This window comes from Ceratotherium simum, chromosome 16 (assembly GCF_057802395.1).
Source record: "Ceratotherium simum simum isolate JZ-2026a chromosome 16, ASM5780239v1, whole genome shotgun sequence".
NCBI classification, from domain to species: domain Eukaryota; kingdom Metazoa; phylum Chordata; class Mammalia; order Perissodactyla; family Rhinocerotidae; genus Ceratotherium; species Ceratotherium simum.
The window spans coordinates 4,237,319-4,309,407 of record NC_141915.1 but is presented as its reverse complement, the minus strand read 5'-3'; the positions used below and the strand labels follow the sequence as shown (position 1 = coordinate 4,309,407).

Sequence of the window (72,089 nt, the reverse complement as noted above, 5' to 3'; positions counted from 1 at the left end):
CAGAGAAACACTCTAGAATGGCAGAGAAAAGCAGAAGATGATGTATCTACTAGATGAGCACGACTCAAGGCCAGCCCTGCACCCTGTTTCCTTTGTGCTCTCTGCCTGATATTCCCATAGAAAAAGGGGGAAGAACTTGACGTACAGCACCGGAAACTTCTTTCATATAAAATGTTGGCTATCATTCACAGATTCAGGCTTTTAAAAAGGGATAAAACACTAAATCCAATCAATTACTGTACAGTGATCATTTTTGTTGCTCTCTAGTTTTATTCCGTAACATGTCAATGACCAAGAGGTGCTCTTGTTTGTCGAGCATAGTCCACACATAAAATCTTGGCCTTGTATCACTACTCAATCTGAAATAACATACAATATTACTTTAAAATAATGTCCTTGCATTTATCTCGTTTGAACCTCACTGTTCTGTTGAGCGATAAGGAGGGAAAATTTGATTATCTCCTTTCTCAGCTGACTTGCCCAGAGTAGACCCTCAATAACTATTTATCGAACAGGTAAAAATGAGGAAGCTGTGACTCAGAGATTGTGTGTGTGTGTGCGTGTGCGTGTGCGTGTGTGACTTGCCCTGGGCCACATTGAGCATCAAAAGCAGAATCCAAGTTCTCTGGTATCCAGCCAGAACATTTGGCCGGCAAATAATAGTCTTTCCTGAGCCTCCAGCTGCCAGTCCCCCCGGCAAAGGAAGAAAGTGAGCTCCAGATCCGACCAGGGTCGATTCCAAAGTGCAAGTTTCAGGAATCAAATGGAGGAGCAAGTAAGTTCTTTCAAAGCTCTGGGTCCTTGAGGCCAAGTGACATCTTGAGTAGAGTCTGTGCCATAGATGATGACTCTCAGTCAGATCTCCAGGCAGATAAGAGGGAGGGCAGGAGAAGTCTCCACTCTGGAGAGCTGGATCTCTTGATCTCCTGGGAGAAAATACTTTTAATTTTCATCAGCGTAAGATGATGTCCCAAACCAGAAGGGGTTTGCCTAATGCATCATGCTCCCTGGCCACACAATGGGACCCCTGACAAGCAGAACATTGGGAAGTGAGAGAAATGGACACCGTAGATGCTCATGAATTGCAAATGCTTCTTCATTAAAAGATGCTGTCTTACTTGGGACCATCTGCTTGATATAACAGGGCCCAGGTCCTCCGGCTAGAAACATCTGCTGCTTTAATAATTTTACCTCTTAATTAAAGCACAAGCAAAAGGAGGCCAAACATAGCGATGACCCTGGATACGTCAGACGTTAGCCATACGGACTGGAGAACGCATCTGCCTTGCTTTGGCATGAATGGGAACACATAGGTGTGCAGTTCACCCAATGTGTGTGTTCCCTACTGAGATCAAACAAATTTGGGCAAATGAATCCCCTTTCCTCATTGACTTTGTATATCATTTCAAAGACACTTTGTCTTCAAATTTAATTGATCTTGCGCTGGTAGGATCTCTTGACCAGTTGTCTTTAAGCTGCTCTGCCCTGCAGCATCTTGGTCAAGTAGTTAATGATCTATAAATAAACACTATAATACACTAGGGAAGATGCTATTTAAAGGAACCCTGTGCTAATCCTTTTGTACTACAAAGAATTCTTTTGTAATGCAAATAGTCACCCTTTAATTGATCTGTTTTGTAAGTTCAGATTTTCATATCAATTTCACATGCCTCATCAAAGAAACAATGTGTGGAAACACTCCAGTGTTACACAGGAAAGAGCTAAATAAATGGTAGGTGACACTATTATCTCTCACTGTGGGATGAACCTACATTATTTTGAGCTTAGGTCCAATTGTAAGCAGGCCACAGAGATTCTGGGTATGTCTGTCTACCCCACCCCATTAGTTTGCAATCTCTCTAAGAGCCTAGACACTTACATTTCTTTTATTTTGTTTCTCATATGGTTGTCTTGTACTGAGTTCTATATCTGAGTAGTGGATGCTGCCAATGTGATTAGGTGAGAAACAGGACCCTTCATTTGTTCATCATTCATTCACTCAATAAATACTTATTCAGCATCATTTTGTGCACTGGGAATGCAGCCATAAGCAAGACAAGGTAATGTCTTTATGGAGCTTTGTTCAAGTGGAGTAGAGAGACGTTAATATATAAATAAATACAGAGCACTCAATAAAATAGTAATAAACGATGTCTATGAAGAAGAATAAAGCAGATGGAGAAACTATTTTAAATAGGCTTGGTCACAGAATACCTCTCTTAGGAAATGACACTTAGGATGATGCTGAGAAGAATGCCAGAGCATGCCATGGAATATTCTGTAGAAGGAACAGCAAGTGGGGTGGCCCTGAGGTAGAGCAGTGTTCAGTAGGGGAAAGGAAGATGGCCATTAGGGACGGAACAGAAAGACTAGAAGGAGTGGCTGTGGGGAGTGAGGCTTAAGAGGCATGTAGGGGCCAGATCACGGAGAGTCTTGCCTATGTGGTAAAGACTTAGTCCCAAGAGGTGTTTGTACAAGGGAAAGGATGAACGTCATGTTCCAATGGACTGTAAAAGGGAGGACTCATTATATTCTGTTCAGTTCTTTCTTCTCTGAGGAAAAGAATGAAGTAGAATGATTATGAACCCACCAGAGCATTATGAGCCTCTAAAAATTCACTAAAGCTTCTAAAGTGTCAGTGAGGACCCTGAGGGTCCAACATCCACATTTGATAGTTGAACCTGAATAAATTCTGGTATTCTATTCTCAAGGAAATGTCTAGCAACCAAAAGTAATTAAAAAGTCATTCAAATATTTATTTGAAGATCTGTAAGAGGGACAAAATGTACGATTGACAAAAGACTGCTTAAAATCCCTCTCTTCTCCAATTTGCTCACACTCCACCACTGCCTTATTATAGTTTTTCCTCTCCTGGTTCTCTCAGCTTTCTCCCCACAATCTCACAGACACTCTGAATTTGCAGGCTCAACTCTCTCCTCCTTCACCCAACACTCCACACTGCCTCCCAACTAGGAGTCACTCCTGCCCCCTAGAAGGTACTTCCACCCCCACCTGCCAGCTGTGTCATGGCTGTGATGGCCAGAGAGACCCTGAAGCTCCACACCCCCCATCCTCCTTTTGCAGCACTCCCTGGAGAGTTCAGCTCTTCTCCCATGTCAACTGCCTTCTCATGAGACTACCTTATAGAGAGTTTCTGGAACAGAAAATTATTTGTTTTGTTACACAAGTGAGAAAAGAGCTGGCTCAGCATGGGGAAGTGGCCTGTCTGAGGAGTAAAACTAAGATGCCTGTGTGCTTTGAAAGCAGCACTTTTTCCTGGATGGAAGAAAAACACCATACATGCAAGATTCTATGCTAGGCACTTACATGTGCACCGTCTCATTCTGTCTCCACAGAGGACACAGATCAGGCTCAGAAAGGATGACTTTAACCACCCAGTGACACCTGGCTACCATGTTCAGAGCCTGGATTCGAAGCCATGTCTACTGAAGTCTAATCAAGTTCTCTCTCATCCATGCTTCTGATTTCAAACCCAGTTCTCCCTCAACTAAGACAAAAGAATGGGACTTACCTTCCTCAGTCTATAAACAGAAGACTAGTGAAAAACTAGTCTCTATTTTTTTCCCTTGAGGGCAGAATTTGAGAAGATAGAGTTGATTTCTATTATCTGCTTTGTGAATCATCTATGTCTCATCGTTTATCTGTTAGTTTGGGGTTTATTTGTTTCTTTGAATAGGCAATTCAGGCATTGTACAATATTCACAAGGTGTGAAAGGGCTAAAGTGAAAAGTAGGCATCCCTCTTCACTTCACAGTTATAGAGTATCAAAGAGATATTTGTGCACCATGTTCACAGCAGCATTATTCACAATAGCTAAAATGTGGAAGAAACCCGTGTCCATCAATGGATGAACGGATCAGCAAAATGTGGTATATACATATAATGGAATATTGTTCAGCCTTCAAAAGGAAAGAAATTCTGACACATGCTACAACACAGATGAACCCTGAGGACACAATGGTAAGTGAAATAAGCCAGTCACAAAAAGACAAATACTGTATGATTCCATTTATATAAGGTACTTAGAGTAATGAAATTTATAGAGACAGAAAGTAGAATGGTGGTTTCCAGGGGTTGGGGGAAGGGAAAAATTGGGAGTTATTGATTACTAAACATGGAGTTTCAGTTTTACAAGATCAAAAGAGTTATGGAGATGGATGGTAGTGATGGTTGCCCATTATGGACCTATTTAATACTGAACTGTACACTTAAAAATGGTTAAGATGGTAAATATTATGTTATGTGTATTTTACCACAATAAAAAATTGGGAAAAGAACACTATAAAAGATCATTGTTTAGACAAATGCAATAACAATGTAATGTAAGGTTGATAATATATGTAAAAATAAAATGTATAACAACAATAGCACAAAAGTCGGGAGGGAAGACATTGGGAGAAACTACAAGGACAGAAGGAAGAGTAGCAGTCATTTTGTGGCATTCTCATACTTTCTCCCAGTATTCAATCAAACACTAATCAGATGCAGCAGTGAAGGAGTTTTGCAGATGTAATTAATGTCCTTAATCAGTTGGCTTTAAGTAAAAGCGATTATCCTGGTGAGCCTGAATTAATCAGTGGAAGCCCTTTAAAAGAAGGCTTAGGTAGTCCCTGAACCAGACACCAAACAACTGTTGAATCTACAAATTGCTCTCCCTTTGATGGATTTTCCCTTCTTGATGGTCTATAGACAACAGCTTCGGCCCATGTCTGTGGGGTTCTAGGATGCTCATGATCTTCTCCTCTTGACTGTCTAACTCATGGATTTCAGACTTGCTTAGCCAGCCCCCACAATCATCTAAGCCAATTCCTTGTGATATGTCTATCTATCTATCATCTATCTGTCCAGCTATCTATCTAAATCTATCCATATGTATATGTATCTCCTACTGGTTCTGCTTCTCTGGTTGAACTCTGAATGATACAAATGGAACCCTAAAAATACTCAATTAATCCAAAAAAAAAAAGCAAACTTTTTCTTAAAAGACCAGATGGTAAATATTTTAGGCTTACGGACCATACAGTTTCTGTACCAATTACTCACCTCTGACATTGTAGTGAGAAAGGAGCCATATATAACACATAAACAAATAAATGAACTTGTGTTCCAATAAGAATTTATTTGCAAAACACATGACTGGCCCACAGGCTATAGTTTGTCAACCTCTGCTCTACATAGACTGATCTGGAAAAGAAGAGAGAAGACACAAATAACCAGTATCAGGAATGAGAAGGGTAAGACCTTGCATTATATTCTGCAGATAATAAAAGAAAAATGAGGGAATTTATAGACAAATTTATAAATTTGATAAATTATATAATTTAGATGAAATGTGCAAATTACTTGAAAGACACTCACTACCAAAACTCATTCAAGAAGAAATAGAAAATCTTGATAGCCCTATAAATATTTTAAGAAATTGAATTCGTAGTTAAAAACTTTCGCACAAAGACACCATAGCATTACTCTGATACCAAAACCAGCAAAGACATTACAAGAAATTAAAACTATACACCAGTATTACTCATGAACATAGATCTAAAAAATCTAAATAATACTTTAGCAAATTGAATCCAACAATATAAATCATGACCAAGTTGGGTTTATCCCAAGAATTCAGGGTTGATTTAATATTTGAAAATTACTCAAAATCTTTCATATTAACAGACTAAAAATGAAAAACCATATGATCATCTTGATAGTCGCCAAAAGAGCACTTGATAAAATCCAACATTGATTCTTGCTTTACAAACAAAACAAACAGATAAAACTGTTAGCAAAGTGGGAAGAGAAGGAAGTTTCATCGACATTGAAGCATACTATTATAAGGCTCTTATACTATACATGAAGGGTATAATATCCATTGAAGTTGCAATATTATAAGTTTAAGATGTATATTACGAACTCTAAAGCACTAAAATAAAAAACAAAGAGCTATGGCTTACGAGCCAACAAAGGAGATGAAATCTTATGATGGTTTTTGATGTGTCAACTTGGCTATTTTGGCAATCTCAAGTTCCCCTAGCTCAGTCTGAAGCCTGTCGCCTGTGCTTCATGAGGGGCACCTTGCAATCACAGCGTGGCCTTCCCGCCTCTCATTCCAGGCGAGTTGTCAGCAAAAATATCCCATAACTCAACAATTCTTCCTCTCGCAAACCCTGTTTTATTCTCTCCACTACAGACATCTGGAACTTTCTCCCACCCAAAGGGCAGAGTATGTAAGAGACTATGGGAGAAAAGAGCAATGTCAATAAAAAAAAATGAGGTTTTATAGCAGCAAACTTTTCTTTCATAGAGTCAGATGTGACAGTGACTCTCTGGAGAAGTCCAGCAAATAGAGGTCAATTTAAGGTAGTTAATTTAGCCCAGAACACATGGATTAAAATCAGAGACTTGATACCGAGATTTACACTAATTTATTTAGTTTGTATTAGACAAGTATTTATAAGATTATGTTGTTGCATGCACACTTATAGGGAATCTTTCCTTCTCCTTTTTCCCTAATTAAAAAAAAAGTTTCCAGTGCTTTTAAATGAGAAAAATCATCACTGGAGCTGCTCCATTTCCTTGGTCATGGGGCCGTCTTTGTGGGATTTGTGTTCTAAGACATTTTCTTCAACAACTAGAATGAGATTTTGAGTCCACCATCCATCATTCCTCTCCCAACCATGTCCCTTCCCACTCCACCACCCCACCCTCCAGAATTTTGGCAGGAGAATGGTATTGGTACTCCTCAATTCGCATTGATACCAGATGATAGAAATATGCACAGGATATGGAATGGACAAAACATTTTCTATAGTGAATTAAGTATAAAAGTTATGCCTAATTATGTGTCCTGCAGGTGTCAGCTAGCTGCAAGGGTGAGGCAGAGCTGGTAGGAATGAGGAAGAGAATTAGAGGACTTAAATGAAAGAATTTAGGACAAAGACAAATTGGGCCTAATAAAAACGATAATAACAATAAAACCAAACAGATATTAGGCACTTATTATTTGCCAGCATTATGTCACTTGGTACTCAACTCTGTGAGGTAAATACTGTTATCATCTTGGAAAGGTTGGACAACGTGTCTAAGTTACACAGTTAGTAAGTGAGAGAGCTGGGATTTGAACGCAGGATGCCTGATTCTGAACCCCAGTTTCTTACCTCCGCCTCATATAGGCCTGCCTTCTGAGTCTACATGGCTTTTAATGGCAAGTTAAATCAGTACCTAAAATTGGTCAATTCAAGAATGAAAAAAACAAGTCCACCCCATTGTTTGACATCATGGAGACAACCACAGGATGGAATTTATGAAGATTAGGTATTCTTTTTCCCCTAACTCAGAGAAATCACTAAGAAGCCACTTTCATTTCATTCCCCAGACAGATCTCAGAATGCTCCACTTCTGAGGGGACGAGATGAGCCCCAGGGCGAAGCTTTAGCGCCAAACCTCGCCAAGGATCGATGCTCTTTACTTTGCTCATCCAAGACCTCATCTGAAACAGCACGATGGTTAAGAAGGCTTGGGTGGGAGTGATTCCAAGGTGCACAGCAGACACCCATTCAAAGCCTCTTAGCCTGTTGATAAGCATGTCTCTTTTAACTGCAAAGTAAGTGCAGTGGGACCAACAAGCCCCAGGACAGATGGAAGAGGTTCCAAACACTCTCAGATGCTTCATGGTCAATTACGAGTCACCAAAGCCAGGGTCCTGAACTCTGGGAGACTCCTGCCCTGGGGTCGAGATATAGAAACTGTAATTTGGTTCATTGCAGCCAAAAAACAACTTTGTGGTTAGTGTACAAATATAGCTAGAGATAGAAAAAACATGAAAATGAATTCTACTCAAAATCTTTAGTTTGTAAGCTTTAACTAAGGTAAGACAAACAGGGAAGAAAAGGGCCCCTCCATTCTATTACCCAAGCAAGGCCTCCCTCTGCTGGAAATATATTTTGCAACCCATAAATTGTAATCGACTCCTTCTTGAATTACCTATCTGGTAGTGGAACAAGAAAAGTACCCATAATTTGAACTTTCAAGACTGACATCATTTGTCTACACAGGTAATGAAAGCGTTTCCAATACTTTTGGAGCTAAGACACTGATTCAGCAAAGTAAAAGACTCTTCATCTGCTTTAGTATGAATAGAATGAATGTAGAAAGATGTTATAAATCTTAGGAAAATGCTCCTAGAGAATGCTTTTATTGCTGTTGTTGTTATTCGTAATTTGGCAGAGCAATAAAATTATCCTGGGAAATACCCACTGGAACCCAAAGGAGAAAAAAGAGTGAAGGGAATGATTCTTTACTCAACAGCCTGATGGGCAATTAGGAAATGTTTCTTCGCTGCAATCCAACTGAGATGTGGACTCATCATATATTTCTCAGAGATTTAAGTCCTAACTAATGGTGTAGGTGCTTCAGTGTCATTGCCATACCTCCCCAGCTCCTAAACCTACATGCCTGGCCAATACGAATCAGCATGTCGATGATTTTATATTCTAAATCTGTGATGCAGTAATAAAGCTTTGGCATTTTAAAATCTTATATTGCCTTCTTTTTAGCTCCATTTGGAAATAAAAAAAAAAATGAACCAATATAAATTTCAAACAATATCAATTTGAAATTCTAAACATGCAGTGTTAAATTTTGGAATGCACAGATTTGATTGTGAATAATAGAATCTAAAAGGCATTATCAATCTGTCAAATCAATCGGTCAATCAATGGAGAATTGTCTTGCAATTCCCAGCAGTCACTTGTACAGAAGTGCATAGAACATGAAAACTGCCAGATGTATAGAAAATGGTCTTCCCATATAATAGCCAACAAAGGAAACTGACATAATTCTCTGTATCAATAGAGACTGAGTTCATACCACATTTCCCCCCACACGCACATACACACACATCCTAACAACACTTACACAATCTAACCAGCAGAGCGAGCGTGAACATAAAAGTGAGGAATCACGATTCAATCTAACAACATTCACGAGTACCTTCCGTGAACTCCGTGGGAAAGTTGTAAGCAGGAGCAATGTCTAAAAGGGAAGAGGGTAAGATGCTGAAGGCATGGTATAAAAATACTGGGTGACCTTTGAATGCTGAGAGAATGGTAATAGTAAAATAATTTATGATACAGTTACAAGATTACAAAAATGATTATTAGTGTTAAAACTTATTTCCAAAGTATACATATGGTCAAAAAAGTAACAATTTGAATTATAAAAACCCAGTTCATATTAATAAAAAATGAGAAATGGTCCATAGTGGAATTCTATGGTCTGAATATTTGTGTCCCCTCAAAAATTCATATGTTGAAATCTTAACCCCCAAGGTGATGATGTTAGGAGGTGAGGCCTTTGGGATGTGCTTAGGTCATGAGGGTGGAGCACTCATGAATGGGATTAGTGCCCTTATAAAAGAGACCCCACAGGGCTGGCCCCATGGCTTTGCGGTTAAGTGTGTGCGCTCCGCTACTGGCAGCCCAGGTTCGGATCCTGGGTGCACACAGACGCACCGCTTCTCTGGCCATGCTGAGGCCGTGTCCCACATACAGCAACTAGAAGGGTGTGCAACTACGACATACAACTATCTACTGGGGCTTTGGGGGAAAAAAAAGGAAAAAGATTGGCAATAGATGTTAGCTCAGAGCCAGTCTTCCTCAGCAAAAGGAGGAGAATTAGCATGGATGTTAGCTCAGGGCTGATCTTCCTCACACACACACACACACACACACACAAAATAAAGTGTACTATTCAATAGATTAAAAAAAAAAAAGAGAACCCACAGAGCTCCCTTGCCCCTTCTGCCATGTGGGGACACAGCTAGAAGGTGTGTTCATGAACCAGAAAGCAAGTTCTCACCAGACACCCCAACTGCTGGCACCTTGATCTTGAATTTGCTGGCCTCCAGGACTGTGAGAAATAAGTTTCTGTTGTTTATATGCCACTCAGTTTATGGCAACTTTTTATAGCAGCTGGAACAAAGGCAGGGGGAAAAAAGAGAAGTAAGGAAAGAATAAAAGTATATACGACACATTTTTATTTCACTGAAGTCTGATAATTAAATTAATATAGGTTCAAGAATTTTTAAAAAATCTCCAAATCCAATAAATGATAAAAATATAAGATATAAGTATTCCAAAACACTGCAGGAGTGGTCATAGTAAAGGATGCACAATCCTTGCCAAAAGAGGGCATTAAAAAGATGCTTAATGTTCAAAGTAAATGAAAGGCATATTGAAGATATGTAAAAAATAAAGAAAAATGAAGTGGTATGCTATATTCATACAAAATAAAATCCACTACAAAAAACATTGATTAGGCCAAATAGTGCCATACAGTGCCAATAGTTAGATTCTAAAGTGTATAATTCAGGCAGATATATAACCATAACAATTCTTTATGCAACAAATATCATAGTGTCAATATTAATAACAGAAGAAATTATTAGAGATCAAAGGCCAAACTGTCAAAAAAATAATAATAAACTGAATGAAAGCAGGAAAGGGAAAGCAAGAAAAATGATAGTCTTAGTGAACTAGAAAAAATATGTGAAGTTGATAAATGTAATATTTTTTAAGAAAATAAGAGAGAGAAATCATGACCAAGGCTAATTAAGAAAAAGAAAACACAAATACGCAAAATTAGGAACAAAAAAGTTGATATGGAGGGTTTAAAATAATTTTTAGAAAAGCCTGTATAACTTTATGAAAATAAATTTTAAAATCTGAAGAAAATGCACCATTTCCTAGAAAATATATAAATTATCAAAATAAAATAAAGAGTTCCAATGCTTAAATAGGAAACAAATCACAGAACAGAAGTTTGAGAAAGGTACCAGAGTGCTCTTCCGTAGTTGACAGATGACGATGCAGGAGCCGGAGCTTTCACTGCTGAGTTCTGTCACGTCTTCAAAAAAGCCGTAACACCCATACTACACGAGTCCCTTAAACACACACATAAAAGGCAGAGTAGTCTCCATTCACGTGACAGCGTAACCCGAAGATTAAAATCTATCAAAGGAGCACACAAAAAAACTTAAAACTTAATCTAATTTCTAGATATAAACAGCAAATAAGCCTTAATAAAATGCTAGCAAAAATAATCCAACAATATGTCAAAAGAATAGTGTCCCATAAAAAGGTGGCTTTTATTCCATTAACAAATGGATGATTCAATATTAAGAAAACTATTGATAGGATTCACCATAGTAAGCAGTTAAAAGTAGAAAAAATAAAGAGTCTTCTAGATAAAGACTGAAAAACATTTGGTAACATTTAATATAAATTCTTGTTAAAATTCCTGTTGAGAATGATGAAATATGTACTTATTGAGATAAATCATTTTTAAATAACTTAATTATAAGCACTAGCATTTCCATTAAATTCAGAAAAAAAAAATGAATATCACGACTATTATTTGGCATGCTCTGGAAGTTCTAGATAATCAATAAGGCAATAAAAAATTGACAAGGATAAATATGGGAAAGGAAGAAGAGGCACATTATCTCTTTTTTCTGGTTTCCCCTATGCAGTGATTATCTATGTGAAAAGCCAAGATAATCAATTGGAGAAATACTGAAAATAATAAGGCGATTCAGTAAGGGAACCAAGTATAAAACTGATTTAGAAAAATCAGTAGGTTTCCAACATGCCCACAATAACCAACAATAAAATGCAATGGAATAAAAGCAATTCACAAAAGCCATAAAGCACATAAGTGCCTAGAAACAAAGTTAATATAAAAGTGTAGGACCTATATAAAGAAAACAAAAAATGTTACTAAAGTATAAACAAATAACTGAATAATTAGAGTTTATTCATGCTATGTGACTGCCTGGGAAGATATCAATTCTCCAACTAAAATTTATAAATTTAACATAAATTATTTAAAAATAAATACTGCTTTTTTGTTTTCAAATGAAAGGGCCTAGAATAGCTATTAGCCGATAAATTCTTCTGGCTAGAAAATCTGGATAAAAATACAAAAACAATACAAAAAGAATCTGTTTGAAAGCATCAAGAGATGTCGAGGCCACCAGGACTTGAGGAGCCGGCAGATCAGAGACAAGGAAACCCACTGGGGTGAGCCCAACACTCGTCTCTGAATTTCCCGGTACAGAATTTGCCGATTAACAAGCAGCAGACTGAGAGGTCGAAAAGCCATCCTGAAAGCAGATGCTAAGGGCAGAAAGACTACGCAGAGCTTCCAGCACCTCAGAGAGCTGGGGAGACAAAACCGCAGTGGAGTCACTAAGACCTGAAGGCACAAGATGCTGGAGGGAAGAGAGATACTAGGCAGCCAGCCCCACACCCTGAGGGGCTAGTCCCCTCCCTGCATTTGCCGTTTTGTCAACAGCACGCTCCCGGAATCTGAACGCGGAGCACAAAGCAGCTGCTAAGAGGCTGGTTTCTAATCAAAATTCCGTTTCTATAAATTCCTAAGACCGAAATATTTCTCAGAAGAGCTCAAGGACGGAAAATAAATGTCATCAAAACAACCCGCTGGGAAAACCCCAGATGCTCTTAGTGAAGAAATATGTTAACTGTTCATCTCCAATATCCTATTTTGCTTTATATTGCTCAGAAGGAATAAGAATCTTGTCCCTTAAAAAAAAATAACCAAAACCTCAAAAGTAAGAGGTGTATTGCTTTTCAAACAGAAAGAACAGACTTGAGAGAATTAGGAACGGCTAGAGCAGACAGCTATCTCTCTTCTTTTTTAAAAGCTTTATTGAGATATAATTCTCATACTATACAATTGACCCTTGTAAAGTATACGATTTATTGGTGTTTAGTATATTCACACCTGTGAAAAGATGTGCAGCCATCCCTGCAGTCAATTTTAGAAAATTTTCATCAATTCAAAAGGAAACATCATACTCGTGAACTATTACAACCCTATATTGCCATCCATTCTTCCCTGTTTAAACAACCATTAACCTACTTTCTGTCTCTACAGATTTCCCGGGACTTTCTGGACTTTCATAGAAATCAAATCATATAATATGCAGTCTTTGTGACTGGCTTCTTTCATTTAGCATAAGGTTTTCAAGGTTCATCTGTGTTGTAACATGTAGCCGTTCATTCCTTTTCATGGACAAATAATATACTAGCACGTGAAGATACTACGTTTTGTTTATCCATTTGTCAGTTGATGGACATTTAGGTTGTTTCCGTCTTTTGACTATTATGAATAATGCTGCTGCAAATATCACATCCACGTCTCTGTGTGGACATATTTGTTCATGTCTCCTGGGTATATACCTAGGAGAGGAATTGCTGGATCATATGGTAACTGAGTTTAATCCTTTGAGGAACTGACAGAATGTTTTCCAAAGCAGTTGCACCATTCACATTCCCACCAGCAGTGTATGGAGGTTCCAATTTCCCCACATCCTCACCAACATGTGTTGTTATCAGACTTTCTGATTCTAGCTAACCTAGTGGGTGTGAACTAGTATCTCACTGTGGTTTTGACTTGCATTTCCCTGATGACTAATGATGTTGAGCATTTTTTTCAGGTGATTTTGCCCATTTGTATATATTCCTTGGACAAATGTCTATTCAAATCTTTTGCCCACATTTTAATTGGGTTATTTGTCTTTTTATTGTTGAGTATAAGATTTTTTTATATATATTCTGGATGCAAGTCCCTTATCAGATATACGATTTGCAAATATTTTCTTCTATTTAGTGGGTTGTCATTTCACTTTCTCGATGGTGTCCTTTGAAGCACAATAGTTTAATTAAAAACTATTTTTAGTGCGCTGTATTGGTAATTTTGATGAAGTCCAATTTATTGATTTCTTCTTTTGTTGCGAGTATTTTTGGTGTTAGATCTAATGATCCTTTGCCAAATTCAAGGTGATGTAGACTTACTCTGAAGTTTTCTTCCAAGAGTTTTATAGTTCTTGCTCTTACATTTAGCTCTGTGATCTATTTTGAGTTAATTTTTGTGTGTGCTGTTGGATGAGTCCAACTTAATTCTTTGGCATGTGGATATTGAGTTGTTCGGCACCATTTGTTGAAAAGACTATTCTTTCCCCCATTAGATGGTCTTAGCACCCTTGTCAAAAATCAGTTGGCCATAGATCTATGGGTTTATTTCTGTACTTTCAGTCCTATTCCATTGATCCACATGTCTATTGTTGTGCCAGCACCACATTGTCTTCATTACATTGCTTTGTGGTAAGTTTTGAAGTCAGGAAGTGTGAATCCTCTTTTGTTCTTTTTCAAGATTGTCTTCATTATTTTGGATCCCTTGCCATTTTAGAGTTGCTTGTCAATTTCTGTAAAGAAGTTGGCTGGTATTCTGATGGAGATTGTGTTGAATCTGGAGAGCAGTTTGGGAGCATTGCCCTCCTAACAATATTAAGTCTTCTGATCTATGAACATGAGATGATGCTTTTCCAATTATTTAGAACTACTTCAATGTTTTTCAACGTTTTATAATTTTCTCACTATAAGTTTTGCACTTCTTTTGTTAAATTTATTCCCAAATATTTTATCCTTTTTAATGCTATTCTAAGTGGAGTTGTTTTCTTAATTTCATTTTGAACTTGAATGTTCATTGCAAGTATAGAAATACAATTGATTTTTGTATATTGATACTGTATCCTGCTGCTCTGCTGAATTCGTTTACTAGTTCTAACAGTTTTTTAGTAGCTTCCTAAGGATTTTCTATATACAAGATCATGTTATCTGTGAATAGAGATAGTTTTACTCTTTCTTTTCAATCTTGATGCCTTCTATTTCTTTTACTTGCCTAATCGCCCTAGCTAGAATTTCCAGAATAATGTTAAATAGAATTGGTAAGAGCAGAGGGGAAGCATTCCGTTTTTCACCAATAAGTATGATGCTAGCTGTGGGCTTTCCATAGATGCCCTTTATTAGGTTGTGGGCATTCTCTTTTATTCCTGGTTTGTGAAGTGTTTTTATAATGAAACAGTGTTGGATTTTATCAAATGCTTTTTCTGAGTCTATTGAGATGTTCATGAGATTTTTGTTTTCTATTCTGTTGATATGATGTATGACATTAATTGATTTTCAGATGTTGAACCAACCTTGTGTTCCTACGGTAATTCCCCCCTGTTGATGGAGTATAACGTTTTTTATATGTAGCTGGAATTGGTTTGCTAGTATCTCGCTGAGGATTTTTTTAGTCCATCTTCATAAGACATATTGGTCTGTAGTTTTCATTTCTTGTGATGTCTTTGTTTGGTTTTAGTATGAGGGTAACATTGGCCTCATATAAAGAATTGGGTATTCCTTCTTTTTCTATTTTTTAGAAGAGTTTGTGAGGAATTGGTATTAATTCTTCTTTAAATATTTGGTAGAATTCAGTGGTGAAACCATCTGGGCCTGGGCTTTTCTTTGTGGGTAGTTTTTTGCTAACTACTTCAATCTCTTCATTTGTTATAGGTTTACTCAGATTATCGATTTCTTCTTGAGTCAGTTTCAGTAACTGTGCCTTTCCAGGAATTTGTCATTTCATCTAAGTTATCTAATTCATTGGCATACAATTGTTCATAGCATTCCTTTATAATCCTTTTTTTATTTCTATGGGGTCAGTATACTGTTCCTCTATCACTTTTGATTCGAGTCGCCTCTTTTTTTCTTGGTCAATAAGGGAAAACTGTTTCTCTACTCACAGCACTTCTGACACCAAAGGTGTGGGATTTTCCACACCAAGAAATTCTCCAGTTCTCTGCAGATACTAAGTGGGTGTCCTACAACTTAATTCAATTCTGATACTAACAACCCAGAGTTAATACAAACCTCACAGACTAAGGGATCAGTCCCACAAGACTGCCTCCCACTTCAGATGACAATCACAAGTAGTGGGTCCCCAGGTTACATACGTTCTGTCCAACTTGGCTCCAAATCAGGGGTTCCTGTGACTCCCTCCTCAAGTTCAATAATTTGCTTTAACAATTCATAGAACTCAGGAAAACACTTTACTTACATTTACTGGTTTATTATAAAGGATACATATGAACAGCCAGATGAAGAAGTACATAGGGCAAGGTCTGGAAGGATCCCAAGGACAGGAGCTTCTGTCTCCATAGAGTTTGGGGTGTACTACCCTCCCCACACATGGATGTATTCCCCAACCTGGAAGCTAGTAGTAATTTCCTTAGTCCGACACAGCTTTGCTCACACCCACCTCCTCTGTGCTGTATTGGTAATTATAGTATACCTATACTACCCTATATGTTATGCCCAACAATACGTTATATAAATATTATTTTATATATTTGATTTTTAAACAGTTAAGAAAAGGGAGGAAAATATGCATTTTGACTGTGTTTTATAATTACATAACTACCTCTACCAGTGTTCTTTGCTTTTCATGTAGATTTGAATAACCATCTGGGATCATTTGCTTTCAGCCTGAAGAACTTCTTTAGTATTTTTTATAAGGCAGGTCTGCCAGCAGAAATGCTCTCAGTTTTTGTTTATCTGGAAAAGTCTTTATTTTACTTTCATTTTTTAAGATAGCTTTGCTGGATAGAGGATTCTTGGCTGACAGGGTTTTTTTTCCTTTGAACACTTTGTATATGTTATCTCACTGCCTCTGTCCACTATTGTTTCTGCCAAGAAGTCACCTTATTGGGTTCCCTTGCGAGTAAGGAGTCATTTTTTTTCCTGTTGTCAACATTTCCCCCTTGTCTTTGACTTTTCAGCATGATGTCTCTGTAGATCTCTGTGTTTATCCTATTTGGAATTCATTGAGCTTTCTGGATGTGTAGATTATTGTTTTTAATAAATTCGAGAAGTTTTCAGCCATTATTTCTTTGCATATTTTTTGTTGTTCCTTTCTCTTTCTCATCTCCTTCTGGCACTCCCATTACATGCACCTAATGGTGCCCCATGTTTCTCTGAGGCTCTCTTGATTTTTGCTCACTCTTTTTTTTCTCTGTTCTTCAGCTTGTATAATCTCTATTCATCTATTTTCAAGTTCACTTATCTTTCTTCTGCCAACTTAAATCTACGGTTGAGCACCTGTAGTGGATTTTTAAATTTCCATTATTGTACCTCTCAACAACACAATTTCGATTTGGCTCTTTTACACAATTTTTGTCTGTTTATTGATATTCTTTATTTGACGCAACACTGTCATCATATCTTCATTTACTTTAATCATGGTTTTTTTAGATCTGTAAACATGTTTACAATGGCTGCTTTAAAGTCTTTTTTCTGATACATCCAACACCTTGTCTGTCACATAGACAGTTTTTGTTGCCTGCTTTTTTCCTGATGTATAGGTCATACTTTCCTGTTTCTTTTGCATGCTTCATAATTTGTTTGTTGGAAACTGGACATTTTGGATAATATATTGTAGCACATCTGGGTACGGGTTTGCCTACTGTTGGGCTTGTTATTGTTATTTGCTTGTTTATTTGTTTAGTGACTGACTGGATTATTTTAGTGAAGTCCCTTTCCTCCTTATAGTGCTCAGTCTCTGATGTTCCTCAGGGAGGTGCAGCTCTGGGTCTGCCCACAGTCATCAGGGCATGACAGGGGATTTGGTAAGGGTCTCCCTCTCTTTCCCTAACCACATCCAGTGGTTAGATTCTACTAAATTTCTGCTAATTTCTCTACTGTTTCCAATAATGACCTGGGTCATAAATTGCTCTGTAAATTAATCCAGTCAAATTCTGACTCCTTTGAAGGAATAGTTTCTGAAGTCAGTGTTTGATTTCTGTTCTGACTCCAGGAGGGTTTCTCCTAGTCTCATTATCCCCTGTTCTCTCCTGCAAACTAGTCAGCCTACGGTTTAGCCTGTATCTGGAACCTCCTCCCAATTGCCTTTCTCCAGAACTTCCACTATTCTTGAGAGCACCTTTAGGCTTGAATTTCTTCACTCTCTGTTGCAAATTAAGTCAGTATCTTGGGAAGAAATTAGGAACTAATTGCTTTATGGCCTGTTTCTCCACCAAGGCAAAAATCTCTGAGGCAGAATTCTGGAGCTGGAGGCAGGACAATGGCAAGCTTCTCTCTGAGTAATACCCCCACTCTAGGAGCTGAGCACTGGTGGGGAAGAGGGGAGGCAGCAGCCTGAGGTCCCCTCAGCTTGCTTCTTCTGGTGTGGAACCACCACCTCAAGAACCAGGCCACGGGTGATCAGAGGCCAGGATTCTCAGCACACTGAACCCAAGGTAGAGCCTCTGTTCCATGAGTGGGGGCTGGGCAGAAAGAAGGGAGCCCGCACCTCTCAACCACACTCACCCAGACTTAGCCTCAGCAACAGGGAGCTGGGGCAGCATGGGAAATGCTGACATCTTGCTCCTCCCAGGAAGAAAGCCCTTGTACTTAGAGCTGGGGGAGAGGGGCCCTGTGTTCTTGGTCTGGGGGAGAGGGGCCCTGTGTTCTTGGTCTGGGGGAGAGGGGCCCTGTGTTCTTGGTCTGGGGGAGAGGGGCCCTCTGTTCTTGGTCTGGTGGGAGAGGGGCCCTGTGTTCTTGGTCTGGGGGAGAGGGGCCCTGTGTTCTTGGTCTGGGGGAGAGGGGCCCTGTGTTCTTGGTCTGGGGGAGAGGGGCCCTCTGTTCTTGGTCTGATGGGAGAGGGGCCCTGTGTTCTTGGTCTGGTGGGAGAGGGGCCCTGTGTTCTTGGTCTGGGGGAGAGGGGCCCTGTGTTCTTGGTCTGGGGGAGAGGGGCCCTCTGTTCTTGGTCTGATGGGAGAGGGGCCCTGTGTTCTTGGTCTGGTGGGAGAGGGGCCCTGTGTTCTTGGTCTCGGGGAGAGGGGCCCTGTGTTCTTGATCTGGGGGAGAGAGGCCTTATATTCTTGGTCTGGGAGAGGGTCCTTGTGTTCTTTGTCTGGGGGGAGGGGCCCTGTTTCTTGGTCTGTGGGGGGGCTCTGTGTTCTTGGTCTGGGGGAGGGGCTCCGTGTTCTTGGTCTGGGAGAGGGGCTTTGTCTTCTTGGTCTTGGGGAGAGGTGCCCTGTGTTCTTGGTCTGGGGGAGAGGGGTCCCGTGTTCTTTGTCTGGGGGGAGAGGGGTCCTGTATTTCTTGGTCTGTGGGAGGGGCTCTGTGTTCTTGGTCTGGGGGAGGGGCTCTGTATTCCTGGTCTGGGGGAGGAGCCTTGTGTTCTTGGTCTGGGGCAAGGGCCCTGTGTCCTCGGTCTGAGGGAGGGGCTCTGTCTTCTCGGTCTGGGGGAAGAGCCCTGTGTTCTTGGTCTGGGGGAAAGGGCCCTGTGTTCTTGGTCTGGGGGAGGGGCTCTGTGTTCTTGGTCTGGGGGAGGGGCTCTGTGTTCTTGGTCTGGGGGAGGGGCACTGTGTTCTTGGTCTAGGGGAGAGGGGCCCTGTGTTCTTGGTCTAGGGGAGAGGAGCCCTGTGTTCTGGGTCTGGAGGAGAGGGCCACGTGTTCTTGGTCTGGGGAAGGGGTCCTGTATTCTTGGCTGCAGCTGTCTGGAGTGGAGTCTCTGCCTCACTGAGCTGAGATGTGTGAGAACTCTTGGTTCAAATACCACAGATTTTTTATGTTTCTTACCAAAATTGCATAGATGTTTATTCATTTGCTGTTTTCCTTAGGACCATTTCCAGAAGATTTAAATGGCCTTTTTTTTTTTCCTTCAGTTTCTCCACCCTGAAAGTTGGTCTCCTATCTCTTTCCTTTTCACACTTAATTCTATACCACTGGTGAAGGAGAGCGCAGCCCTGGATAACCAAGCAGGGGCCAGACTCTGAGCAGGGCAAACACTGAGCTTGTGCCATCTGGTTTGTTTAGTGGCTGAAAAAACTTGAAAGCCACCTAAGACGTAATGGCATCTGGTGCTCAGAAGATGGTTTTAAGTATCTGAGCATCCAGTCTCTCGGTGGGATTTTCCCTCACAGCTGCCTGGCAGAGTGTCTGCCACGTTATCGGATACTCGATCATGCGTAGAATAACCTGTGGCAGACAGGTTGCGAGGCAGTGAGACTGGCCCATGGATGGGAGACCAATAACTGTCGTGTCCAAACGAGGTGGTAGCAGATAAGCTGTTTCGACTCAAGTGTTTTTATTTTAACACTCCTCTGTTTTTGGTGGACGCCATGAGTTATGTGTAGAGAATAAGGCTTGGTGCAATTTTTCTGGAGACTAGGCTGGAAATGTTTAAAAATGTCCATGCCCTTTGTCTTGGCAATATCCTCACCAGGAATTTAGCACTTGGACATACTTTAAAAATGTACCAATATCAAGTATAAGGATGTCCACTGAAATATTTTGGATAATAATAAAAACCAGGACACAACCAAAGTGCCTATCAATGAAGGACTCATAAATAAAGGTTTGTGCAGCTACACAGTAAAATACTATGCAGAATTTTGAAGGAATAAAACAGTTCATTAAAGAGAATGAGGTATATGTTGCTACAGAAAGATCTCCAATTTATATCATTAAGTGAAAAAAACAACAAAGTGCAGAACAGTATCAGTAGTTTGATCCCTTTTGTGTAAATTTTAAAAATACATAAATGGATGTGTATATGTGGGCATTGCCTTTTTTTCCTGGAAGAAATCACAGGCTATGTCTTATGTTTACCTTTGACAAGAGACTCTGGGTAGATGGAAAAGAGGTTTTCACATTTTATTTTTCCCTCTAGATACATTTAGGATGTTTTGATCCTATTAGATATAGGTTACTTTCTTTCTTTTTTTTTTGATGCTGAAAGGATTACCTGGGTAGGGAGATTTGGGGCCATTTTTTATTTTCTTCTTTGTTCTTGTCTGTATTGACTTTTAGTTAAATGTTACAAAAGAAAGTTTATGAAATAAAAGTATACGTTTTCAAAGTACAAGCTTGTGAAGTGAAATTCCTGGTTTTCTCAGCCACCTGTGTCTCACGTGCATCTCATGGCCGTCTGTGCCCCCTCAGCCAATCTATCCGAGTCAGAGGCAGAGTCAGAAGCTGGTCCTTACTGAAAACCTCAGAACAGAGAAGCCCTCCCATCACAGATGTTCAAAGACACAGGAGCGCGAGGTGCCTGAAGGCGGCTTCATTCTGGGCAGTCACACCCAAGGTGTGGTCTTGCGGAGCAGCATCAGCATCACTCAGGCGCTGTTGGAAATGCAGAACCTCAATCTCCACCCAGCCCGCCTGAGCCCGAACCTGCACGTCACAGGTGAACGTCAGCACGTTGATACCTGAGAAGCACTGGACTAGCTCTCAGTCGCACGCTGAAATCACCGGCAGGGTCCTTTAAACCGCGCGAGGCAGGGTGGGTTCCACCACTGACACAAGGAATCCAAACCTCTGGGGAAGGCATGGGAGGTTTCAGTGCCTATACCAGGTGCAGCCTGGTATTGAGAATTCCCCAGAACAACCAATATCTCCTTCTTACACACCTCTATCGAAACATTTGTGATAAACCCTAGTTTATAGAGTGCTTTCTATCTACTAGTCACTATGCCAAGTGTTTTACACATATCATCTCCTTTTACTCTCTACAATCCTGTAAACTGGGCACTGGCATCTTCATCTTACAGATGAGGAAACGGAGTTTAAGTAACCTGTCCAGCCTCACACAGCTGGTAAGGGCCAGAGGGCAGATTCAAATCCAGGCTGCCTAATTTATATGCTCTTCATTATAATGTAGTCACTTGTTGGCTTGTGCCTCTCACTAAAATGTGACCTTTTGAGATTGAGAATTATGTCATTCTTTCTGGATCTCTAGTGCCTGGTTCAACATAGGCGCTCAGTACATACTGAAGAATATCGAGTGCACCATTAGCTTGATGTATCGCACATGCACAATAAAAGGTCAATGGGTAAAAAGACGCATGAGTGAGACACAGCCCAGAAACCTGGAGCTGGATGTCACGGTCGGCCCTTTCTCTCCCTCCGGACAGTGTTAGGAGCTCAGTTGATGCCAACTAATGTTTTATCCGAAAGTCTGGCCTCAAGTCACCATCTCGTAGACTTTCCACCATATCATACCTCCCCTCCTTCTAAAGGGTAGGGATCTGTTCTGCTCATGCTAACATTCCCTGTTTATTAGTGCATGACGTGCCTCTGTGGTCCCCACGTGGGTCATCAGAGAACAGAGCACGAGAGGGAGGGTTGAGCTGAATGAACACTCAAGTCTGTTCCAGTACACCTACAGCTTCCGTTTCCAATTCTCTGCCCTATCCAATTAGTAGATGTTTGCACAGCCTTCTGGAAGGCATCACGTGCTCCCTGTAGCCTGTACAAAAGCTATGATTTTAGTCCTTAGCACCAAACTGCAACCCAGACCATCAGCTCATCCTTGCTTTCCACTGAAGCGCTTCCCTCCACCCTGATGTGCCCCTTGCGCTCACACCCAGGTCCCCACAAAAACCAAGAGAGATCAGTGAGTTACTCTGATGTTTATTTTAATGCAACTTAGTCCACACGGTTGGTATAAAATCAGAAAAAGCAAAGCAAAAACAAATAAGGTCTGGAGTCTTAGCATCAGAAGGGCACCATATATACATCTACAGTTGGTGGCCAGTACGAGTCATTGCCAGACAGTCCTTGGAGGCAAAGAACAGTCTAGACCAGCTGAGCCCTGGGAACTCAGTCCCGGAGGTCTAGAGGCTTGTCCTGATGCTCCGACCGTTAAGAAAAATGTGGGGGTGATAACGGCTGTGTTTATTATTTATTTATTACAGTAATAATAGCAGCCTAGCTAAGTACAAAAGCGGTTATAAACCATTTATATTACACAGAATTATTCAGGTCTCCATTCTACTTTATGTTGTAAAATTGTTAACTGAATTTCCAGTGAGTCATTTAGATGATTAGTGATAATAAGGAATGGTAGATACATAGCACCATTTCATAGGTTTGTTGTCACCGATTTCTCATCTAGACGTGTGACCAGGACACCCACCCTCGAGGGCAAGTATTCCAAAGCCACAGTCCTGTTTTTGCCAAGGGCTCCAGTTTGGGGGTTCTGTCCGAGCATGGGTGAGGCTTCACATGGAGATGAGGGCAGTGGCTCTCTGTGTGATGCTCTGGGTCACCCACGGGAAGAGGCTTTGGGCCATTCTGGGTCTCTACCCATACTTGGGTTTTCTACATGAGGTGGAGGGGCAGGGAGGTATCTCCTTTCAGATGAAAGGGAAGGGGCAAGATGGAGTTATTTTATTTCTGGGCAAAACCAAAAAAACGAGAAACAAAACAAAAATACTGAGCTTGATTATGCGTTAGGATGTAAAGTTCCTTAGCTACTTCTTTAAGGTTCAACACAAGGCTGATGGTCAACACATAAAGCAAACAATACTATGTACATATATGTAAAAAGTGTTATAAATAGGTTTTATAAACCATAGATATTATATACATCTTCAATCAACACTAACCCCCCCGTCAACTGCTTTCGGTTTGGTTTGGTTTGAGTTTGGGTTTTTTGACTAGCTCTTTTTTTTTTTTTTTTCTGTTTTCTGGTTTCCTTCCTCCCTTCCCTGTGATGCTCAGAGCCTCAGACGGACTGTCTGGGCGCCTCATTCGCGTTTCCGCAAGATCACATAGATGACGCCGCTGAGCAGGGCCAGGGGGAAGGCCACCCAGGCCAGGATGTAGGCGAAGCCATAAGAGTACGCAGAGTCGAGATGCCATTCTGAGTGCCTCACCGTGTAGATGGACGTTGCGCTCATCACACACAGACCTGGGCAAGGAGAGGGGCAAGTTGGGTGAGGCAGAAGTCATGGTTGGGAGTCCCCTCTGCACCACCCCCAACTCATATTCCACAGGACCCCAGGCACCTGCCTACACCACTCCCTGCTATTGCCCCCTCTCTCTCACACACAGACACACACACACACACACACACACACACACACACCAGGTCACTGATCTTTCTGCCTTACAGAGAAGGAAGTGGGCTGCAGGGCGGGCAGGCAACACTGTACAAGAAGAGATTGTCTAACTCTGACAGGAATCTGCTGCCAAATCCAGAACTGAGGAGAAAGGGCTCGAAGACAATAGGAACACGAGAAACAATCTGCCCTCCACTTCTAATCTACGTGACCCAGGCCATCATCTCTGAAGTCCCTCATCATCACCTCTGCCCCATTTCTCTTCCTTTAACTGTCACCAATTCCCAGTCAACACGAGGTGGCCAGTGAGAATTCGGGTTGCAAGATAAACCCGTCTACCTCCTTCCAAGGACGGCTGGGTGTGGGAGCCCCTGGAAACCTGTGAACCACTCTACAGATGGGTGGTGGTGTTATCTGAAACCAATGAAAGTGAAGTGACACTTGACCATTATCGGAGTAGTGCCCTGGCAAAAGTGCTGGGCTCTACACAGAACACAGGGGCAGAACTCCATGCCAGTGCCCTTGGCAGGATTGCTACGCAAGAGACGGAGCAAGCAGTGCCTGTGGGCACTGCTGGGCAGCACAGGAATGAATGCAGAGGGTAAAGAAGGAGAGGAGGAGACAGGAGAAGGACAGGATATGAGTGGGAGGCAAAGCTTCAGAGGGAGGCAACTATGGGGGGCAAGCTCCACTGCACCTGGGCCCTTCCAACAGTTCCTGGTGCCCCCAAGGCTGGGTCTGAAACCCAAAGAGGGGTGAAAGGGTATCGAATACACAGGTGGGTCAGGCCACCCCTCCCTTGGCCACCACTGCAGCCCTCTGGTTGGGAAGGAGAAAGAAACCTCCACCTTGGGCCTCATGCAGCAGGCAAGTTGAAGCATGACGGTCCACGCCCACGAGGATAGTCAGCATCCCCCTGCAGGGAGGGGTCCAGTGACGTCAGCACCCCAGCCTGGGGCTGCACAAAGCCTGCTCTATTCTCTCCTTAAAACAGGGTCTTTGAGAGGCTCTGAGTGACTCTATTATAAATCCAGCAGGCCGTGTGGGTTTCCTACGGTTCCAAAGCTCCCAGTGCCCCTGGACCACCTACATCTAACCTCACTGCTATTTGGGCTGCTATTTTAGTGGACACTGCAACTTTGTTTGAACAAAGTGCAGAAGTAGGAATATGTCGCATTCACCACCCTGATAAGATTGTCCTTCTGCAAATCAGAGGACAGAACTCCCACTCGCCTGGCCCCCGTTGAGAAAGCCACACAATAATCTTGGAACTATAGGAGATTGGATCCAGGACCTGCTACCTACAGAAAGTTGAGGCCAGTGAAGACCTCTGTGTCAGAGGGGAAACTGTAGCTGGCAAACTGTCATTTGAGGAATACAGCAGTTTTGATCCGCTGGGAACAGACAGTATTTGCTTTGAGATCCGTGATCCTCCATTATCTTCCCCCACAGCTCCATGGCTCACCTCTCCAGAGTGCTAATTCTTGTCTTTAAGAAATACTAAAGTTGTCTCTTGGGCTATATCTGACCTACCTAACGAGGACAGGACGGTAAAAAAAAGAAGCACATACAAGGGAGAGAGTGGGGTGTTAACAGACTAGTAAAGGCTAGGACAAGGGCTTCCAAACGGGGTGGTGTCCCACCAGCACCAGCATGAAAGATGCCATGTATACGGCCACGGTCGCCGTGTAGACCAGCTGTGCCGGATTGCACTGGCAAAGAGAAAACATTCTGTCTATGACCAAGAGGGATGGAGAGAGGCAGGATACACAAGTGAGGTGACTGACTAGAATGGCTTCATTTCTATCACATTCGCCCTAGTAGAATCTCAGAAGTAAATGAATTTAAGCTTCACTTCAATAAGCAATAAGCTTAGATACTTACAAAGCCAAAGAGAGGATACACACTTTATAATTATTGTTGTCAGGAGACTGATGTTTTTGGGAATATATTATTACAAGGCTTTCTGTATGGAACAGTAGATGTGCCCTGGAATACAGAGCAGGTAATGCCATACAATAGCCCCCAAAAGGCAAACACTCCTCTCCATAAGTGGACTGTGGCTCGCTTCTCAGCAGCCAGTGGGTGGAGATGCATTTATGAAGGCCCCCCATGGTGAAGGTAAGGGAGGCTACTGACACACAGGCAGGCCTTCCGCTCCCCCACAGATGAGCAGTCTGTGCTTTGGCAATGGGGACCCCCTGGGAGGGGGCTGAGTCTGGGAGTGGAGGCCAGCTTTAAGTGGAAGAACACTGACCCTTTCCAGACAACACGAAGGTGCTGGCCATTCAAGCGTTCACAAGTTTCCACCTGCCTCCGGATGGCTGGGTCTACAACAATGCCCTGAACACTCTCCCTCAGGCCCTCTTTAGTAGTGACAGTAACTGCAGGTGAGCAACTGGAGCCCAGACTCTTTGGAAGGGAGCAACCAAGAGAACAAAGGCAAAGGAAGAAATGGAGGGAGTTCTCGATACTTCCTTATCTCTGTTCTGTTTGGTTCAGTAAACATGTAATGAGCGCCCGCTGTGTGCAGGCACTGTTCTGGATGCTGAGTGCACCAAGACAAATGAGACATGGCCCCTGCCTTCAAGGGTGAGTGTCATCCAGAAACAGGCATGTAAGGAGAGACTTCAATATAGTAAGATGTGATTTCAAGAAGGAGAGAGCGAAATGCACCCAATGCCCTGAGAGCACAGATGGAGAAGCCTGACGGGGGAGATGGTGCTTGACCTGGGTCTAAAGGATGTGTAAAAGGTAGCCAGGTGAAGAAAGGTGGGGACGGAATCCCAGGTAGAAGGAAGAACATGAGAGAGGCAAGGGAGACTGAGAGAGCTTGGTGGAAATCACCAGCAAGTCATGATAAGGGTCTCCCGTGATAGGGGAAGGGCAGCGTAGGATGAGGCTGGAGAGCTCACTGAGGCCAGGAGAGAGAGGGCCTTACGTGGCATGTCGAGGAAGTATGGTGAGAAGCACATCTTCAGCAGAGGAGAAACACGATCAGAGGTGTTTTTTAGAAAGATCACTCCAGCAGCAGTGCAGGACGTGGATTTAGGGGTGAGGACAAGACGGGGGCAGGAAGGTCCATGAGTTGGCTTTTGCACAGCTGCGATGGTGTTAGTGAGTAAAAGAAAAGAAATGGGCTCAATATCTATGGAGGTTGCTACCCCATGTCAGGACGCGGTAGTGGACTGGATATGGGGTGAGGAGAGCGGATGCTGGCGTGACTGCTCTAGTGGGTTAAATTTAACTGGGAAAACGGTGATGGCTTGGAAGCCAAGGGAATAAACATCTTCATGGAGTGAACAGTCAACAGTACTGAAAGGAGCGGAGGGATTCAGCAAATGACTTGAAAGTGTACATCAGCCACCTTTGCAAAAGCAGTTCATTTGAAGCCTGGAGTAGAAGCCAGAGTGAACTTGGCTAGAAAGTGAACGTCAGGTGAGACCACCGACACAGCCAGTGGAAGGTGCCTCCGTTGTGCCAGTTTGATGAATGAGAGCCTGCATCTCACCCCACCTCATCCTTCAGGCAATGAGCTGGGGCAGGAAGAGGCTGGAAGGCCCGGTACCCTCAGAGTGTTGGGCTCTATGTCTGACCTACACAGAGCCTTCTCGGTCCTACTAGCCCAGTTTCCATTTTCAGCATCCACGTGACCCGCGCTGCCTAGAAAGTCACCACAGCGCCATTGGATTCTGATCTGGGCGTGGCCAGTGTACCATCTGCAACGACTCACTCATAGCGAGGGTTTCTAAATGTAGGATCCGACTGAAGCTATCTTTGAACCACTCAGAACAGATAGGGCACTGGGTTTTTATTCATCCTCCTGATTCTTTTATTCTAAATGCCCTAAATCCGTATCAATCTGTGTAAAACAAAACAAACACAACAAACAGAAAAAGTAAAACTCACTCAGGAGTCTCCTCCTACCATCCTTGCTGTTCTTAATCACAATAAATAGTAGCTATGCATGTGACCCGAGTTTGATTCTGCCAAGTGAACACAATTATCCAGTCATCCAACAAGTAGGTGACTCAGGCCCTTCTGCGTGGCATGCACAGAGCTCACCGTCGGCTGTAAATAGTGAAATAAATCAAAACACGTGAATCTTTCTTTCAGCTCTGTATCTATATGAATTTCTTGATGTTTTCCCATCCAGTGCAACCCAACGCAACAGAGCTAGAACGAGGGTATCTACTCTCTGGGGACAGATGGCTACAGGTTCTGAAAGTAAGAATGACTCCAAAATCCAGACACAGGATCAAGACCTTCTCTAAGAAGGGGGTTTAGAAGAATCTATAGCTCATGAGTGGGATGAGCTGTTGGTGGGGAAACATCCTAGAAGAGCTTACATGGGATTAGGGGCAGTTTAATGGCTAGCCCAGCGGTTCCCAACCCTAGATGAACATCAGAGTCACCCAGGGAGTGGCCTCTCCCAAGAGCTCTTCAGTGGGACTCTCCAGGGATGAAACCTGAGCACTGGCATTTTTTAAAAAGCACCTCCTTTTTAAAATGGTGATTCTGATGTGCAGCTAACATTGAAAAGCACTGAACTAGATGTAGGCGCCTCTCAGTACGTCTTCAGGAAGCAGCCAACCTAAGAAGTATGTAATCAAGGAAAGATAGTTCTTAAATGTGAGACCTGTGGCTTATTATGAAACGGAGAAGGGATGATGCAGCAAACCAGGTAGACCTGTAACCACACGCAGAGCTGTAATCTAGAGCAAGGTAGAGACAGCCCCTAAATCTACAGTCAGCCCTAGGAGCCTGCCTTTCCTGCCTGCTTATGTGTGTGATCCATAAAGACCACAGCTGGGCCCTCCAAAGAGAAGCTGTGCAGAGATAATCCAGCCTGCAGCAGCCTCTTGGGAGACTCAGCAAATTCTGGTGGCTTCCACTTAAAATGCCTCAGTGTTCGAAGACGCATCTGCGCTGCGTGGAACCCAGCTACTGTGGCAGGCACACTCTTAGATTTTACATCCCATGATTGTGGGGCTACTTTCTTCTTCCTCCCTTCCTCCCTCCTTTCCTTTCTTCTGTTTTTTGTTTGATTGTTTTAGCTTTTCTGATTTGTTCCTTCATGTCAGGCTGTAACTTCTCAGGCTGTCACCAGCCCTCATCTCCAACAACCCTCCCCTAATTGTCTCTCTACTTACTGGCTGCTTAATAGGCTGTGTGTTGGGAAACACATATGACAGAGATGGTTTAGAATTGTCAGACTTTAAGTCGGGAAAACTCTGAGTGAAGTCCCTAACTCTTAGTTCTTAACTTTAGTAGAAAAACCTACAGCAAGTTCAAACGCACCATTCTAGAGACCTGAGGATCCTAGAAGACTAACTTTCAGATCATTCTGACTGGAGTTACCAAGCACAGAACATTCCTAGGACTTATAAATGACATCTGCTATTTTGGCTCAACATTTCTAACTAAAGAGAACTTCCTATTCACACATGAACCGCTAAACTGACAAACTGACAACTTAAAATTAGGTCTCATGAGAGATAGGAAGCTAGATTTGAAAGGGATAAAGGAAGAACAAGTCATGTGCTTTTAAATTCAGAGGTTGTCATAACAGAGTTCTTTTTCTAAAAGGCTCATATTGAGTTCGGAGGAGAATCAAACCAGTGAAGCAAGTATGGATTAGTAAATAAAGTGTGGAAGATTAGAAAATCTCAATACCTAAGAGTTTTTGGCTGAACTGAAATACTTGCACACACACAGTGCAGAGACCACATGCGTGATTTAATGGCTCTTATCTCTGGACTTTGGGTTTTGATCGAAAATGACATTGCTAAAAAGACATTTAGAGATATTTAGAGAATTTAAAGCTGAAATATCTCATGGGAAGAACGAAGATGAAGGTGGTGTCTGCTCTGAGAAGCCCCTCAACAGTCACTTAGCTCTTCTTAGTCCAATATTTTTCGTCTGACTAGTTCTGATGGTGTAGACTCTTATTCATCACAGACGTTTGAGAACATGGGAATAATAAATGGTGCAAATTTGCATTGCTTTTCCACTGCAAATCAGGTTCAATGAAAGATCATATAGAAAGCAGAGGTTATGCCTTGGATTTTGTGTTCCTTAAAAATTTTGGTGGATTCTGTACGTCTAACGAGAAGGAAGTACCTGTCTGTATTCAATCCACACGGAATGAGAGAGAATGTAGGCACCCAATTGTGCTTGCATGAGCTGGGTGGTCCTTTATCCTCTCTCGGTCTCAGTTAATTTATCAGTAAAATAACAATTTTGTCTAGATCAAATATAAATATTTTATGAAACTTCTGGTTCCTAAGTCTATATTACTTTATCTTGAGGATACATTCATTGATACAATGGATTTGATTATCACTGATATCAAACTGTAAACAGTAAGCCAAAAAAAGAAATCCCAGAATACATTCTAGTTTTCTGTATTACTACTGGAGATGGAGTGAATAATGATAACTCTGCTTCTAATGTACCTAAAAACCGCACCACATAATTAGTAATTTAACAAAGCTGGCATATTATCCCGAGCTTGGCTTGGGATAATAAAACCTGTGCAACAGCAAAGCACTATTTGGTTTTGAAATCTCAAAACTATGCATATTGAAATATTGTATTTGAATATTTAATAAGAAGTTGCTCTCTAGTTTACTTCCTTTTTCCAGGAAAAGGTAACTCTCTGGCTTCTACAAAAGGTCATCAACATTCAACCTCGGGCTGTGTCTTGCCATATAGCCCTGTGTAAGCCATTATTTCTGCACATCCATCCATCCATCCATCAAGGACATATGGGCTGTTTTCAACCCTCCAATGACTGCTCTTGAGCACTGAGTGGTGATTCAGCACCACGGATGTTCTGACAACCAACTGAAACATGAGTTGCTACTCCCGTTGCCTACTCCAAGGGCCAGAATCGAAAACATTTCACAGTACCCAGGTGTTCTCTAGTACACACAGAGTTTTTGATTTATTAACTTGGACTGTAGAATCCACCACCACATCTGCCTCTTATTTCTCTCCAATGCCCTGTCGCCTCAATCAACTGGAAGTCAATGGGCAGAAGGATAAGAGTCAACATGTGAGACAATGGCCGGAATCTAGAGACTAAAGTTGGAAGATGTCACCTTCTGTAGCAGAAGCTTCTAGGACTCTGCACATTGTGCATCCAGGTAATCTGTCCAATCAGGGAACTTGAAGTCAGTTTAGGGAGGAGATGAAGGAGACCACTCACATGTTGTCATGGTCCCATGTTTGGAAATCATGGCATGTTACGCAGGGGTGCCAAAATGAAGACACCTGCAGATGACAACAGTAAATCAAAGCCCAGGGGACTCTAGGAGCTGGAGTAAAGGAGAGTAAGAATTTGACAGTGTGGCTTTACCACTGCTTAGAGGTAGGAGACACATACCTGAGAACAACCTTGGCAGCTCCCAGTAGCACATCAGGGCCATTTTCCATGCTCAAGCAGGCATGGTTCCTTGGGGCATAACGTAATCTACAGAAATCCGCCCTCAAGACTGACCTTTGCTCTACCGATATCCTCAGCATTTACCTCTGATTACGTGCCCAGATTGTAGCTTAATTCCTGGTGATAGGTCTGGCTTGGTTAGGGACCTTCCTTCCAGAGCCCCTAAGTCCTATTTCCTATACACCTCATTCCATGGAGAAGTGCAAAGTTCCCAAATTCTAAGGTATATGTACACACACACACACACACACACACACCCCTGTACTTCATGAAAACCATCCAATGAGCAGACTCACGAACATTAGTCATTCTGGGGCCACATCTTTCTACTTACTGATCATTCCACAGCCTCGGATAGGCCCAGCTTCTACTTTATTATACCCAACTTACCCGCAAGGATCTGGAAGATTCCAGTGATGTAAAACCGGCCCCCCTTGGTGAGGGTGAAGAGCTGGCAGAAGAACAGGAACAGGGACAGAACGCTGAAGATGATGGACAGGATCATGGTGGCCTGGACAGACTGCAGCCATTCTAGGCAGAGGAGACACTAGGTTAGGAAAACCCAGCCATGGCTGGGGAGGGCTCTGCCATTAGGAGTGTGGGGCCTGGTGAACCGTGACCCCTGAAAGCCACAGTCCTCCCGGGCAGCAGGAGCCCTCTTTTATGAGCAGAACTCAGACAATTCACTTCTGCACTCTTAAAAGTCATTCCTTATTGCATGGTTTCTCTTGGAGAAAAAAATATATAACACGTGTTTAACTGTGGACATTTTAAGAAAACCTGTAAGAAAATATCTGGTGCCAACACTAGGAGTTAAACTCAAGTTAAAATATATGGAATTCCCTTCCAGTCCTTTTGCCAAATGTGTTGCTTACATATATGTGTTGTGTTAAAGACGGTCCGAGCCCCTCCCACTGGCTCCTCTCTTCCTGCCTTCGGGGGCTCCTGAAGGCATTACTGGAACCCCTATATTCCAAGAATAGTTTAAAATCACTGTCCAAAATACCTGCATCCCCCAAGGAGATATAGAGACCGTGGGGATGGCCGGGAGGAAGAAAAGGGTGTCGGAGCCAAAACTAATTGTGTAGAAAATTAGAAGAAAATGCTGATGGAGAAGAGCATACTTTATCTAGCTATGAAAATCCATTTGCTCGGCCAAGCTGTATCTTTTCTTGGTCAACCTTGATCCTCGTCTTGGGCCTCAGCACAAGGCAGTTCATGATCAGTCAAATCACCAGATAGGACCACGGATTACACCTCCGCATCTTTGTTGAACCCCTAGCCTTAGATCAAATCTCCAAACTTCCAACTGAAATTCAGGCAAGGAAGAGAATTCTGTAGTTCACCATCAACTGCAAAATAATGTCATTTCAGGAAGGAAGGAGAAGAGGAAACAACCTGGGTTCAGCACTACAGAGGGAAACCTACGGTGTCTGCTAGAGAGCTGCACTGGGCCTTGCCCACCTGTCACCTGAGTCATTTCTTCCAAGTGCCAAAGAATCACTGGGGTGGGCCCTGCTCTAAACAAGGAAAAACAGCAAGAAGCCACAGGGTTTACCCTCTCAGCTCAGTAACTGACTGATACGTAATGGCTTAGAAAAACAGACATCAATGCTGCTTAACACGGTATTCAAAGGTATGAAATCTGGATGGTTTGTAATCAATAACTGAATAAGATGAACATGGCTCGAGTTACAGGTAGCTTACGGCAGAATTTTAAGGGTCCTAGATAGATTAACTGTTACCAGAGTTTCACATAAGACTCTTCCAGACACAGACTGGAAGCATTTTAGAATTGGAAGAAACATGAGATCAACTAATCCAGCTCCTTTGTACTGAAAAAGATTTATGGGGATGTTTTGACGGCCCACTTGGCACAGCCAAATCTGGGAGGCCCTTGATTCCAGTCTAGTATTCTTTCCACTCTGACAGAACATGTGCTTCCTTTATTTCTTCAATTTATTTGTCAAGTAAGGTAAGAAAATGATGTCTAATGGCTTGTGAGCCATCTTGACTTCATTTTATATATCCCTAATTAAATCTGTTTGGCTTTATCTAACATGTTGGTTCTTCTGGAGGAGCAGTCTGCAAGCTAATGTTGTCATAATATTATTTCTTTAAAAATAAACCAATTATCCAGAACTCTGGTAGATGAAGGTGAATAATTGGAAAGAAATCTGAGACCCAAATCCAGAACTAAAATAAACAGTGACTCAGTTTGGCTGGGGCATGTCCTTCAATGTGTGCCCTCATATAGAATATGGCTGGTGCCGAGGACATCCTGGATTTCCTGCTCCAATTCCGAGAGCTCTCCCTTAGTCTTTACCTGCACTATCATTAACAACAGGAACTTCTATCAGTCCTCATATCCAGAGGAAACTCAAAATCTTATATGTCAAATCTACATGAATAGGAAAAGTCTCTTAGATTTAATAATGTAACTAAATCCTTCTTGAAACTTCTTTTACCAATAATTTGAACTTTAGTCCCAACCCCTTTACAATTGAGTAATTTTGCCATAACTTGTTTCTCAAATCAGATCAGAATTAGGGGATCAAGGAAGTTTTTGTTCAGTGAGCATTTGTTGAACGCCTGCTGTTTTGAGCCAGTTCCTCTGGTTGGCTCTGGAGATACAAACCTGAAGAAGAAATTTTTCAACCACGAGCACAATAAATAAAACATGTACATGAAGATAGTAAGTCCAACTATATCATCAATCACAATATATGTGAATGGGTTCAATTCACTCATTATAAGATGTAGAATTTCATCTTGAATTACATAATTCTTATCTAAATATGATATAAGAGATACACCCAAAACAAAGTACGTTGAAAATCAAAAGATTTTTACAAAGAGGCACCAGGCAAATATTAATAGAAAGAAAGCAAGCATAGTAATAATAGCATCAGACAGAACAGAATTTAAGTTGAAAAGGATGCAAGGGGTCCAAGAGGGGTATTTCGTAGTGAAGAAAGATCCAGTTCACCATGAAGAAATAACAGTCATAAACCTTTATGCATATAATAACATGGCCTGGAAAAAGTATAAAGCAAAAAATAATTGAAATATGAGAAGAAATTGATAAAGCCACAATCCTAGTGAAAGATGTTAGCATACCTCTCTCAGAATAGATAAATCAAGTAGATCAAAAATACGGTAGGATCTAGATTATTTATATAACAGAATTAACCAATTCAATTAATAGATATATAAAAAATTTGTATCCATAGAAGAAAGACTATAAATTAGTTTCAAACACACATGAGACAGTCTTACAAACTATGTATTAGGCAGCGAGAAAATCTCAATAAATCTCAAAGAAAGCAGACATGATGTAGGCACAACTAAAGGCAAACGGAAAGTAGAAATGAAAAGCAAAGTAGCCAAAATAAATTTGGAAATTTAAAAATAGTATTCCAGACAATCCCTTGGATAAAGAAATCAAGATGAGAAGTAAAAATTTCGTCAGCAAGAATGACATCGAGAGTACTACATGTCAAACCCGCGGGCTGTGTCCCAAGCAGTACTCAGAGGAAAATGTACGCCCTTAGAGTATTTATTAGAAAAACTGAAAAACAACGAACTAGGGGCCGGCCTGGTGGCACAAGCGGTTAAGTGCGTGCACTCCGCTGCGGCGGCCCGGGGTTTGCCGGTTCGGATCCCGGGCGCACACGGATGCACCACTTGTCAAGCCATGCTGTGGCGGCGTCCCATATAAAGTGGAGGAAGATGGGCATGGATGTTAGCCCAGGGCCAGTCTTCCTCAGCAAAAAAAGAGGAGGGTTGGCAGATGTTAGCTCAGGGCCGATCTTCCTCACAAAAAAAAAAAAAAAGAAAGAAAAAAAGAAAAACAATGAACTAAAGTTTCAACTCAAGAAGTTAGAAGAGAAAGAATTAAATAAATCCAAAATTAATTGACTTAATACTGATAAAAGCAGAGATTAACGAAATAGAAAAAATTCGACAAAAATACAGTTAATTAAAGAATCTGGTTCTTTAGTGGGGGGGGGATCAACAAAGTAGACAAATTTTATTAAAGTACACAAAAGAAATGCTAAAGAAACAGAAACATACTATGTTCCTGGATAGAAACACTCAAAGTTGATGCCACTTTTCTCCAAAGTAATATACAAATTCAATGCTATTCTAATTAACATCCCTAATAATTAATATCCCAACTGAAACTGGACAAAATGCTTCAAAAATTTATCTGAAAGACAATGAGCAATAATAGCCAAGAAAATTTTTGAACCAAACTCAACAACATAAACAAAACCAGTGAGGCAGGGCATCACCTAGCAGATGTCAAACAGATAGATACACAAAGCTTATATTATATTTATATCATAAAGTTTTAGCAACTCAAACAATGTGGTATTAGTCATGAAAGAAAAATAAAACAATAGGACAGAATTAAGACTTTAGAAATATACATGTGAATTTAGTATATAATAAACATAGCATATAAACCAGTAGGGAAAGAGGACAACAGATAATGAGTGGTGTTGGCTATCCATTTGTCAAAAAATAAAATGAGATCTCTAGCTCACATCGTTCACAAAATTCAATTCCAGATGCATCAAAGAGCTACATGTAGAATTAGAAAGCCATATAGACATGTGATTCACAAATGAGAAATATGCATAGCCAATAAACATATTTAAAGGTGATCAACCTCACTAGTAACCAGGAAAATGCAAGTGAAATCCATGAAGAATGTGATAACAATTCTTATCCATCAAATTGGCAAAAATCAAAAAGATTTGATAATATCAACAGAGTACATATGTGATAGATACCTCTATACACTGTTCATAGGAATAACAATGTAATAATTCTCTTGTGACCAGCAATTTGGCAGAATATATTTATATTAAATATATATTTAAATAACATAATGACTCCACAATTCAAACACTATACCCTGGATAAATACTTAAACATATACTCAAAGAGAAATAAATAAGGCTGTTCATTGTAGCATCATTCCCATGAGTGAAAATAAATTAGGGTATATCCCTACAACGGAATATTTTGCAACAGTTAAAAAATCATGAGTTAGACAATGAACAACCTTTGAAAGATCTCCAAGACAATGAAAAGAGTGAGGTGTACAGACAATATGATGTCATTATGTAAATACACACCAAAAAACTCTATCTGTATACATATACACAAGCATGCACGGATGCTTGTGTGTGTTCATTGAAAAAAGAGCCAAAGATGCGCCAAACTGAGATCGATGGTTACCTCAGGAACCAGAGCTGGAATAAAGGAGAGTTTGCTCAAGAAGGCCTTCCACTTGATCTATATCATTTGATTTATTTTTAATAAGGAGAATATTTTCATGTAATATTTGAACAATTAAAACCAAGTTAAAAGATTACAATGGAAAGAAGACATGGCAGTCAATAATAAGTTAGGATTCCAAAAATCAAAGAGCTGCTGGGATCCTAGGGAGGACCGAGGCTCCACATGCAGAGAGTAAAGGGACTTTTCCTTTCCTCAAATGCCATCGAGTCAGAAGCTACATATGGGCAGCCAGGGAAAAACAGAGCCGAGCCAGGAGGAAGCTGCCTCCATTCCAGCCCCAGAAGGCTGGCTGAAGATTCGAAAGGCCTGTCGGTGTTGTTCAAAGGGGAGCCCACGGTGCCCTGAGGAGATTCCGAAGTTCAAAGGACATTGCTCCAGAGCCAGAATCATTCACTGAACTGGACTAGACCAATGGCGGGCAGTCATGGAGAGCACTAGCACATGCTCTGGGCATGGCAGGCGTTTGATCCCGTACGAGGATATGCAAAGCCCGTCAGGCAGTCATGTGCATTGGTTAGAACAGCCCAGGCATGACTCTGTCACCTAGTTCTGCTGACTACCTGCTTAACTTGCCACTTAACATATTTTTGGCCTTGAAATCCTCTTCTCTAACATGAGGTCCTGACTATCTCACAGGATTGTTGTAATGCTCAAACAAAAGAGTGGATATAAAAGCTCTGTTAAAGGATGATACAAATAATCCCATTTCAAAGGCTGATGTTGAGGGGCAGGGAAAATAAGCATTGACAGACTGTTCCAGGGGATGCTTACTGGAGCCTCTCCATCAGGGTCGCTCCAAGTAACGGGATAAGGGGACCGCAGTGTTCACATAAGCCATATTATTAGGGCACCAACTGGAACTCCAGCAAGTATTTTGATACAACTTTGGTATCAATTCATATCTAATCTTCAGTATAGAGGTTGGAAAATTATCTGGGAAGTCAGATTGTAAATATTTTAGGCTTTGCAGGTCATATGGTCTCCATGGCAACTACTCAACTTTGTCCACTTAGTACAAAATCAGTCTCAGTCACGATGCAAATGAATGGGTGTGGCCCTTTCATCCAGTCAAACCTTATTTACAAATCAGGCAATGGGCCAGATTTGGCTGGCAGGCTATAGTTCGCCAACGTTCGCTAAAGCCAAACAAATCAGATGTAGAGAAAACAATTATTAGAGTTGAAAGACCTACGATGCAAGGGACAAAGCTGTCCATTACAAACCTGTTTTATACAGATGGGACCTAATGTGAGGCCAACATTCCAGGGGGCAAATCTGAACTTCTCCCCAAGCCCCGGTGCAATGATGCTCTTCCTTATAACCTACAAGTTCGCCATCCAGAGCAGAGCCCCTGAGGAGAGCCCGCTGTCATTCTCCAGGCCTCGCTCAGTGTCTGGTAAATATTTGTGCAATTCCCAGTGGCAGCGTTTTAATCTCCAACCGTGGTGCTGAGCACAGGAACTAAAGGCCCTAAAACTCTTTGCAGACCTCCTGTTCTACTGAGAGTGTCAGGTAAAAGGGCTGCTGACAGCTTTCTGACGTGGGCTGCCACTGCCAGCAGGCCCAGCTCCCCCAACCGCTAAGGGGAAGCTTGAGTTGCACAACGATCAAAGCTCCCTCCAAGGTCAGATTCCCGCTGCCGCAGCAGCTAAGCAATGAAGGAAATACATCTGCCCCCTCAGCCGTATTCTTAGCCCGGGGGCTACAATCTCATGAGTTAAGAGCTCGGAAAGGATGCAGCACTTGTAAATGTACCAGTTCATCTGTGTCCTTCTGCATCCTTCACTACAGCATGGAGCCAGCCGTCTCTCATGCCCTGTCCACCTCGAGTCCCACTCTGGGCAGTTCATAAAAGCTTTCTGACTCAATTAAGAAAACAAATTTTCTTGGAAATGAAAGGAAGGATGGTTGGAGGAGAGTCAGAGCATAAACTGGGGAGGCTGTGAGAGAAAAAAGCCAGGAGGAAAGAGGCCATCAGAGGGGATGAATCACAACTGGAGGAGACAGTACCACACATTTGCATAATGCTGGACTGTTTTCAAAAGCACATGACCAACAAGGCCTCCTCGCCACCCTCCAACCTCCAGCCCACCGCCATCACACAGACTGCCATTTTCCTTCCGTCTCAGTGTAAATGTCATTCCAGAAATAGCTGACTTGCCAAGAGGCCTCCATCCTAAACAATGAGGTCTTTGCACTCACGTTCCGCCCACCAGCTGGAGCATGTGCAGGGCCCAGCGTGGGGCCTCCCCCGGGGCTTCACCTTCTTCCCCATCCAGACCAGCTGGTAGCTTTGAAATGGGGCTCAGGTCTCAGGCTGACTTTGCCTGTGACCGGATCAGAATGCAAGCCAGACGGGAAAGCTACATGCGGGCTATCTGCCCACAGACCTTGGCCCAGAACTCCCAAAGATGAGGAGGCAACATGGGAGGCTCTTTCAACACATACTCATGGGGGGCATTTTAACTAGAGCAAAACCTACGGTTGGCAACTAGTGAACACAAACGGCTCCATAGGTGGGAACAACCTTCGTGTCAAGGTGTGCCAGCTAAACCTGACATAATCACTCAATGAACTATACCCCTAATTATGAGGCTCTGTGGTAGGCACAGGAACCAGTTTCTCAGAGTCTCATTTATATTTGTGGTTTGACACCAATAGTCTTATTCTGCTAACTAGTCCTTGGACTTGAAAAGGGAATATAATACAGCCACTGAGGTACCTGAGGTTACCCGAAAATACTAAGCTGTTGTAGGCTTCCTTTATTCCCTACTTGGAAGACTCTAGTAACCAGAGAATTGGGTTAGGCTGTGCTTCCCAAAGAATTGTTGTTGGAAGACTTATCCCACCAGTTGATTAACGAAAAAACAGATGGACTGGGTACCATAGTCAAGTATATTGACCTCTGTCCTTGGACATTACCACGTACCAGAAAACATTAACGGCTATGAGAACTCTTGCCATTAAAAAAAAAATACTGCTTAACTTTTAAATTTTAGTGTTTTTCAAATTGATTTATCAGAGAACCTTTTTTTTTTTTTTTAATAGACAACTTGGAAATGCTGGGTTTGGCCACAGAGAGGCATTTTTAATTGCCCGATCATGAGCTGTACTAGTGGAGAATGTACAGGGGATGAGGGGATGACTGGGTTGTTTTCAAGACCTTTGGGTTTAAAAGGCATTATCCATATAAAAAGAATCAGGGCCCCTCTCTCCTTTTTATTCCTAAAGTATTTAGAAAAGGCCAAGCATCATGGAAATTAAGAGCTAGAATCAATACAGCCACCCCACCAGCCACATTAAACCACCCGCCCTTCCCTAAGCACAGTGCCCTTCTCTCCTCCCCACGCCTACTGGAGTCCTACCCAGTTTCCAAGGCCCAGCTCAAAGGCCTCCTCCATTCAGGATGCCCCCATGTCACAATTATATCCTGAATGTAAAGAGGCCCCAGGACGCACGTACACGCGGTGGGCGCCGACGCCAGGTCCTACTCAACGCTCACTCCATTAGACAACCAGGGCACCTGCCCAGGTCCCCAGTTTGTCAGAGGCAGAACCAGTGCAGAAAGGCAAGGACTCCTGAGGCCCAGTCTACTGGGCTTTCCTCTACAGCACATTAGGGTGCTGAGAAATTCAATAATATGTTTGAAATCCAGTGAACTAAATGATCCTACTGCCTTTCTTTGAGTAAAGAATCCACCAAAGATAGAGAGGGAGGAGGGAGAATGGTATGGCAAAGGGCAAGAGCTTCCCCGTTCTCTGCTCAGCAACCTGCCAAGCCAAACCACCATCCCAGCTTCGGAGGAGCAAGAGGAGGCCCACGCCTGCTATCTGGAGGCAATACCTTACACAGCTGGGATTTCAGAGGAATCTCAGCAGCACCAGAGAAGCCACTGAAAGAAGGAAGCATCACCCAGAGGAGGGAAGACCCGGGAAGATAAAACTGTAGTCTCCAGATATTTGAAGAGTTGGTCCAGGGACACCACGGAGGCTTAAACTCCTTGAGGAAGAGTCTGCCACCTGGTAAAACCCAAGTCTAGAACATCAGGCATGAACGAAGACAACCAGAAATGACTGCACAAAAGAGGGGACAGACTTGGCCTTTACAAGGTAATTTCTCACGACAACATCTCACGGCATTCCTCCCACATCCCTGGCCACTCCTTCCAGTCTCTTCTGCGAACTCCTCCTGTCCCCCATTAACCACCCGAGGGTCCCAAGACTCGGCTCTGGACCCTGTTCCTTTCTTTCTGCCTTGCTCTCTCATCTACTCCCCAAGTAATTTTATTCAGCACCACGACGTCAAATACCTTCCTGTACAGACTCATGATTCCCCTATTTGAAATTCCAGGGTAGACCTCTCCCCTGAGCTACAGATTTCTAAATCCAAGTGCTTTGCTGACATCTCTGATGGCCAAAACACAAATCCTAATTTCTGTCCCTCCCCCATAACAGCCTGTTCCTCCTCTGTCTCCCCTATCTCAGTCTAAGACCCCACTGCACACCTAGTTGCTCAAGCCCAAAAACCTAGAAGTTACCCTAATAATTCTTTCCTAACCCCCCACATCCAATCCATCAGCATCATCTCCTTCTCCACCCCATCTCCCTATCCAAGCCACCTGACCTACCTCCTATAGTTCTTGTGCAGGTTAAATGCAGCACTCTTAGAAGAGTGCCAGGCAGTTACAGGAGCTGGTGGTATTCTTACCATCATCCTCCTCCTCATGCCCAGCCTGGACCACTACCATAGCCTCCTCACTGGTACCCAGACCTTCTCTTGCCCCTGCCTGAAATACACTCTACACGTAACAGCCAGAATGAGCTTCAAAACACAAATCAAATTATGCCACTCTTCTTCTTAGAACCCTTCAATGATGTCCCAGTTATCCTCCTCAGTACCACGGCCTGTGAGTCCTCAGCAATTCAGCCCCCAGCTCCCTCCCCTGCCTCACCCTACACCCCTTCCTCCAGCTGGCTCACTCAGCTGCACTGGGCCCTGTCCCTGGGGAACACACCAAAGTCTTTCCTGCCTCAGGGCTTGGCCTTTTCCATCACCTCCTGGAATTTTCTTCCTGTGGTTCTTCACATGACTGGTCCCTCCCCGTCTTTTAAGTCTCAGTCCACATGACTATGGAAGGAAGAGGCCTTCCGTGACCAGCTGCTTCCTCCCCAGTGGCGACTTTCTCTTTCATGACCCTATTTGTCTCCTGCAGGGCACTTTCGACAATTATTGATTTATTGTGTATTCTCTGTCTCCCCCAAGTAACTGTGAGCTCCACATGAGCAGGGACCCAGTCTTTCTTGTTCATCTCTGTGTGCTCAGTTTCTGAAACAGTGCCTAGTACATAGGATGTGATTTGAAGAATAAATGAATGGACCACATTGTTAGCTCTTCAAAAATGAAAGGGGCTCTCCTGAAAGGTAATGAGTTCCCCATCACTGGGAGGATGAGCACATGATGGACATATTGCAGAGGGGTCTGAAGCTAGGCAGGCTGGGGAGGAGGGACGGACTTGATGACCTCCCAGGTCCCTGCCAACACTGGAAGTCTAGGTGTGTGTCCATGACCGCACACTCAGAAGGCTTTGTGCCCGGCATCCTTCTCTCAGGTACCGAAAACCAACATCCACAATCTCAGGTCGCCCAAGTCCCTGCTCCTGAGATACAAGGGATGCTTTCTTGACTCTGGTAAAATCCTGGGAGTGCAACTGCAAGTTTTTAAAAAGCAAAGACTGTGCGCTTCAAGGGCCATGTGGTTCAGACACAGGTTCAAAAAGCATTCCAAATCAACTGCTGGATCTTAGCATCTGACAAGAAACGTTAAGGGTTGAAACATCAGCATTATGACACCACATCCCACCCCCTGTCCCTCCCTCGCCTGCCAGGGCCTCGGCATCCCACAAGGGCCTGTCAAATCAAGAGCCGGTACTTGGGCAGATTTTGCGGGTTGGCCCAGGGAGCCACAAAGATTTTAAATTGCAAAACATGAACCCATAAATGCAGAGGGCCTCCCGTGTTTTCTAAAATCTGACCAAAAGCTGAGCCACAGACGAGGAAGTGGTTTGATGCCCTCACCAAAGTGACAATGCCACCAAATGGATAAACAAGATAATCTGGAATCACAGAAGACACAGACAACAGGAGACCACTGAGGGTCGAGTCGGGGGCTCCTGAGACTGGCAAGATTTGTCTTTTTCTAATTTTTAATCTAAAGCATTGGTCTAATGCTGCCCACAACCTCCTGAGAGCCATGAGTTTGTTGTCGTTATTGTTTAGAAAGGAAAGAAAGGCAATGAGTGCTCATTTTCTTGGCTTCTGATTGTAGCTTGGATAATTTGAAGAATTCAAAACAAAAAGCATTAGTTACTCAATGCAAGGCCAATGTTTTGCTGAACCTTCTGGTCAGTAGATTTTAAACACCCCCATGGTATGAGGGCCCCAGGGAGACAGGCGCCTTTAGGACTTGGGGAGGAAGGAGGGGTGCCCCGCCACCCCCAGGCCAGCTAGAGCTGCTCAGATCTTATGAGTCTGAAAGCCACGGCTCTGGGACTTGGCCTCATCTGTCTCTGGGTGGCTGTCTGCCGTGGGCCTGCTACTCCCCAGGCCCTGCCTGCAGGCCCTGAGACCCCACTTTCTTAATCAAGGCAGAGAGAACCTATTTGTTACTCAATACTAATTTCCCAACATAAAATAATGCTTATAGTTATTTTCTGATTGTGAAACTAAAAGATCTCAAGGAGGAAAATCAGTGGGGCAGCAGAGGAAAAGAAAACAATGAAAGTGATAAGAACCCCATGACCCAGGATAATCACTGGAAATATATTGGTGCATTTCTACTTTGTAAGATTTCTGATATGTTCTGTCTTATAAATGCTCTGGACTATTATTCCAACTTTCAAGAAAACAGAGAGTTGAGAAACACATATAAGACAGAGCAGGTCTCAATGAAATCGTAAAAATTAGAAATGCATCCGTATGCATCACACTCCGTACCAGGGTCTAGAAGGACTATGGCATGGCCTGCTACCCTACCCCTTGTTCTCTCTGTTCCCACTATTCTGGGCTGCCCTCTGCTCCTCAGCTCTGTCAGGCTCCTTCCCTCCACAGCAATCTTGCTCCCGACGGTCCCTCTGCCTGGAATCTGCCGAGATGTTCCTGGCTGACTCCTGGTCATCCTCAAGGGGTCACTCCTCCAGTGGGCCTCTCCTGCCCACCCCAATCCCTCATTGCACATTACCTTGTTTTATTCTCTTCGTAGTTCCTATCACAGCCCCAAAGTATCCATGTTTATTGACTGTTTCACCCAGGAAAATGTAAGCTCTTGCTCACTCTTGTATCCTGGTGCCTACAGTGATATCTGGTACCTGGTAGGTTTTCAACGAACAGTTCTGAATGAAAAAACAGAGGAAGGGAGAACAGGGGGCGAGAGGTGGAAGTTCACGATCAAGGAACTAAGAAAAGGCTGAAATTCCAGAATGAAGGGGAGAGGAGACAGGAGATGAGACTTCACGGAAACAGAATAGATCATTCACGTAGATTCCTAGGGACCTTAGTAAAGATTTTTCGTCTGAAGATTGAGACTAGTGAGGGGCCTCTGAAAGGTTTTAAATTGGGATTAAAATGATTAGGTTTGTATTTTTTGAAAGGTCAGGAGGTAGAGGCTGCTGCAGTGGCTCTGACAGTGACTGCGGGCATGGCGACAGATGAGGGAACGACAGGGGCCTGTGGGACCTCCAACGATTCTGAGAAGGGGGAGAAGGAACATGGCAGCTCACTGGCTGGGGGAGCAGCGTTCCCTAAAATACTAGAAACTGTTGAAGGTGCAGACTGTGTGGAGGAGGATGAAGACTGACTGGCTTGGGGGTGCCTCTAAGACACCCCAGCGGAACTGTCTAGTAGGAACTGGGTACTTGGGTCTGGAGTTCTAAGAGAGGTCTGGACTGGAAGAAAACAAAGGTTCAAGGACATCATGAAACAGCAAGACTTTGTTAATGACTGGGGAGGTGGGAGAGAAAGAGAGAGAAGGCTAGGCCCCTACAGTGTCTGATATGGGTCACTGTAAGACAGTGGTGCTGCTGACGGAGCCCTGGGTACAGTAGAGACGGAATATTTGAAGAAGCATAAAATACTTGGGCCTTGCTCTGAAACTGCCTAGGACCCAGCAGAGCTATTGTAAAAGAGCACAATTAGGGCATGGTCAAAGCCCAGGAGAGAAAGGTTTCAAGCCAGGCTTACTGGGAAGTGCTTGCTACTAAATTTCTGTGAATTGAGAATCCAGGCTTCCCACGAGGCCAAATGACTACATTCTCAGCCTCCCTTGTAACTAGGTGCAGCTGTGTGACTCAGTTCCAATAAAAGATAGACACAGAAGTGTGTGGTCTATCTGGAGATGTTTCATTAAAAGGGAGAGGAACACATTCTTCTCCTTCTCCCTTCTCCATCCTATTGCTTGAAGCATGGATGAGAGGGCTGGAGCTCTAGCAGCCCTTGGGTCCATGAGGATGAGGGCCAAACCCAACAGATGGCAAAGGAATGAGCTAGAAAGTGCCTGGGTCTCTGACAATTTCACAGAACTGCCATACCTATCTTGGGCTGCCTACTTCCAGACTTCTTTTAAAACAGAGAGAAGTAAACTATCCTATTTAAGCCACTGCCATTTGAAGATGTGGCAGAGTTGAGGATAATTTGGAGAATTCGAAACAAGAAGCATTAGTTCATGCAGTGCAAGGTTCTGTTATATGCAGTCAATCCTAATCCTAACTGGAACACTAGCCGACTGGTCTACACGGCCTCTGCATTGCTTTCCCCTTGCTTTAGGTCATGTCATTGCCTTAACAGGGAATATCCTCCTCCTTGCCTGTATTTATTTAAATCCTGCCCATCCTTTAGAGGATGGATCACATTCCACCTCCCACGTGAGACTTCCCTTCCACTTCCTCCCCTGAATTCTGGCACTGCCTGCCTGCCCCCACTCCTTGGACCTTGGCCTACACTCCTTCACAGTGATCCATCCCTCCACGCTTATCTCCTGACTCCTCAAAGAGACTCGGGACCATCAAGGGCAAGGTCCACAGTGTCCAGGTCTTTGTATGCCCCGGGCCGAGAGGCATTCAAGACAAGGTCATGATGAATATGCCCCCACCACGCTATGCCTCCTCCCCCTCTACCTGCAGCCGGGACCAGGATGTCCCCAGAAAGTATGCAAATAAATTCAGAAAATGGGAAGGTAGGCAGAGTTGAGGGCAGTTAGCAGGAAATCTCAAACTACTTCTAACATCAAGAGGCAGCTTGGGGGTAAGATCTGATCTGCCTCCTTCCAACTATATAACATGGATGTTTGACCGCCATGCGGGTAACATGGCAGGGGCACCATTCGTATAGAAAACAGAGTGAACGGGCGCCTGGAGAGGGGCTGTGCCCTGGCCCCACATGTACAAAAATGAGCTCCTTCAGAAAACTGGCAAGTCATGTAAACCAACATATCTTCACAAGCACACTTGCAGTATATTCTTCACGAATGGATATCAACAAGGAATTACTTTTGATTAGTATATTTCAACCATTCTAAGAGCAAATTCGGACCAAGGTAAATGGTTTGCAACTGATATCGTTCATCTATAAAAGCAGTCTAATTTTTTAAAATTATGTATTTTTTCAACTTATTGTTCGTCACAGAAATCGTTAAACCCAATAGAAAAGGTAGAGGGGGCGCTGAGGATTGACCCCCGTCCGAGCTGCAGTGGTGACGCAAGCCGACCCATCAGAAGATCTCTGCAGCGATAAGGTCTCCTGGGGAAGCTTACATGGAAACTTCTTAAAATAAGCCCACACCCAAACAAACCCAGCTTGTTGAAGAGCGTGTCCAGATGGCCTCAAAATGCCCTCAGTGTGGGAGCCAAGAAGGCAGACGTGGAGGGAAGCACCTTGGGGACCCATCCCCACGCAAAGCCAGCACGTGGATCTGGAAGCCTCGCTCAAGATCCCATAATCGTCGTAAATGAACCCAAGATGATGAGCTTGGCACACAGAGCCAGCTGAGAAACAAGAAGTTTCCTGATTTAAATAACACACGTGCCTTTTTGAGACCTGCTGCTAGCGCGGAATAAATGCTATTCACACCCGCGTAAGAGGCAGGACGCAGGTCAACAACAGGCCACGAGGCAAAGACAGCTTTCCTGCCTGCGGACGGTCTGAGCACAGTTTAGATAGCTGCTCCTCTGTCGCCCTGTTTCTGTTGAGACCCAGCTGGGCTTCAACATGCCTGCCAAAACTGCCCCCTTCCCGGCCTAAGAGTCCAGGACCCCATGCCAGCCTCGCAACGCCAAATGCCGCTTGGGACGGGCGCCTGCGCACACTGCCTGGCCTCAGGGACAGCCTGTCCTTTAGGCTGAGTCACCACTTGTGACCACCAGGTGTCAGTGGCGAGCGAGGAGACTCCCATCCTGCGTCTTCAGGGACCCTCAGCCAGACCCTGAAGGGGGAGACAGCGGATGCTGCGGCTCTGGGGACGAGCAGTGCTATCGCCACATTCAGAGGCACTCATGAGTTATTTCATTTACTTGGTTGCCAACTCGCCAGGCAAACTCACCATGCAACTTATAGGATGGTTTTAATTCAGTATCCTTCACACACGCAGAGAAAAGATTAAGGACTGCTCACTTCAGTAAGGACGGGGGCCTTTCTTCTTTGCCCTCCAGGAAGATGGAAACATAAAGCAGGCTTTTCTACTCCTTGCCTATCCTCCCCATCTATACTACCAAATGACTATTCTAGCAGTTTCTCTTTATACTGAGGTTCAAGATGTTTGGTTTGTAGTGCTTCAGTGATAGCTTTTGTGCTACTGGGTGCAGAGCCCACAGGAGGCCAAGTCCTGCAGAGAAACCGGACTGAGCAAAGCCAGAACTCAGGGCCACTTCACCACTTGCTCTGTTGAGCCGGATCTAAATTGGTTTCTCTCATCAGGTGTAGCATCTTCAACAGAAATACTGGATCTCTGACTAGCTGCAGCAACAGAGAAAGCTGTACTTGATTGGTCTTGTAACCCCAGAACACATCCTTTGGAACACGAGACCGTGCTGAGCCAGACCCACTATGTCCTTGACACCAAGCTCTGTGGCCCCATCCAGGGTCCATGCTGCCACTACATACCACCCAGCCACCAAAAAGGATGCATCCTGTCTAGCTCTGCCTCTCCACATCCAAAGACACAGGCCCCTGCTGAGCATTCCTCCCCTCTGGGGGCTGCAGGTATCTAGTGGGTGCCTCCACCCAATTAATCCCTTGACTTGAATCCAAGTAAGCCTGGTTTCCACTATCTCATAAGTGAAGATGCTGAGGACAGAGGAGAAATACAATCTTCTGCATGAAGGACCCTCCCAGGCTCAGTTTAGGGTTTTGCAAATAGCTTCAAGTCCCCATCTTGCACAAAGAAACACTCAAAGGTTTCTTTAACACTAAGTGGCACCACTAAGGCCCAAGATCTGGAAAGGCAGTCTTGTACCTGGGTACCAAAAACTGGCCCAACTATCCTTGGGACAGCCCCACTGTCACTGCAACAGGAAGAGGCAGGACATTTCTGGAGAGAGACAGCCGCCAAGCAAAGACGCCAGTTGGATAAAAAGTCCCAATGCAGTCTGCCTAAGATTTTGCCATCACGCCCCCTTTACTGCTTATCTGTGTTCACATGTCTTCACTCATGAGAAGCATTCCACCAAGTGATAAGGAGGGAGCCCAGGGCATTTCTAGGCAGAGAGAATGTACAATGATCCCCAGGATCTAGGCTTAGCCAGGGAAACTACCTTTTGTCTTGGATTCATGCCTCCTGTCACATTCCACCCCACCCCAGCAACAACCTTCAAGCTTGTGTCTTCCAAGAACAAGTGCTTCCAGGTCTGGATTGAGAAACGTGTCACAGACAGATAAGGACGAGCTTGTGGAGCAAAAAGCCAGTCTCACCGTTTGCTGATGATGAGAAACAGTGCTGGATGTTGCCTGGGGTAGTGCTACAGTTCTGCCAGAGGTCGGTCGCATGTCCATTGCCCACGATCCATTGCTAGAAAGAACCAGGGGAGGTAGTGAGGAGCGAAGGAAGGGGCAGGGAGAAGACCAAGGGAAGGCAAAGAGCAGCCTCACCAACTCGTCTACCTGGCCTGCCCCCCGCCCCCGCCTGATGTTGCACAGCCAGAGACCCAGTCATGCCAGAGAAAGGAGAGAGGTGGCGGTGTGGCTCAGACACCGTGCAGTGCGTGTGGAGGGGAGGGTCAGTGTTTTGCAAGTGAAAAGCACTTTGTAAATGGAAAAGTTCCACACACAACATAAGCAATTCCATGCAGAGGTGTGTACTACAGCAGAAGAAGCCATGGGCTCAACCAGGCCACCCGCACGCAAGCTGTTCTCCTGCCCAGATCTCCTGCCGTGGCATTCCCCACCCCACAGCCTCTCTGAGCCTGTGTCCTTACTTACAATTCCTATCAACCTGACAACATTATTGGGTAGAATTAAGATGTAATCAAGATGCTTGTAAATCATAAACTAATTCACAAATCCCCAACATCGTTATTTCTCACTTTAACATAATTATTTCTCGACCTTTGAAACAGACAAGAACAGCAAGCCCAGGACTTGACATATTAAGAGGTGAAAGCCACAGTCACCCAAACGCCTGAGCCTGTGCTCATCTTCAAGAAAAGAGTTTCAAATCTAACGTGCTTGATGTTTGATGGTTCTGTAACACGAGTTATCCCGATGACCTGCTCACAGAGTGGAAGCTCTACTAAAAAGGTGTGCTATCCACATCACAAAGCAGACCTGGGACTGTGCACTCCTTTCCGGAAAAGCCAATTTTAACTTTCCAATTGCAAGTCCTAAAGGGTGTTTTATGAACTAAGCTGCCCATCTGAACTATGACATTTGGAGAAAAACAAACCATAAATACTCCACTTCCTTCCTCAACGAACCTGCATCAAGAAAAAATGCTAAACAATCCTACCAAATGAAGGTGGGGGACCCTGGATCTGCACTGGCATTATTTGGCTTAAAGAGAGGCCTGCACAGCTATCCTAGTCCAGCGCTTGCTTCCTTCCTACCTCTGAATCTGCTCTGCTTTTCTCAAAACAACCGAAAAGGGGCAGATTGCCAGAAACTGCGAACGCCCTGGGATGCCTGAGACTTCTCGTCTGCAACTAACCACACAGTCCTGAACCAGACAGAGCACGGCTGGAAGTGCCGCCCCGGAGGTCCAGCACTGGGTGAGCACTGGGTGCCCCGACCGCCCCCGCTGCCCTTTGGGCACTCACGCTGACGATCGTGGCCACGAACAGCAGCACCAGCACAGCGACGTGGAGGACAATGATACTCAGTAACAGGACGAGCATTCTGGCGGCGAGTTCTGCTCAGCGGAGTTTCTGCCTGCCGGGAGAGAGAGCCGAAGCTGGACGTGAGGCCAATGGAACTGGCGAGGGAGGGAGGAGCGCGCAGAGGGTTCCCGCGCTAGCGGAATGCCCGGGCCTGGCTCTGCGCCCGCCAGCCCGCCTCCCCGGGTGGGGGCGCCTCCACGCCGCCCGGCGGCCGGCCGAGAGAGGGCAGCAGCCGACCGTAGGATCCCCGCCCAGCAATCAGCTGGGCCCGCCTGCGACAGAACATCTTTTGCTTTTGGAACAAAACAAGTGGTATGCACGTCTAAGTCACCCCAGGAGGAGAGGTTTTTCCAGAATAACGAGCAGAGGCCACAGCAGCCTCCACCCACCCCAGACGCCTCCCGGGGACAGCCCAACTTGGGGAAGGGGGCAGAAAGGGGGGAGCGCACGTTCCCCTACGGAGTGGAGGCAGGGGAGAGGGGCTAGGCGCCCAGATTTCTGCGAGAGGCCTGGGGACACCAGCGGCATGCTGTGAGGGAGCGCGCGGCTGTGAGCTGGTTTCCCAGATCCCAGTGCGCTCTGCATTCCGTTAGTCTCCAAGTTTCCACCCAGTTCTGCCAGCGCAGGGGAGCCGTCCTGGCCCCAGCTCGGCCTGGCATAGACACTGGCGGCTGCGGAGAGACGGCGCAGAGCCGGCCGGGTAGTGTGGAGAGGAAAGAACGGCCGGAGACAGTTACCCGAACCCGGCGCTTCCCCACGGCACGCGCGCTGCCCTAGGCAGCCCCCGCGGGCGGGGCCGGGCCACTCCCGGGCTGGCCCCACGCACGGTCGCTGGGGGGCGACCCAGTCCAGCCTCGGCGCTGCGGGACACGGGCCCAGGAGCCTGGATGGAGAGGAGCAGATGTCCGGTGGGAAGGAGAGGCGGAGGGTAAAGGGTGAGTCCCAGGAGAATTGTAGCCGATCAGAGGCGGCAGGACATCTTCTATCCAAAGTTGCGCGGTCCTAGCCTCTCGTTTGATAGACCTTGGGGAGCTGAAGACAGGGGTGACCTGTCAGAGGATATGTAGGGCTGTGAAGGACAAACTGAGTCTTTGGGGACCATTTCAGGACAGTCTTGAGCCGGAGAGACAACGCTTCAGTAACTAGGTTTTAAAGTACCCAATCCCAGGCCCTTCCGTTCCTCTCCATAAGCAACACATTCAAAGAAACTCTGGAATGTTCAGGAAGAAATAAGCACGGTTTTCTGATGTCTCCCAGAAGGTTTAAATTAAATCCAGGGGCTCCTAGTGGCGGGTAGGGGCAAGACAAGGAAGATCGAGTCTATGGCTAGCAATGGGGAAACCACAGGGGTCCAGTACCCCCGGATGTCCACCTCAGGGCCCGCTTTGCCAATGAGTCTCCGAGTAGGCACCTCTCCAGCGAGACGAAAACTGCTCCGCCCTTGCCCCTTATCCCGACCACATCACCCGCGCCCCTTACGGTTTACAGACCATAAGGCACTCCACACTGTATCCCCACGAGCCCGATAGCAACGATACGAGACAGACCGTCTGCCCGCGCTCGGGACAGAAAGCTCGGAGACCTGGCCAGCCCAAAGCCCGCGCCTGCTGTGCGCTTGTGGCACCGTCGACGGAAGATGCCCACGTTTCTCCTCCATCTCCTCCACTTCGCTACCAAAGCACTTACAGCCCAAAGGGATTGCTGTCCCCGATCCTCAGAGTGGCCTCAGGCACAAACTCGGTGCGTGCGCTCGGCTGCTGGCGTCCCCAAACACAGCTGCGCTGCGGGGCTGCGCGCGCGAAGCTAGCGGCCAGAGGGAGGCTCCCGGCGTTCCCTTTAACGGGAACAACGCCCTGTCTGCGTCGCTGCAATAGGGTGTGTCCCTGGGTCGGCGTGTGCTGGAGGGCGGGACTCAGGGAGGAGAGAGGGCAGGAGGGAGGGAGGGCACGGACAGGCAGGCGGCCTTAAATGCGCCTCGGGAGAAAGCTGGTCATGGCAAAACCCCTGCGACTTTTACTCGAAACTGGGAGGCAGCTGAGCTTTCTCACCTCCGCTTCCCCTGGCTCCGCCGAGTTCGTGGAAACCAAGTGTTGACCAATAAACTAGCCCCTCCGCCCCCTCAGCCTACGCGGGCAAAGCCCGCCAGAGGTCGCCCCCGCCGGTGCCCAGCGCGGGCTTCGGGCACCCGCACGCGGACCGAGGCTGGATTCCTCTCCTCCGCGGAGGGAGGAGCTGGCACTTAAGCGCTGGAAGACGTCCCTCTCCTGTCGGGTCCTGGCGCACCTGCCCTGCCCTGGCGTCCTAGCTGGGCACACCCGCACCACTCCCGCTCGCCCTATCGGTGTCTGCTCCTCGGCCTTGTACCGAGTTCCTAGGATCCCAGGGGAACGATCTAGCGGGCTCTGCTCGGGTGAGAGTCACGGGGAGGAGGGCGAGTCTGCCAACCATGAGACAGCGGGCCCTGGGGACGGGCTCCTCTAGGGTGGGTAAAACCAGACCACAACCGGGGGTGCTCCAGGCCAACTTTCCCTGGCCTGGCTCCCAGCCTCGGCTGGCGTCCCCGGCCACGGGGTGGGGAATTGGCCATTTGAGGCGGAGGAAGAGCAGCCAGGGAAATCGGCTGATTCACAGCCGCCTGAACCTGGCGGGCCCAGCATTACAGAGAGAGGGGCTGACCCTTCCGGGCGCGGCGCAGGTGCGCCCAAACGAGACGCTCGCGCAAGCCAGCCTGGAGGCAAGAACAGCGAGCCTGGCTGTGGATGTTGGCCCTCTTTGCCTGCTAATCACTAACGCAGCAGGTCACACACACACGCACCCCTACCTCTATCTGCTAGTGTACTGACATAAAACCTCATCACTATAAATGATTCAAATAATTCTATACTATTTTCCTACATATTTGAAATAGCTGCTTATTGTATATGCTTTAAATAAAAATAATTTGAAAAATTCTTCAATGGTCTTTTCAGAGTTCTTATATTATCAAATTGAGAAGAGGACTAATTGTAAAAAATTTTATTTAATGCCCGTTACATGGCGGTCACTTCAGCAGGACTTGACAGGGGTCTGTGAGGGGTAGTGTAGTCCAATGGTTAGGCACCCGGGCTCTGGGCTCAGACAAACATGATTACCTGCTTGCTCAGGGTTGTGAATTTTAATTTGCTGGAGTTCACTGAGCTTGGGTTTTCTCATCTGCAAACAGGACTAATAACGCCTATTTTAAAGGGTTACGGTGATCATTAAAGGAGACAAACCGTGTGAAGCAATTAGCAAGGTGTCTGGAACATAGTAAGGGACAAGTGCCCAGTAAATGGTTGTCTTTATTATTATCATGTCACATTTACCCCTCACAACAGCCCTTCCAGGCAAGCCTGACCATCCGGAACTAGAATAGCTTGTAACTCCCATAGATTGGGAGCGCATATGTGAGTAGAATGACAAACTAAAAAAATAGAAGTATTTTCTCTCCTCCAAGGGTCATTTTATAGGTCAAGTTTGCCCTAGGAATTATTGCCCTGCTTTATGCCATTCAGACTTTTATTATGGTTGTTTAACCAACATTTATGTGGTCAGTGTGTACCCGGTGCTCTTCTAAGCACTTTACAAATATTAGCATATTTATCTCAGGACTGTTTTTCTCTTCCTTTTTTTTCCCAAGTTAACTTTTTAATGAAGTATATACCTCTAGAAAAGTGCACATATTGTAAGACACAGCTTGTTTCTTCCTTTCTTTTGAACCCAATGTTGTAGTCAATAACCAAGGTACACCACACCATGAGCTGTGGAATGTGTGAACCTGTCCATCTTTCACTGCCCAGCTGGGCTCCCACTGGTGGAAGACGAAATGCTGGCCAGGGCAGTGCCAACCAGGCTTGGCCACACCCAGGGCCAGCCAGGGCTCTGCTACAGGTGGAAGCTTCTCCCTAACCTGCTTCCCAATCCGAGGTCACCTGCCAGCTGTGTGTGCAGAGCTATTTCCCATCAGGGACAGAGCATCTGGACCCCTTTCTCCCTTGTACTGTACGTACTGGAGTTTCTAGATGCTTTCAGATGGTTCTTCTTGCCACCCCAGCCAGAGTACATATCCAGCTCTTAACCAAGGACTTTAAAAACCCTCTGACTCTCCAGTCAGTTCCACCACAAATGCACAGTCTCCACTGCAATCCTTTCCATTTGCGGTCTGCAGGGGCTGGGGGATCAGGCAGCTCTCGGTACAGCATAAGCACACACCACCCAGAGGCCAAGAAAACTCACCGGGCCAAACAGTGCAACCCCTTCCTCCACGCAGCTTTCTTTGCAGTCAAATGCAAGGGATGTGAAGGCAAGGCCCTCCCCACGGGGCAGCAGAGGGACCAGCAGGCAGACTCAGCCCCGCTGCTTCCAACCAGGCTCCCGAGATGCTCCCTGGTGGTGCTCCCCGTAACTGAAGGCAGACCAGGCGTCTTTCCAGTTTATTCAGGGGCTGGTCCAATGCTGGGATATGTCATGGTGGCCTGAGAGCTTCTCAGCCTCTACTATTTAAAGAGACAGCACCCAGCTTTGTGTACTTTCCAGAACACACCCCAAGAGACCCTGCAGGGCATGGAGAACCCAAAACCAACAGGGAGAGGAGTTTGGGGTATGCCTGAAACCCGTGATGCCACAGCTATTCTCACTGCAAGTGCTTCCTATGTAATAGCAAAGAGGTCCCCGGGTTCTCAGTGCCCCCCTCCTCAGGTCCCAGTGAATTCCACAAAGATGAAATATATTTTGTGAAGGGTCCATGTGCCTAGTGTTATATGTGTGCAGATAGGGTTCCTTTTTAATCAACAACATCATTTGAAAGGGCTCAAACATTGCACACATAATCTCTCACAGCATTACTCAGGGAACCAAATGTCTCCAAGTCACCAAATCAGGTCCACTTTGCTCTAACCCCCGGCTGGAAAGGGCCTCTGCTACCTGCCCTGTCCGTCTAGACCCCACTCCACCTTATCACGCTGGCAGTGTGTTAGAATGAAGCTCGAGGAAATGGGTTCTTCCGGCAGCCGTTCACGTGCCCTTAAGTCGAGTCATTATTAAATGTTGACCTTTGTGTAAATTCAAGTAACCCTCTACTGAAAACTTTCTAATCTGTCAGGCAGAATAGGCTGGAACAATTGAAATGTTATGGACAGGGAGACAAATGAAGGCACAGTGTTCTTCAGGCTCTTTGCAGCTTCAAGCTTTCAGAAAGAGTCCTCCACTTCTAGCAAGTTCTCCTGGGAAGAAGTTCCAGGACAAGAGGACTTGGTTTCACTGAATGAGTTTCCTGAAATTCTAACAATTTCCACACCTCTTATGTCAGGGGTCCCCAATCTGGAGCACCCTGTAGGGTCTGGAGAAGTCCCTCTCGGCCACACTTGATGTTTTGCTGGGCTCCGCAGGCAGGAGGGGCTGCAAATGGCCTTCTCACCTGTTCTGCTCCCAGCCAGCATTTCCAGTTCCGATGAAGCGAGCTGGCCTTTCTCCCTTTGTGTATGTCATTTTTATTTTTCCTGGCGGTGGTTCTCAGCCCTGACTGCTCCTTGGAATCACCTGAGAGCTCTGCGAACGGCCTTGCCTGGGCCTGTGCCCAGAGCAGCTGACTTGGTGGTCTGGGCCGGGGCTCAGGTGTGGGTAATCTTTAACGTTCCCCCTGGATGTTCCAGTGTCCTGCTAGATTGTCACGTGGCATCAGATGGTCCCTGGTTTCCTTCCCATTGCCCTCTCTTGTGGAGCCCAAATCAAGGTAAGACCTGGTGTGGCAGCAGTATTATACAAGTTATGGTTCACAGTCTTGCCAGACAAAACAGGGATGTGTATGTGTATATTTGGGTGGGTGGGTGTGTGTGTGTGTGTGTGTGAGACAGAGAGAAGAGCCTCCCTCAGTCCTCTCCTGACATGGGGGTGGGGTGGGGGGCTGTGAGCATGGTTTTCTGGCCTCCCCACACAGCCCCCTTCCTGGGTGCCCCTCATAATCAGGCTCTGAAGGCTGCATGACAGCGGCTGCTGCCCCTAGGCCAGGGCTAAGCCTGGAGACATCTGAGAGGATCGTTTCTGCTCAGAAGAAGGAGGGTGGGGCAGTGAGGAAGTGATGGTCACAGACTTTGCTTCTGGCTGGGTAGGGCCAATCTGATCAGCCCTCCATCTTCCCAGGAGATCCACGTTCCAGGACCTGCTCTCCTGGCCTGAGATCTTCAATCCTTCAATTGTGGGGGGGGGGGGGGTGGGCATCTCCTGCAACCAAGCCCTGATGACCTGCTGGCTCTGGCTGTGACCTGTTTGACATGCTCCTTGAGGTTTCAAGGCACCAGAGCTGGTCACTGCTGCACTTCACTGGCCCATCTACGGGGGCCAACACTCTTGTCTCCACCCTCCTGGGCCAGGCTCTCTGCCTCCCCACTGAGTCAACCGAGGACAATGCCTTCCTGGTCCTCTCTCCCCCTTCTAGTGGCTCCTCAGCCAAATGGGACCCCACCCCAGGCAGCTGTGTTGAGCAATGTGTCCTCAGGGGACATGGAGACTATCTCACTGGGCCACTTGCCACAATAATGGTTAGAATATTCACCAAATCACATTTATTATTATTATTTCCCCCACTTTATAAATAGATAAAATGAGAATTAGGCAGACTTCCTGAGGAAACGTGGTTAAGTCACATCATACTAATTCCAACACCCTACTTGTCTGCTGCACCGTGCTGCCTCAGCTTCTTAGCAATAAATCACCCAAAAGTCATTGATAAAAATCATAACAATGATGGCTCATATTTACTTGGTACCTGCTGTGTGCTAGGCACCATTCTGAACATTTCATATGAATCAAATCATTTAATCCTTACAACAACCTTATGAATAGTTACCCTATCATCCTCTTTTATATCAGAGGGAAACTGAGGCAGAGCAAGACATTGAGTGACTTTCTCAAGACACCGTACAAAGAAATGACAGAGGCTGGATTCAAACCAGACGTTCTGGCTGCAGAATGCACGCTCTGCACCCTGTGCTATTTTGTATCCTACGGTGATCCTAATTGTGTCCGGCATCCACAGCATATCTGTGCCTTTTCCATGGTGCTTCCACAGACACTGTTATAACCTAATTTCCCTTTTTCACCAACGATACTGACACATTATACCCATTTACAGGTTCATGTTTCTTTTTCCAGGAACCTTCACCGGTTGCACCAGTCCTGTGAGTCTCCCTCTCAAGCGTCCTGCCTGATCCTGCTGACGGGGCCTCGGTGTCACACTTGCGCAGCGCCAGCGCTGGCTGGATCCTGCACAGAGGTGACAGCTCAATTTCATAAGACGATCACTGGGGTCCCTGGGAGTGGAGCCTACGCAGACTCTGGAAGTGGGAGGCAGCCCTTTTGTTCTGCACCTCTAGCTACCAAAATGCTGTTTCGTATAGTATCTTATTTGGCAGGGAATCATTATGACCATTTTCTGTGTGAAGAAACTGAGGCTTGGAGAATTTACAATGTTTCGTGCAGGGACCAGTGAGTCAATGCCAGGGCTGGGGCTGGAAACCAGTTCCTCTGATTTCCCAACCTCTGATTTTTCCATTATGCGGACTCCCCAAGAGAACGTGGACGGGAGTCTCGATTGGGCATTTGTCCAGTCGATGAAGCTGTCGTTGGAGCGTCTGTCTCACCCGGCCGGCACCCAGTCAGTATCTGGGGAGCATGTACACTACACATGAAGCCTTTCCTGTTTCATCACAGCCAGCAGCCTGTGTGGGCGTTCTTGGCGAGGCCCGGACACAGCTGGTCTGAAAGAGTCCTCAAAAGTCAGGTTGCTGCCTCTTCCAGGCTCCTCTAGACTCTTCTGAGCAGCTTATTATTAAAGGGGAAGGAAGGGGGGGAGGAAGGAGAGAAAGAGAGGAAAGAGGAAGAAAAGGGAGAAAGGAAGAAACAGAAGGAGCCAGTTTGACTTCCACGAGCAGATCCTGCTACAAATAGTCATATTTGAAATTACGTCATCTCCAAGTCCCTAGAAGATGTTCTCTGTGAGCAACCCAGAATCAGGTAGAAAGCAGCTTAAAGACACATACCTAAGTTAGCACACGGCTGTTCCCTAAATCATATCTTTAAAACTTACAAATTTATCTTGGGATAAATTGCTTCTTTAGTTCCATCACCTGTGGGAGAGGCCAAGCACAGAATGACTATGTTGTGCCATTGGAACGATACAAAGAATTCTTTGTTCCCAAATGCATTGTTGCTTAGGAAAGCCGGATTCCACAGACGCAAGCGGAGGGGGAGAGAGCGATCTTTTCTCTGACATCTCACGAGCTAGCAGAGAAAGGATTCAGGAGCCATTTAAGCAAAAGTGGGTCCAAAACTGATTTATACTTGGGGTTGAAAACTCTGAAACTCTTCTAAGACCCTTACTCCTAAGGGACATGTTTCTGATCCAGCCAAGGAGAGGCTTAGTGTGGTGGGGAAGGTGATCAATTTTGCCACATAATGATGGAATAGGAGAGGATGGATGGATTTTCTAGGCCCCACGGATGGGGCAGGACAATGCAGAGGAAGGCAGCCTGGGCTTGATGTCAGATGTTGTCCTTTTTGAGGGAGGAGAACAGGAAAGGCCACTATAAGCCAAGGGAATACTTGATTCAGGCAGATGAGGCCACGCCAAGCCATAGGGCATTAAACTTCCTCAAGAAGAACAAGGTGTACATGAACAGTCCTGGGAGAGAACCTAGGCGAACAATCTTCGTCCCCATGGTACGCACCTCTGAGCTGGAGGAACAGTGGTTGCACTTAAAATGAACTTGAGAGCAGATGTTTTCTTCTTCTCTGAGTCCCTGAACCACTTATCAAGTGTGAAACCTCAGCTAAAGCCAGAGAAGTTCACGGACAAAGGTCAAATTCGTTTGAGAGGTTCAAGGCAGAACTGGGCAAGGCTTCAAGTATTTTTACTCTTCATTGTTAAAAACTAGGAAATATCCAGTCCAGGGGACTTCACTGGGAAGCCTGCGCCTCATGTGGCAATTACCTTAGAATTTTGACTCAGAAATTAAAATTCTAGAAATAGAATTTAAACTCTAGAAATAAAATTCTAGAAACAGCTGGCAAATGGTGGAGCCAAGATGTGAACCTTGCCAATCTGGAGGTAAGACCACTAAACTCTATGAAATGCATAGTCTTAGACACACCCCACCTTCTACAGTGACAAAAATGAAAGCAAAACCCGAAAGACCATGAGTCATGGAGAATGCAGTGCAATAGAACTCTTCCAACATTGGGTTTCCAAGTTCTACCATAAAATGGGGAAAATAAATTTGCACAAAACCGAACCTATCACAGGGCTAGTCATGATTACTAGTCACACATCTTAGCCTCGTGTTTCCTTCATGATGAATCTCCAACTCTCTGGTGTATGTGGAGAAAATGGGCACTGGACCTACCCCAGGGAGGAGTCAGGAGGGCCACAGGCCAGGCCTTGCTTCGTCTTTTGTGCTGTCTCCAAATGGAGTCGCACGTCCAGGCACAGAGGTAGGATGGCAGTATTGAATCAAGTTGTGCAGCTTACAATGAAATACATTGTGCATCTTATAAGTCAATGGTAAAATGTAAGCAATTTATATGGACCATGAGTTTGATAACCTTATTTTGTACCTATTTAAATACATCAGGAGACTCAGGAAAAAAATTAAAAAGAAGTTGCTTGGATGTTTGTTGATCTTGAGGGACCCTCCAGGGTTTAAGTATGTGACTTTGAATCTGAGAATTCCTACAACCCTCAGCAAAAGCATGGTCGGATATGGTTCAGATGAGAAAAGTGCAACGAAAATTATGGTCCATTTGACCGAGGGTGAAAGCCCTTACAACATTGTCTCATTTCTCAAAATCTCTGTCTCTCTCTCTCTCTCTCTCTCTCTCCCTCTCCTCTTTCTCTCATGCTTCGTCCATCCATCGTGGAGTGCAACCATAATGAAATACAAATACAATATCTGAATTTCACTACCGTGTGAGCTCCTCAATCACTGGGAGACCTCAGGACCCTTTTGAGTTTTCCTTCCCAGCAAGGTCTTTTTCAAGAGCCTTCCCAGCAGATGTCTACATGATATGCTCACTCCTATATAATCTTGGATTGTTGAATATATAACTGTGTCTTGGGGACTAGATTATGAAGCATTTTCTAAATTTATTGGATCGTGGAACTTTTGTTCCCAGATTCTCTCCAAGACTTAGCCATGGAACGTACAATTGGAAACACTAGGCTACGTGACCTCTCCAGCTCTGACATTCTAGTCTCTATCAATTGAGGCAAATGGAAGAAATGGCATTTCTTCGAACTGACTGTAGACATTTCAGGAAATGAAGAGGCAGATTTAAAAGCAGGAAGCATCAGCTAAGGACTCCTGGCCAGCTAACTAGCCCCAGGCAGGGAAGAGAAAACACTCATATAGGCCAACAAAGAGATGTGTTGCTGTGATCCTGAGAAAGGAAATGGGTGGATGTGGTCCAAGGTCATGGAGTGCCACGTGGTTCCCAATGGCCATTCAAGCTCTCCTTTGCCATATGTTTATTCTTCTTTTGGGGGGACCACGGTGTTTCAGCTCAGGGGGTGGCCTCATCATGGTCTTTAGAAGAACACCCTAGAACCCAGTTATGGTGTTATATGAATGATCCAAAGGAAGCCTCTGTGTATTGGCCCCTAGGCTGTTTATTTCTTCACTGTGGGCTGAGACCCATTACCTCAAAAGCTTGCTGGCGTTTAATTCAAATGTTTACATATCCAATTATTTTTAAAATAGCCCAGGGACCGGCCCCGTGGCTTAGCAGTTAAGTGCTCGAGCTCCGCTACTGGCGGCCCGGGTTCAGATCCCGGGCGCGCACTTACGCACAGGTTCTCCGGCCATGCTGAGGCCGCGTCCCACATACAGCAACTAGAAGGACGTGCAACTATGACATACAACTATCTACTGGGGCTTTGGGGAGAAAAGGGGAAAGAAAAGGAGGAGGATTGGCAATAGATGTTAGCTCAGGGTCGGTCTTCCTCAGCAAAAAGAGGAGAATTGGCATGGATGTTAGCTCAGGGCTGATCTTCCTCACAAAAAAAAAAAAAATCATTTATAAAAAATAAATAAATAAAATAGCCCAAACAAGCAGATTTTTAGCCATGTAGAATTTGTCTGCTTTGCATACCCCATGAAACCTCACCCCACATCTGCTGGCCATGGATGAGGTAGAGGCCCCAAGCTGCTATGGCCCTTCAGACTTCTCTGACTCAGAGACTCCGCAACGTGGAGCTGAGCAACATCACCTAGACACATAAGCCCCCTCTGGACTCCCCACTTTCCCAGGAGTTCCCTTTCCCTCCTCCCTTTCTGGATGGTGGACTATGTCCCCACTGTAGCCTCTGGACAGTCTCATGCTGTGAGAGACCTTGCCTCTCATGCAACCCTGTTCAAGCACCACTTAATAAAGCTTGTTGCATGTTACTGCCTCCTGTGGTCACATATTTTTTTCCTAGATCAGCACCCAGACTCTCTCACAAACCCTTACATATACAGAGAGAGGTGAGACACAGAGAAATATTGGAGTTAGCACACAGAAATCCAGCGATGCCCCTAGGATTCATGCATGCAGAGAATGGCAGGAAATCCTCCAGAGAAACAGAAGCATTCTGGTGGTATCATCATACAGGCCATCCCAGCTTCCTCAAATAATCCAGCTGCAGAGTTTCTTCCAGAGAATCCAGGGTGACAGTGGTTGACATGGATTGCCAGTGATGGGCTCCCAACTGGAAGACCTTCTGAAAAAGAATCTTCACACCATCAAGCTGAGAGAGAAAAGAGCTGTTATGACGCTGAGTGCATGGACTACTCAGCTATGGAAAATAATAACCTGGTACCTGAACCTGTGCATAACGCTGGGGGCAGTCCACCAGAGCCCTACACTCAGACAGCACACCATTGGGGATGCCCCCACTCAGGTGACCGAGGGAGCCATTTTTCATCCAACAATTTCAGTGGCTGATCCTTAACACTTACTCCTTATACACAATGCTGTGTGTGAATACCTGGGTAGAGCCGAAACTGGCTGGTGTAGTCTTAGCAACTGCACACTGAAGCAACAGTTCCCAGTCTCCACCAGCGGTTGCTTCTATAAAGGAAACAAAAGCCACATAGTTCCTCTTGCTAAGGTCACTGGCGTTCGCTGGCTTCTTCCATGATGACAGAGTAAACAAAAGATGACTAAGTGTTTTTGGCATCCAGGGCCATCCACAGTCAGAACCAGACTCTGGGAGAAGCATATTTTGAACATCTTAGCCTCAACTATGTGAGGAGAAGGAAAACTGAAGGCCTCTTATGGCAACGCTCATTCAACAGCTATTTATTGAGTAGCTGCTATGGGCCAGGAGCAAACGTCACTTGACCTCTTCAATCTTCATTAAACGCAAAAATAACCACAAAAGCCTCCCATCCCTATAAAAATGCCTTTTTGCAATGTAGCTTTTCCATTCCCTCCATGAGAAGGTACAGTCCCTCCCTCCACTCTTTGAATCTGGACCTGGCGACGTGGCCGGCTTTGGCCAATGGGACATTAGCAGTGTGATACAAGCAGGGGCTTAAAGAGCGCTTGGTCTTTGGAGTTTGTCTTCTTACTGCTGGGGACAGTTCCCCCATCATCTGAGCAAGCCCAGGAAGCCTGCTGGATATTGAGAGACCCCAAGGAGAGCAATCCCAATCATCCCAGCCAACTCAGCAAAGACTCTGGACATGTGAGCCACCCCCGGGGAGAAAAGCAGATCCTGGCCTGAACAGAGGGATACCAAATGAAGCCTAGCCAGCCCTCAGGACTGTGAATACCAATAATGTGTCATTTTAAGCCACTAAATTTTGGGGTAACTTGTTACACAGCAAAAGCTAACTGATGCATTAAGAATCCTAGAGTTGGGATTAGGTACCAAACATGTTATATTTAGAAGCAGGACTCTATGCCAGCAGGGCAGAGGCAATGTCCCCTGCAGTAGTGAATTGACTTCTACTCAGTCTTGATGCTCTGGGACCTGGAAAACTGACTTGAGTTGTTGGCTCAGCTGCATCTCTAAGGAAGGAGCATGGTAAGCCCAGAGAGATCGAGAAGATTCCTGAGGTTCTGTGGGAATTGCCTGACTCTGTGGAGACTTCTAGCTCTTTTCTGAGAGTCTTGTGGTTCTGTGGAGAAGCCGGCTCTGTAAAGAACCCTGTGTATCTGTGGGGTGCTCTGGGGTACAGCGCAGAACCGGACTCCTCAAACTTACTGTGGAGAAGCACCACGTTTGTCTGTTTGTTCTTTATTTCGAATCCATCATAATCAGTTACACCATCCTACTTAGACATGCAAGATGAACGTGTCCACTGATCACGCCCGTGGATGCCACGCAACATAAAATCGCTATAAAAGTTTGAAATTCTTACTCTCAGTTTCTGTACTTATCTCACAGCAGCCCTATAACAGTCTGTGAGCTGCCATTGGTCCCGTGTGTGGACCACACTTTGAGTAGCATGGCTGTAGAGAAGGCTGAGGCTGACCCTACAGTACGTACAGCTCCGGGCCTAGAACCACGGACTCTCCTCTGTGGCATGAGCTTGACTATTAAAATTTTTCTTTGAACACTGAACCAAATGGCATTTCCTCAATTTCCAGTGCAAGGCATACGGAAAATCAAATCACCAGAAAACTTTTATGAAGAACAGAACCCTTACTTGGGAAAATGACAATGAAAATCATAACCCTTAACATTTAGCACCTCATTGGCTAGAAGAAGTAGTTGCACTAGGAAGCATTGCTCTACAACCATCTGTGAGCCACAGTCTTGACGGTAACGCTGATCTGAAAGCCAGCCCTGCCCTGAACGCTGGTGCAAGTACTGCTTGGGGGTGTTCTGCTCCAGGGGCTCCAGGAACAGCACTCCAGCCAGCCGAACCATGCACCCTGCACGCTGAGCAGCCATTCCCCTCCACCGAGCCACGACTTTCTTAACACCCTGCAGACACCAGGAGCATGAGGGGTATCATTTCCAGAAAATCTGCAGCGTGCTTTGAGGAGTGTCCCTTAAAGTGTCTTCCTGAGGGAGGGTCTTGCGGCATTAAGATTTTCCTCTCACAGGCCAGGACAAAGTATTTGCACTGCTCTACAAAGGGGTGAAAATGACAAGAACAGCAGCTGTCAAAGAGGCAGGGTTGCTGCAGCTCCTGGTCAGTAAAACTGTGTTGGGTCCCAGGACATTCTGAAGCCTGTTTTCCTTCATCCAGAGAGGATGGTCATCTCTGAATTGTGCCACCATCCATCCATTGTCAAAACTAGAACCTGAGGCATCATCCCGGACTCTGCCCCTTCTCCCAACACCAATTACCCACCGGTCAGCAAGAGTTAGCAGCTCTACCCCTGAAATGTTTCCACGACCTCCCTTCTCACTGCAATTACTCTGTTTTAGGCCATGGTTTCATTTGTCTGAATTACTGCAAAAGCCAAATGCTCTCTCCACCTCCATTTTGTCACTATCTAATTACCATTAATGATAACAATCATCACCAACTTACTACGTTCCAGATATTGTGCTAAGTACTGAACTTATGACCTGAGAAATAGGTACTATTATTTTTTCCCAACATTTTATTATGAAAAAAAAAAACAGAAAAATTGAAAGAGTTGCACAGTGAACACCCAAACACCTACCACCGAGATTCTGCAATTGCTACTTCTTTTGCAGTATTTGCTTTATCACATATCTATCCGTCTACCACCCATGGTATTTTTTATTCATTTAAAAGTAAGTTGCAAATATCAGGACATTACACTCTTAAACACTTTGGTGTGAAAATAATTAACTAAAGCTCAATATATGTTTAACTGTTTTAAGATAAAATTTACCTACAGTAAAATGCACACTTCTCAAATGTACCATTGATGAAAGGCAACAATTGCATTCACCTGTGTGAGACAGAACATTATTGTCCACCCACAAAGTTCCTTCAAGCCTCTTCCCATCAATTCCCAACCCAGGGGGCAACCACAGTTGACAACTATTATTTTTGGAACTGTTATTTTTATTGTTTTCGTTTAACCAATGAGGAAAGCAAAGCTTAGAAAAATTAAACCATTTGCTCATAGTATCAAAGTCGAAAAACCTAGGTCTTTCTAACTTCAGAGTTCACTTTCTCCTCCTGGCTTTTTCTCTGTGCAGCGGCCGAGTGCCTTTACCAATGCAGCCTGGCCCACTGAGAACTCCATGGAACATGCTCAATAGTTCTGGGGGAAAAAAAGTCCATTAGGGTAGTTCTTGATGGACATAAGCATATAGAAGAGTTTTAAAGGATCTGAGAAGTCCTGCAGTAAAAAACAACAAAGCAGAACAAAACAAAAATCTGTTTATAGCCTGTTTATTAGCTGATTAAAATCTTTTCCTCCTGTAACAAAATGTAACATTGATGGTGCTTTGAAATGTCACCCAGTATATTTTCCTTTCTAGTAACTGGTGGGTCATTGCTTGCAGTTTCTCTAACGGACGGGTTGTATCTTGCCTTCAGACCTCTGCTCAGCCTCTTCCCACTGCCTGGAATTCTCTCGTGGCCTCCTGCTGCTTTTTACCTCTCTGACTGCACTTGTTCTCCAGGTCCTAGCCTATTATTTTTTGGAAAGTTCCCAAACTCTCTAAAAGGACCGGTTGGGAATCCATCCCCTGCGTCCTGCAGCGCCCTGCACATCCCCGCACAGAGCACTCTCTGTTGCATTTGAGCTGTCTTGTTATTTCTCCCTCTTCTGCACTGGTCTCTAAATTGGGCAGAAGCACCATTTCTGACTCACAGCAGGTGCTCTGTACATTGTTGTAAAATAAGGAAAGTAAATTTTAACCTTATAGTTCTGAGCAGCGTTAACCTTGGAGGTAAGTGGCCCGGTATGTCACAGAAGTGAGTCTGTGACCAAAGTATCGTTGCACAGGTTCCCGTCGCACAAAACATCACAATCCTGCCGCCCGACACGCCAGGGACTATGTGTCAGGGAGCTGCACAGGGCTGTTCTTCACACAGAGGTGGTCGCAGACTGTGATAGGGTGGGCACGTACAGCCATGGGGGGCACCCCAGACTGGCTGCTGACCTCTGTCAGAGCCGGGCCTGGAGGACTGGAAGGGAACCAGATGTTGAGACCGTCAAGTCCCTGAGGCTTTCCTGGATCCTGGTCAGCTTTAAGATTCCAGTTCAAGTTCACCCGTGTTCTTACAACAAGCCTTCTTTTTCTTCCTCTGTGTTTATTTCTTACAAGCAGAATGCTAACCTGCTCGCCTGGATTTTTAACACGTCTAGATGTCATTGCTGGAGAGTCATTCTTTTAGGTTAGGAATGTTAAAACAGGCCTGCGTCAGTTGTATCAGACGCTTCCAAGTGACGGCAGATGACAGCAGCTCCCCAGAGGAGGACCACATGGGTAGAGAATGCTGGAAGGAGGCTTCCCCAGGGAATGCAGGCTCCTGGGGGGGCATTCTGGTCCGAGGAGAGCAGGAGGCAGCTGGTGCTTGCATAAGGGGTACCAGGAGCACGCAGAGGGAAGATGCTAAGGACATTTAGTGAGCACCAAAATGCACCAGGCCTTAGGTGCCTAACACACTATTTCTATGTTCTTCACAACAACCATATAATCCCAGGCTAACTGAGGCTCAGAGAAATTAACTGAGACGCCTAAATTCACACAGTTACCATGTGCTTAGAAAGAGCTACTGTAACTACTACATGAGCCCCCAACAAAATCACTCTTTTTCGCTGACTAATGATGCAATTTTACAGGTTTTTTTCCCCTTAAATCTTTTTTATGCCTCAAGTGGACAATATTGGTGCCCCTCCCAAATACTGTAAAATCCCGTTTTATCATTTCTGTGCACCTGTTCCCCCACCTGTCCCGCCATTGTGTTTCCAATGGCCAGTACCTGTATCTCTTCTCTGAAGGGCTGCCCTTGGGCTTCTGGAACACTCTACCTGCAGACATGGAGAGCTGGAGATGCCTGGAAGCTCACATACCTGCCTCCCCACTCCCTCTTGGCCGTTAACCAGACTGTCAGGTTGAGGAGAATGAAAGCACACATCCTTTGCTTTGGGTTGGGGCAACGCTGAGCGTTACTTACTCTCTAATATTCCCGAGATGGTCAGGATAAAGCTTCCCTCTGCAGGATTTTGCCTGAGAAACAGCCCTACTTGGCTCCTCTCCTTGTCTTCTCTGCTTCCGCCATCCTTTACCAGTCTGCCTGGGAAGCATCTGCTTAATGAATCACTTGCTCATGAATCTTCGTCTCAGTGTCTGCTTCTGGAGAAACTGATCTAAGGCAACGCCTCACATCTTTTCTGGAAGGTGGTAGGAAAGGAAAGGAAAGAAGAGAAGAGTGGGGAGAGAAGATGGAAAAGATAGAGAAATAGCTTCACTTCGGATTACCTTTTTTTGGCTATGGCCTCATAACACTTTGGCCTAAAACTTCTGAGACATTTATTTCCACACTACTCTTCCACATAATTGTTGCCTTTATGTCTAAAATTACAAAGATAATAGGACGTTAAGTTTGTAAAATACTTAGACTAGAGGGACCTCAGAGATTGGAAATTGGCAGCTGATAGGCTGAACTCAGCCCACTGACATGTTTGGTCTACACAGCATAGGGCTACGGTGTTTTCAAATTGAATTTGTTGCCAGCGTTTCACACCTAGAGTCACACGAAAATCTCTATTTCTGGCTTCTCTTGAAAAATTGGGATATTAGGCAACATTGCACCTGCATTACTGTATGACAGCCATCATTTGGAGCTAAGTAATGGCTCACAATTAAATAGTATATTGGTCAAGAAGAATGGGCTCTGATGAAATAGCAAATAAAACCCCAAATCTTGGTGACTTAACCCAATGAAAGATTATTTCTCATTCACTCAAAGGCCAGTGAGGGTTGGTGAGGGCTCTACTCCAAGCAGTGACCCAGGGACCCAGGATTCCTCCTTCCTGTGATCCATCATATACATTAGCAGCATCCAAGGTCACTGTGGGAAGGAAGGAGAGGTTGAAAAAGGCACACTGGCTCTTAACCACCCAGCTTGACATTTTTCTTCCGAGTCCAAGGACCAAAACTAATCAGATAGATCCAATTTAGCTTCAAAGGAGCCAGGGAAGTGTGGGAGAGCACATGGAATTTGGTGAGCACTGTCTCCACCATACATGGATGTGTTCTCTGTTTTGTCAAATATCCACAGACCATATTTTTCCAGAAACTGACAGTTATTTGCCATTTATCATCATACACCACCCCCTTCACTCATTACATTACCCTGGGTTAGAAGGAACTGTACAGAACTGGAGAGCCTGTGGGTCCATGATTATCCTCCAGCTCCCCCTCAGGACTGACATGGTCTGAAACAGCCAAGAGGCTTGGACAGGCCTCCCCAGGGAGGAAAATACCCACAAGCCCTAAGACAAGCCCTTCATCTACTGACCAAAAGAGGCCCTTGGCTGAAACAGAAGTGATGCCCAGCTGTTCCCAGAGGCCAGGCCTATCTCCGGCACCTCTCTATTTCCATTTCAACATACACTTGGCAGCTGGTGAAAGGACTTTTTGAACAAATATGGTTTCTTCTCTCTACATGTCTCCCAACATCTCCCCCAGGAAAACAAAGTACAAAATGGTGACTGTGTCTTCAACTTGGGCCACAAAACCTACTTAACATGGATGTAGTTGAAATTTCCCCATGTAGCTGAAATAGGCTTTTGTGGGCTAGTTAGGAACGAAACTACCACATAAACCAATTCTATGGGAAAAGGTATTTCAAGGGCAAGCAACTGGCTTATGAATGTGTCTTGCCATTATCATTTTGTAAACTAGAATACCTGTATTAAACAATCTGAAACTGGTTTACTAAGGGTCCTTTTTTTCCCTAGTGCCTTGTTAAAAATTTGATGTCGGAGCCGGCCTCGTGGCGTAGCGGTTAAGTGCACAGCTCCGCTGCGGCGGCCTGGGGTTCACAGGTTGGGACCCCGGGCGTGCACCGACACACCGCTTGTCAAGCCATGCTGTGGTGGCATCCCCTATAAAGTAGAGGAAGATGGGCACGGATGTTAGCCCAAGGCCAATCTTCCTCAGCAAAAAAAGAGGAGGATTGGCAGCAGATATTAGCTTAGGGCCTATCTTCCTCACCAAAAAAAAAAAAATTTGATTTCAAACTTCTCTTAGCCTCAGGTTAGAAGAAACCTTCAGCGGCCAGCCCTGTGGCTTAGAGGTTAAATGCGTGTGCTCAGCTATTGGCGGCCCGGGTTCGGATCCTGGGCGCGCACCGATACACCGCTTGTCTTGCCATGCTGAGGTGGTATCCCACATACAGCAACTAGATGGATGTGCAGCTATGACATACAACTATCTACTGGGGCTTTGGGGAAAGAAAGGAGGAGCATTGGCATGGATGTTAGCTCAGGGCTGATCTTCCTCACACACACACACACACACACACACAAAGAAACCTTCAGTAACTAATATCAGTCAAGAGATGGGAAAACCATTTGCTGTCGTCTACAATTGCAAAAGACTCCTCTAAATCAGTACTGTCTAGATCAGTACTGTTCATTTCATTCAGTTCCAAATACTTTCTAATTTCCTTTTTAATTTATTTTTGGATCTATGAGTTATTTAGAAGTATGATTTTTTTTACAAATATTTGAGGATTTTTCACAGATCTTATTATTGACTTTTTATGTAATTCATTTGTAGTAGAGAATATACTTTGTATAACATGAACCATTTCAAATTTATTGAGACTTGTTTTATGGCCCTAATATGGCCTACTTTGGTTAATGTGCCACATGCATTTGAAAAGGTTATATATTTTGCTGTTTCTGGATGCAGAGTTATATAAATGTTAATTAGATAACTTGGCTGATAGTGTGGTTCAAGTCTTCTCTATCCTTCCTGATTTTCTGTCTATTATTTTCTACCAAATATTGAGAAAAGGATTTGTAATATCCAACTATAATTGTGTACATGGCTATGTCTTTTTTCAGTTCCATTAGTGTTTGCTTAATTTATTTTGGAGCTCTGTTATTATGTGCATAAACATTTAGGATTGTTATGTTCTCTCAATGGATTGACCCCCTTATCATACAATGAATTTTTATCTCTTTGCTCTCAAGTCTACTTTGTCTGATATTAACTTAATCACTCCAGCTTTTTAAAAATTAGTTTTAGGATATTATATCTTTTTCATCCCTTCACTTTCAACCTATTTAGGTATTTATATATATAGTGGGCTTCTTGTAGTCAGCATATAGTTGGATCTTGCTTTTTTGTCCAACCTAACAATCTGTGCCTTTTAATTGCTATGTTTAGACCATTTATATTTAATGTGAATATTAATGTAGTTAGGTTTACGTCTATCATCTTACTATTTGGTTTTTATTTGTCTTATCTGTATTTCGTTCCTTTTTTTCTCTTTTTCTACCTTCCTTTAGATTAAGTATTTTTAATGATTCCATTTTGTCTCTTTTATTGGCTTATTAGCTATAATTCTTTGTTTTGTTATTTTAATGATTGCTTTCAAGTTTATAGTATCCATCTTTCAAGTTTATAGTATCCATCTTTAACTACCACATTTAACTTTTAAGAGCTATTATACCCTTCCATGTGTAGTATAAGAACATTATGCTTCCATTCATCCCCACCCAAACACTATGCAGTTGTTTATATGCATTCTACATTTATATATGTTATATTATAAATCCCATGATACATGTTTTTATTTTGTTTAAACAAGCAATTATCTTTTAAAGATATGTATATAATGACCAAAAGCTTACATATTTACCCAGAAAGCTATTGTTTCCAGTGCTCTTCATTCCTTTTGTTGATTCATTGAGAGAGAAGATCATTCCGTGAGACAGAAGGTCTCATTTTCCTTCTGTTTGAAAATTTGCCTTAACATTTCTCATAGTGTGGGTGTGCTGGTGGTAAAATCTTTCAGCTTTTGTAGATTTGAAAAATCTTTATTTTGCCTTTGTTTTTTGAAATATATTTTTTGCTATGTAAAGAATTATAGTTGGCAATTTTTTTTTCTTTCTGTCTTTTAAAGATGTTGCTCCACTGTCTTCCTGCTTGCACTGTTTCTGATCAAAAATATGCTGTCATCCAAGACCAGATACATAATTTGTGAGGCCCAGTGCAAAATGAAAATGCAGAAGAGCCTTTGTTCAAAAATTATTAAGAATTTCAAGATGGCAACAGCAGAGCATTAAGCCAAGCATGCGCAGTGGCGTGGGTTGCACACTTGTGAAGCTGTCTCTGAGGTCATCTTTATCTTTACACATCTGAAGGTAACGTGTTTTTTTTATCTGTTTGTTTTTAAAATTTTCTCTTTATCACTGATTTTGAGGAACTTGAATATAATGTGCATCAATGTAGTTTTCTCCACTTCTTGCACATCAATGTCATTGAGTTTCCTAGATCCGTGGGTTTATTGTTTTCATCAAATTTGAAAAATTTAGGACGTTATTTCTTTAAATATTTTTTCTGTTGCCCCCCTTCATCCCATTATCTTCTTCAGAGACTACAAACACATATATATGATACAACTTGAAGTTATTCCATAGTTAAATGATTCTTTTCCACTTTTTTAAAAGTATTCTGTGTATTTTTTATTTGGGATCGTTTCTATTGCTATGTCTTCTAGTTCCCTAATCTTTTCTTTCACAAAGTCTAATCTGTAATTAATCCCATCCTGTGTATTTTTCTTCTCAGATGTTGTGGTTGCTATTTTTATAAATTTGATTTTTAAATATCTTCCTTGTCTCTATTTAACTTTTTCAAGATATGAAAGACAGGTATAATAACTGTTTTTATATATCTCTGCTAATTCTAACATCTGTGTCAGTTCTGGGTTTGTTTCAACTGATTGATTTTCTTCTGATTATGGGTCGTTTTTCCTACTTTTTTGAATGTCTGGTAGATTTGTTGGCTGTCAGACAATGTGCCGTCATCCAAGCATCCTGTGCTTTGTTGGATGCTGGATATTTTCGTCTTCCTATCAATGTTTTTGAGCTTTGTTCTAGGATGCAGGTAAATTACTTGGAAACAGTTTGATCCTTTATTGTTTTGCTTTTAAGATTTCTTAGGCAGGTCCAGAGCTGTGCTTAGTCAAGGGCTAATTATTGCCCACTACTGAGGCAAGACTATTCTGACTACTCTACCC

General features: G+C 44.5%; 1 protein-coding gene across 1 annotated transcript; it reads right to left on the bottom strand.

Moving 5' to 3' along the window:
* Positions 1–22,324: 22,324 nt before the first annotated feature.
* PMP22 (peripheral myelin protein 22) lies at positions 22,325–51,678 on the bottom strand. Its single transcript, XM_004433042.3, has 5 exons — positions 51,577–51,678; positions 49,831–49,942; positions 48,491–48,587; positions 31,611–31,751; positions 22,325–23,619 (listed from the first exon to the last, which is right to left on the bottom strand). The coding sequence occupies exons 2-5, from the start codon at positions 49,906–49,908 to the stop codon at positions 23,456–23,458; spliced, it is 480 nt and encodes a 159-aa protein (XP_004433099.1). The 5' UTR covers positions 49,909–49,942; positions 51,577–51,678; the 3' UTR covers positions 22,325–23,455.
* Between the last annotated feature and the right edge of the window lie 20,411 nt (positions 51,679–72,089).

Coding starts and splice junctions, on each gene's coding strand:
- PMP22 (XM_004433042.3), bottom strand. CDS start 49,908: ATGCTCGTCCTGTTACTGAGTATCATTGTCCTCCACGTCGCTGTGCTG. Junction 48,588..49,830: donor TCGTGGCCACGATCGTCAGC/GTGAGTGCCCAA, acceptor GGTTCTTTCTAG/CAATGGATCGTGGGCAATGG. Junction 23,620..31,610: donor AATCTTCCAGATCCTTGCGG/GTAAGTTGGGTA, acceptor CTCCTTGCCCAG/GTCTGTGTGTGATGAGCGCA.